Raw genomic sequence first — 71,701 nt, 5'->3', positions numbered from 1 at the left:
CCCAGCTGTGCTTTGAGTCCTGATGGGAACTGCTGGGGGTGTGCACAATCCCTCCATCAGCACCACCTCTCTGATGCTCCCCAAACTAGAATGATTTATCTCATCTCCACCCTATGATCTCATTTTCTCTCTGGTGAGATGCTTTGTTGAAGTTGTTCAGAATAATGGACTTCACTCTCACTATGGTTCCTCCATTTTTACTTCTGGTGGGGATTATTGCTCTGTCTTGAAGATTCTTCCTTTCAGTTTTCATGTCATTTTTTAATCATCATATAATCTAGTTGGAAGATTGCCTGAGGAATTTGTTCAGATACCAGCTAATCACATTGCAACTCAAAATGAGTGATAAATGCACTAAATGCAAAAAAGCTACCAAGTATAAAAGGCTTTGCCAACTTAGGGTGCCCTGACAGTGAGTAATGGAAGCTGTTTGGAAATCCAGTGAGTGCATTTATTAGTGGTTTTGAGATGCTTGCCTTTTCACAATGATTAAAAAAGTTCATCATAATGATTGTTCTGTTGCTACTTGAAAGCTAATGGCTAAAATTCTTAGCCAAGGGTCTGAGGATTTTTTCTTGGATGTCTTTCTGTATCCAGGTCTGCAGGTACAGGGATTATTTGCTACAAAAAACCTCCCTTGCACTATTCAGAGTTTGGAAAAGAAATCCTGAAATCATGCAAACTTTTTCTGAGATCCACAGCCTGTCTGCCTGTAGGGTTAGGAGGAGCAGAATATCTTGAAATGGAAGAACACAGGGCTTACATTTAGTGTAGTTTGTGTGTTTCCATTCAAAAATTTGAGGTTTTAAGATGGGTCAGAAGCTGAATTAAGAGAGAACTTTGGGAGCAGAAGCACAGACATTGTGTTTTGATAGAGTGCCCTAGCAAGAGAATGCAATTCTAGGTTATCTCTTCTTCAGTGGCCTTTGGGGCAGACTTGCTCCTGGGATATCACTTATCAGAGACATGGCAGGAGATCTCTGTAGAGAGATGGCAGGGATAGCTTTTTTAACTTCAAAAAGGGGTTTGCTGTGAAAGGTGCATCACAGCCAGCTGCATCATATATTTATACTATCGTGTTTGGCTAATATGAGCATGAATAAATTATAATTAAATTATATGCAACATAAATTTATATAATATTTTATAAATATAGATTTCCATTTGAAATAAATTATAAATTTAAAAAAGAGAAGCCTACACAGTTTCAAGTTGCACCAGGAATAAATAAATAATGAGAGAGGCAAATGTCCAAACGTAGCTACAAACAGCAGTGGCATCACATGCCCTGAAAGCTGAATCCAGTATCCAGCTCTAAATGAGTCTCCATTTAGAGAGAATCTCCAAAAGGGGGATTCTTCTGCTAGACCCAAGGCACAGATAATCATTGCAGAAATGGTGAGAAATGTTAAGCACTGACAGAACACTTCCATCTCCACAGCACAGAGCAATCAATGAGTTGCTGGCTCTTCAAACAGCCCTGCAAGATAAACCCTTGCTGTGCACTGCCCGAGGGAAATTCTGCAAATGCCATGTGATGCCCTTTCAGGAAAACCAGTCTGTGCTTTAGAATGATTTCTGAGGCATGATAAAAGTCAGGTCTGGCAGTGTCTATACAAAAAGATGACTTCCTCTGAGGGCAGGACCATCAATCCATGCTCTCAGCACCACAAACATTGACTTTTATGATATTGTGTGCATATCCTCTTGTATCTTCTTTTTTTTATAAGTCTGTGCTTTCTGAGAACCTTGATCATTGCTGCACAATCAATAGCTACACTGAAAATATTCTAGGCTCTGTATAAAGAAATAATTTAGAAGTACTCTCATATTCGTGCCATGTTAGTAAAATTTATCCTAAATTAGATGAATATTGTGAAACTGCAACCATAAATATGAATTGGATGGTTAATCCACTTTTTCCAATACTGCTTACATTTCTTATGCTCCATTTTCATAAATATTCGAAGAAATTATTTCCCCAGTAGAAGTAGAAATTCTAAAGCAAATATTGAAAGATACTCTGGAGAATGTAAGTTTTAAATTGATGAAATTGAAAAAATCTAGTTTAGAATTTTATTAATTAGAATACAAACATCTATTTTGTGTGACTGGAGCTTCCAATCAGTACACATCAGACTGTGAATATTAAACATCTCACAAAAAAGTGCAGTTGCAAATGAATAATTGTAGTTCTGTTTTAGTTGTAGGCTCTCTCCATGAGATTTCCAGAAAAGTCATTATAATACACAGAAATGGTGGATGCACAGTTACAAAAGTTAGTTGAAAATAGTCACTTGTGTGCTTATCCACATGGGGCTGAACTGAGTTACAGGAGGGTCATGGCTGCAGTAATTTTTGACACTTAAAGGCACTGTGGGATGCAGCTGCAGTGACATAAAACCAGAGACATGAAAGCAATGGTGATTTTCCCCATGCCCATTTTTTTTTTTTCTAGTTCTTTTGACCAGCTGCAAAAATTTTCTTGGCTGTACATGCAGTGCAGATCACCCAAACCCGGGGAGACAAAAATTGTCTGTGTGAAGGAGGATGCCTGGTTTCATCCCTTTTGTCTCAGTTTCAAGTCTACAGCTCCCTGGCACTGACTAACCAATATTTGATGGCCTGACAGTGGCATATGACAATATCTCTAAAACTTGCATTTTGCCCCTTGAATCAAGCAAGCCAAGCAACAGAATGGTCAGAGAAAAAACCATTTTGCTGTGAATTATCTGTTGCTTCATAAAATTTCTGGTCAGAGCCAGTGGAATTATTAAAAATCATATTGAGCAGAGCTGAAAAGAGTTTCTTAGCCTGATATAAAAATCACAGAAATGTATTTTTACTCATTTTAAAAATAGTGGGAATATTGCAGCATGACATGGCTGACTCCCCTTTTAGCACAAAAAGGCAGTAATGGAAGATTGCAGGGTTACTCTGACATGCCAGCTATCTCATTTCCTGCACAGTCCAAAGCTGGTTTTGAAAGTAATTAGAGAGAATATAGAGCCAAGATTTTAAGTGCTAAGTAGTACAGCATTTTAAATTCAAGTATCTTGCAGTACAAGGAAAGACACCAGCCTGTAGGGATTGAAAAAATTCCTTTTCCTGGAGGCTCAGGTTTTCGTGTTTAATCAGAAATTTTTGGAATCAATATTATCAAAGAGATTATTAATTTTAACTGCCCATTTTTTATACTTTGCATGTGTCTAAATGATCAATTCTCTTGCTTAACATTTCTCTTTGCCACAAGTCAAGCATAGCTGCTCCTTCTTCCATTGTCACACTTTTCCTCATTTTTCCTTCCACTGGCTTACTTTGCCTTCTGAATAGTAAGTCTGGGTAATTTGCTGTCATTTCCAAAGTCAATTAAAATAAAAAGTTTAGCTTTGGCCAGACTGCAAACACTGTTTTCCATGAGGAAGTCATGGGAGACCATCTCTAGATGGTGCCCTACTGGGTGTGCTCTGAAATCATCTCCCCTTGAATGGAGAAGGACCCAGCTCGTGTGAGCTCAGCTGCTGCAGTGTGCAGTGCTGCCAACATCAGATGTTGCAAATGTCTGCCAGCCAGTTGGAAACCCCCAGAATGGTGTAAGGATTACAAGATGTAAAAATAACAGCTTTGAGGGTTTGGGCTTCTCTTTTTGGAGCTTTGGGTTGTTCAGTCAAATCATAAAAGCTGGCAGCAGTGGGCATGGTGCTGGGAGAGGAGGGAGGAGTTTTTCCATGTACATTTTCAAACTTTCTTTGTGGATGGAACTTCAGCCAAAGTTGAATAAAAGCAGAAGCTGATCTACAATTAAAGACATGGCACGTAATTTTTCAGTTGGTAAGGTTTTACCTTTAAACACATCTGCTTTGAACAAATAGCACGGCTTGGCATGTACTCTGCTCCTTGAGGCAGTGTGGGCACCATCTGAGAACTGAAGTGGTTGGTAAAATGGTAAAATTCCCAGTTTCTTATTCAGCTGTTGAAGTATGTGGTGAGGTAAGATGTTTGCCAGCTCAATTTTGGCACATGCTCTTGGGATTGCAGCAGGCCAGGGCTGGCCCAGGCCAGTGGCCACAGGCACGCTGGGCAGCGCCCTTTGCCTCTCTGCAGGCTCTGACATTGCTGCAGGTCCTGCAGCACAGGCTCCTTTCAGCTCTGGCCAGGCAGCTCTGAGCAGCCCTGCGGGAGGGCTCTGTGTGCACACAGACTGGGGGACTCAGAGACAGGAGATAAATGCTGAGGGAGAAGGAGGAAGCCCAAAGGACCGAGGCAGATGTGCCATTCAGAGTCTCTGCTTCTTGAGTTATCTTCAGTATTTCAGACTTGGGATGCTGTGTGTGGGTGTCAGCCAGCTCTCAGCTTTATTATCCACCAAAGCAAAAACTGAAAAGTGGTGCAAGAAAGGGTCTCTAAAAAACACCTCATTCACTATTGTTTTCCTTTTCCAGTTTCTGTTTATAAGCCATTTTCAAACAAAGGCACAATGTTTTTTGTGCCCCATAAGGGAATAAGGGATATTAATGAGCTGAAATAGAGTAGGGTGGTTTTCAGGTGTTGTAAATAAAAAACACTGTGTGCTTTTTGGTGAGAGTCAGTAGGTTGAATTCTTTTGTTGTTCATTCATACTTGGCCAACCATAAGGCATTCCCTGAACATGCCTTCAGGTATAGCATGTGTATCTAGGTACCTATTTATCTTCACTGCATGCCAGACTGCCTGCTGTCTGTTTTGTCTGTGAACAATAAGTTCTAAGTGAGCCAGTAAGCTAATAAATAAGTTATCAACATGTAGATGGTAGTTTCTGATTTTTTTTTTTTTTTTTTTTTGTAACTTGTTCTGCACCACGGATTTTTTTATAGTGGCTACTTTTACAAATTCTTAAAAATTGATCCAGTTTCCTTCTAGGGTGACACAGAGTTGGAGGGTCTGAGGTTTTAGCTTGTGTCTGCCAATGGTGCTGGGAAGGTCAGGAGTTCTGCTCTAGACTTTGGAATTCCTGCTGCAGTCTTGAATGGGACATGTGAAAAGCACTTTTGCCAGTTCAGCTCAGTGCTGGGATTGCAGCTCAGTGTCTTCCTTCCTGTCTGTGCATCCTGACTGTATTTCCAGGCCACCACCCTTCCTTCTCTCCCATTCCCTCCCCTAAGTTCACAGACAGTGGGATCTTTTAGAGTCGGGGGACCATCAATTCAAACTTCCAGATTAAGGGACAAATTTTAATAATGGCCTGGAGGCACTAAGAAGCACTAATGCATTAAATGTTGGAAGATAGCAGGAGCAGGAAAATGTTTGATTCAGAGATAAAGTGACCTAATGCTAATTACATCTGTTAAGCAATCCAAAATCATGTCACAAATTGGAAAGGACCTTTCCCAATTAGTAAAGAGTTCATTAAAAAAAGACTAAAAGCTAGCAGGAAATAGAAAGAGCTTGAACCACACATATATTTTAACTGGACCTGAAAAGAGAAATGCTCTTATATCTTAAGGTGTTTGCTGATTCTATGTCTCTAATTCTGAACAACTGAGATAAATATTAGAATCACAGAATATTCTGAGTTGGAAGGGACTCACAAGGATCAGACTCCAGCTCTTGGCTCTGCACAAGGCACCACAACAATGCCACACGTGCCTGAGAGTCCAAATTCAGACAGGCTTGAGTCTGTGACCACTTCCCTGGGAGCCTTTCCCAGTGCCCAACCACCCTCTGTATGAAGAACATATTCCTGATCTATTGACAGCTGCAAGAATTATGACCCTGTCTGCTGTTCTTTATCCATTTTCTATTCCTGCTTAGGGGTACCTTTCTTTCTTGAGGAAGGGCTACTTCCTTTGCATGATAATGAAAAAAAGTTGTTTAAGGCTTACAAGCATACCATGTCTTAAGAAAAAGTGAATGGACAATTATTGTTTCTAATAGAAAAACTTCTATTTCAAAGTTCTGTCCAAACCATGAATAAAAAGACAGAATGAGTTTGGGGAGTTTAGATGTTTATTGGAGAGGAAATATTTATCAGCACAGAGTGTAGACTACAAATATTTTGTGAATCCCCTTGCGAGGAACTCTCCCTTTGGAAATGTCATCCTGCCTATCTGCTGAGAAAGCTTACACAAGGAGGGCTCAAGGGTTTGCAGGAATGTTTAGCTCATGCATCTTATATAACTCTCCCCATTTGTCTCTGACAAGTGTCTTTTTTTGCACTGTCCACTGAGTAACTTTAGTTGCCTTTAGCACCAAGTAACTGCACAGTGAGCCAGACCGTGCTGCCAGTGAGCAGAGACAGCTGGGTTGTAATAATGCCAATACCTCCATGCTTTCATGGCTTCCCAAAGAGCTTGTGATCTCTGCTGTTCTCTGCAGTATTTGCACATCCAAGGTGGGTTCACAATGCTAACAAACACGGCAGACACAAAATTGCATATACTCATTGTGCACATAACAACCACAAAATGTGCAGGCATGCCAGGAGTCAATGTGTGTTGTCTACAGCAGGCTTCAGAGCTGGGATCCTGAGTGCTACCATAGCACAAAGCAGTGGAAGTGCTTGTGCTTAACTAAGAGGTGATAAAATAGAAGAAATTCAGCTATTGGTGTTTTACTCTTTGATTAAAAAAGACATGCTGCAGCTGCATGGTAATATATGGGGTAATTCTGCAGTCCTTCTCTGGCCAGACTCAGACATAGAACTCTAAGTTTTCAAGCATCCCTGGTTTTCTAGGGCAAGCAGTGGAAACAGCAAACTGGGGTCTATGAGCTTGGCTATAAATGTAGCCTAAACTGTGGCTTTAAAATCACACCTTTTCACTGTTATCTTGCGGAGTTCAGCAACCTCACCTGATATAAAAACATTAACTGGCACATCTGTGGGCCTGTAGATAAATTCATATCAGCTTCTGGAATGCACTTGCTCTGTTTAACTCTTACTGCTGGTTTCTATATTGGGACACCTTAAAAAAAATACCCAGATAATCTTGTGATGTTTTCTGATGTGCAAGGTCAGCTTACAGACAGTCTCTATATTATTAATGTGTTTTATATTTTGGAACCTTTCAAATTGCCACTTTTGCTCTCAGTAATAAATATTTGTCTTTACACATTTCTAAATGTATAATGTATCTGAAAATGTGGATGTCAGCTGGGCTGGTAAGTATATTTCTTGCTATTATGTCAAAATCAAATATAGAAAGGTTATGTACCTCACCCAGTATCCAAGGAGAAAATGGAGCTTTGGGACTTCTATGCCTTGCTTTCATATTGGAGATTCTGTCTAAAGGTCTTTGCACAAACATTCTGCTCCCAGTGCTGGTGATATAAAAAAGGAGCATCTTCATGTCTAGACATAATCATCCTCCAAATACAGGTATTTCATTTGTTGATTGCACTTGCACAGTGAAATCAGAGATCAAAATAATACATTTTGATCAAGCAACATTTTGCCTTCAACATGACTGTTCCCAAATTAAATTAATTCAATTTTGGGCAAATCAATTCACGCTTAGCCTGTGGAGTTCTGTTGAGTTGAGATTCTCAAAAATCAGCTGGAAAGGATAAAGGCTGAGTAATTATTTTTACGACTGGCTGCCCATTCAATTTCTGTTTCTCTAATGGGATTGTTCGGTGAATATTCTACTAAAAGCGCAGAAATTGGTTCAGATAATTCCCCTCTGCAAAAAAAAAAAAAAAAAAAAAAGGAAAAAAATATGAAAACCATAACATTGCATTTAGCTGCTTGCTTCTTATACAGGTTCTGCCTCAACTCTTTTACTGCATTTTAATCTGTGTCACTTAGTTGAGATAGTTCTGACAGAGGGAGCTCAGCTCTGGCTCTCCACTGAGCCACGTTTGGTGCAGCACAACTCCCACACACCTTCCTCAGTCCCACTGCCTTCGGTGAATGAGCTGGGAGCTAAAGATAAACTGTTCCTCAAAGCTCTCCTTGCTTTTGACATTAAGGGGGGCAGTTATTAACTTGTTGCATGCTGTTATTACTTCATTGATCTGCAGTAAGTAGCAAGGATTTATAGCAAGCAGGGATCTGGATAAATAGTTACCATGGGGAAAGGCAGGATGTATTTAGCTGGAATCAAAAACCTGCCAAGGAGCTCTGGCAATCTATAATATAAATGTAGATCTATAATATAAAACTAAAAACAGAAAAAAAATCCCCCCAAAAAAAACCCCAAAAACACAACAACAACAACAAAAAACCTAAAAACCTAAAACCACCAAAAAACCCCAAAAACACAAGAACAACAAAAAACCTAAAAAAACAAACCCTCCAAAAAACCCAAAACCAGGTTTAAAAAACCCCAAAACAGTAACAAAAACACCTAAGCAGGCAAGTTCAGAGCAGACTTACTATAAGGTATATAGGGCAATAAAAAAGAGTTGCCTGAATAAAAACCTTTTCTCAAATATTAGAGGGAAAAATTGCTGCAATTAACTGCTTGAAGTAGAGGGGAAGCTAATGAAATGGCTCTGGGATGAGGAGGGCTGTACAGGGATGAAGCTGGACACAAGCAATTTGCCTCATAGAAATAAATTATCTTCATTGCTGTCTGTCTCCCCACCTGGGACCTGCTGATCATGGAAACATTGCACTGCTCCCCATTTCCAACACAGATTAATGTTATTTTAGTTCCTTTATTAGTTGGAAGAACATTGTGGAGCAGATTTATAAAGATACAGAAGTGCTTAAATCCCCTTGTTAACAAAATGCCTTTGAAAGTCAGCTATTGTGTTCTAACCATTTAATTTCTCTGGTTATAACTTGAAATAAGTTACTCCCTACTTATAATAACCAGTCAAGTCATGAATAGGAGAAGTATTTCCTTACTGAATTTTAAGTCCTCTGTAATTATAGACTCTCACTGGCTTTTGAATGTAGGATCTGTGGAGAGTTCAGCACATTTTAAGATAAATGTCTTGAACAAAAGGAGGAACAAAGCATGTCCTGTCAGAACAACAACAAATAAGTCTTAATCTTAAAACACAAGTCCTGACTCAATCTTTACATCACTCCTACTTCAGTGGCCAAATTCTGCTGTGATTGGAGTAGATGCATCTCTTGCCCATCAGGGAAGAGGTAAAATAGAGAAAATCTGTCTAGAAGAACAAATCACAACCTGCAAACTCCAGGGTGTGTCACATTCTACATAAGTTATGAGAATCCTCAGGAAATGAAGAGTTATCTCCATGAAATGTTAGGCCTGTGAGGACTCTGATATTCCCTGTGGTTTATCATTCCTTTGTGACTGTGGAGATAGGGTTTTTCCAGCCACAAATTTTTTTCACATTGGGAAGCTTTGCAGTGCCTGGGCTGTAGGAGGTTGTGTGTTCTTTGTCTGCAGTAAAATACAAGAAGGAGCAAGTGCTAGAACTGCTATTTCCTTAATTACCAGCTACATCCAGTTAGACTAAATCTTCTAAAAATAGAATTAATTTTATTTAAGTTATCACAATAGCTTTATTTAATCTACAGCCCATATGAGCAAAGCTTATTTAAAAGCTGACCAATCTTTTTAATTAGTCATTGTTCTTCAGTTACTTTGTCATGTGGGTGGTAAAACACATAAAGTTTTTTTCTTAAAGTGGATAAATCCATATTCATCTTTATCTTGGTTATCCTATTGCTTTTGAGGGCAGTAATGAGTTTAAACTGTGTCAGCATTTGGCCATGAGTGAATTGTACAAAATTATTTTAATTGATTTTTATGTTTTGGATAACATACTAACAGGCAGTCATTGAATTTTGCTGATGCACATAAACGTACAAAACTCCTGGGAACATGTAATGTTAAATCAGATGTTTTACATTTAGGCTCAAATCTATCTAATAACTTCTAAATCCACTTTTATGCAGATGCATATGCAAATTTCCACTCAAAGGCAGTGCCAGGGACTGCAGGGATGGCCTACAAGAATATTTTAGGACATTTCTCTAACAAGTCTGATTCCTTAGACCCAAATTTCCTTTTAAAGCAGAAATGAGTCCCTAGAAGACAGTGGAATTACACAGTTGCAAAATCCCTGTCACCCCTGAAACCTTTCACAGGAGAGGGGCAGAAGGAAAGCCTGGGCTCAGGTTCCCTTCACCTGCTGGGTCTCTGCCGTGGATCAGCCTGGTTTGGACAATTCAATTCTTTGTCCCAAGGTCCTTGTGGCTCCCAGGAGATGCAGCAAACTCACAGCAGGGTGGAGTTTGGCCACAAACCACATCCCTTCACTCTGCACACAGAGCAGGAGTCCCTGTGCTGATAATTCATCAAATTAACCCCCCCTTTCATGGCCCAAGTCCTGTTAAGAGTCATTAGTGTAAGCAGGGTTCAGCACTCTGAGCTACAGGCTCCACTTGTGATCTCTGCTAGAATCACACACGATGTAAACACTACAGGAAAATTCAAGGAAAGATAAATTCTCTGCTGGAAAGGAACATTTAAAAGTAGGGAGGAAAGGATCAGCTTCACTGGAAAAGGAAGATATAAAAGATAAATTCTTTCTGTCACTGTAATTCAGCAGCATGCAGGACTTGAAGGCAGATGCTGTGATTTATTATTTTTCAGTGTAGATAGTTCATATATGGTCTTTGTAATATGCTGTAACTTTGGAAAACACATTTTTGCCTTTCCTGTTTTTTTTTTTTTTTCCAATTTTACATCCTATATAAATTAATTTTCTCTGCATTTAATGATTAAAAATTTTGCCAATTAAAGACAAGTATTATTAAATACCCCTTGACTCTATTGTGAATCTCTGTTGTGAAAACAGCTGTTAGAGGTCTGCTAAATAGGGAATATCAATCATGTAATAAGAAAATAATAAATTTATTATTGAAGCATAATGTAGCTGATCAGAAGGACTGGCTGTTTCCTATGTTGCCACTCTTGCTTTAAAACTCTTGTTAAAATGTTCTAAGTTTCTGGCTCTGTATTTAATTTCCTATCCCATTTGGGGTTTGTCTACTTAAACTATTCATTAGGGTAAAGACCTTTTCTCTGGATTTCTATGTTTTTAGTGGTTTTTTTGCGCTTTAAAACCCTGATCGAAATTTGGGATCCGGGCACTGCTGTAGTTCAGTAACAGTGACAGATAACAGTAGCAATGTCAAGATTGAAAAAGGCAGTTCCTCTGGCATTTGGCATTTGATGTAATGTCAATATGCTGAAAGATTTTAAGAAAGCAGTCTGAATCATGCTGCTGTCATTCCTGAAATTTCTGGGCCAACACAAATTGAGAGTGGCATGCATGGCTAGTATTTGGATAGAGAACTTCAAGCAAAATTTAATAAGTTTTATTAGATACTGCATTAGACTTACAACCTTCATAGACATAATATCAGCTCTTGGTAGAAAATGTTCAATCAGTGGTAAGTACAGAGTCTGAGGGATTTACAAGGACAACATTTGACATGACTAAAATACTTTATCAGTGGCCTCTGCAAGAATGGCTTTAAGCACCACTGTCATAAAGCTGATTGCAATGTGAAAAGAGTGAGGCTGCAGGATGCAAAAATGCTCAATTCCTCACACCACTACAGCTTTTACAGACCAGCAGTCCTGGGCTCAGGCTGAATTGTAGCTTTGGAGTTGACTAAGAAAGATATATCCTGAGTCAATGCAGGAAGAATTCTTCTCTCCCAGACAAGACCTGGAGAGTTTATCATCAGCAGAGACACCAAGAAACTTTCTGCAAGGTTACAGGTGAAGGATTCTGATATCTCAGGAAGCTTAGCATGCCTACCATACACCAAAGCACTGTCTAACTTAAACACAGTGCAAAGGCAGTGCTGGCATCACCAGCACCTCCTGGGATGATGGGACTTTGCAAGAAACCACCCAGAAAAAATTTGGGAAGCACAGCAGCTTCCTAGGTCTCAATTGATATGATCTCTTCTTTGATGTACTGGTATTTTTCAACAAAAATTTAGAACATTTTCATAATCTCTAATACTGAGCTGGTGCTGATTTTTCACTGCAGAGGACTGCAGTTAGGGCTGTTCACACTTTGACAAAAAGCACTAAAATCTGTAATTTACATCCTATGTTATTCAGTCATTTGATCTTGAGGAAAATCTCCAAAATCAATCCCATAAAGTTTAATTTTCAACTTTTAAAAATCATGGGTTTCCTCCCTTTTGCACTGCAAGTTTGAAATCTTTCTACAGGGCTGCATTTTCTCTGGGGTTGTAAGGCAGCTGCTAAATGGAATTGCAGAGATGGTAACATCCTACTGAGCCCCCAGTTCAAATCCTTTGATGGGGTATAATTGAAAAGTAAAAAATGCAGAACTTTCAGTTAAGGATTCGCCTGATTCAAATGCTGACAAATTTGCAGGACTGGTGGCAGAGGATTTTCGATTCCCTTAAACAGTTTCACCCTAGAGGGAGCAGTATCACTTCTGCTAATGATAGAAAATGGAGTTGGCCATGTAGCCTGGCATGATTTATGGTGGAGTGCAGCACACTATGAAGTCCTTTAGCCTTTAATTCCACCAAGACATACAGTCTCTACAACCAGAATTGTCTAAAATTAATGAATGTAGCAGATGAATAAGGGTGAAAAGGATGCACAAATTATTTCCTAATAACTTAGTTAAAATATTTATTTTAACCTCCTCAAGGGACCTTGCTTTTCAAAATTAAGGTTCCTCATGGAGAAACCAGCTATGGAATAGGATTGGTTAAAAGTTTAGAAATTATTTCTTAGATTTCTAACAGTGTGGTGAAGCCTTAGAGGAACAGGTTTAACCTTCTCTTACTTTGCAGAAGGAATATAATTTAAACTTCATCTAAATGTGCTTTTTCCCAGCCAAATGTGGTACACTGCAGCATTTAGGTGCTGCCAGTGAACCTGGCTCAGATTTCTTCATCATTTTGTAGGTAACAGCAATGCTGCAGGCTAGACAGTGCCACTTCTGATACCTTTGCACTTATTTATTGCCAATGAAAAACAAATGGCTTAAATCCAGGAAGAAAATCTGGTGGAAAAGCAAAAATTGGAACAGCATTCAACTCCTCATCCTTCAGCTGTGGCTCTTTAGTAAAACTTTGATTGTTTGAGTAGCAGAAACAAGGTGAGGTATGGAAATCCAGCAGTAAGAAATCTTTGGTGCACAAAGTTAATATTCTTAAATACCTGATTGTAAAATAGAAAGGCATTAATTTATTTTAGTGACTTCTGGATATGAGGGTACTTGATGATACATCAAACAAGCTTGTGAAAGGCTGGGGCTGTATTGGTGTGTCTGGAAACAAGGGTGTGCTGAGCAGGCAGAGCCACACTCTTCTGAAAATATTGCCAAATCCGCAGCTTTTAGAGGAGTTTCTCCCCTAAATTACCGCCTTCAAATATCCTTAAATCCTTATCCTCCATATAAATGAAGTGCAGGAAGCAGGATATGTGCAGCCCTGTTGGCTGGACACTGCAATCTGCTGTCACAAGAAGCCAAGGCTGAGAGAGGAAGTTATGAACTGATGAGGTGATATGGATCCTCTTTGCTTTTTCTGTCAGGGATTGAAAGAGACACAGAGGAGTATAGTCCATTTTTATGGCCTGAATATTCCTCATTATGAGGGAGTCCTACCTTTTTCTCATTAAAATGGTGCTGAGTCAGGCAAGTCTATGCACTGTGACAAAAATATATGAATGTTGTTTAAGACAAATATCCCATTTCCAGTCAAATTCACACTTCAGCACAGAAGAATCCCAAAGAGGCCAGTCCCTACAGGAGGGAGCAGTAGGTTACCACAGTTCTGCTGCTGCAGAAGTCCATCCTTAACAAAGAGCAGTCAGGGCAAAACCCAGAATCTCTTTTTTACCTTCTCCAGCCCAGGTTTACTGCCCTGGATGCCTTCCCTCTTCTCAGGAGAGGAATAAACATTTCCTCTGCACTGTCCCAATGGGGCAGTCAGGCTTTGTGCTAATCCTGTCCATTATCCACTTATCATTACCACTGCAGGTTCCTACACTCAAGGCAGAGCTGTGTTTTTCCTACACCAGTGCCCAGCTCCATGCCAGTTATCTCAGTCCTGCTTCCAAGCTGTGTGGGAATTCTAATGGAAGCACTAAATGATTTTTCTGTGGAAAGTGAGTCTGCTTTGTCCATAGCTGTGCTTTAGCTGTGATTAGCATTCGCCCTTCTTGTTTTAAATGAGCATTGTGCTCTGGGATCCCCCTCTAAACACAATATTTTGCTCATTTTAGGTCTTGCTTCCCATTCTAGTAAATAGGTACCTTGAGAACTCCTCAGCTATCATAACTCATCATTCCTCAAGACTGGGAGTTTATGATTAATTTGAACAATATTTAGATAAACAATGGCTAACACAGTTGTACAAATTATTCCCTTTTGTACTAAAGAATGCATCATTAGTATGAACTGAAAATGTGTTAGTTTATGCTTTACACATTGAATTTTCATTTATGTATATGAGATATGACTATAAAAGTCTTCCAATGATATTCCCTTTGCCTTGTGCAGTTCTGGGGATCAGCTTATGAAACATGTGAAAATAAAACACACTGAGATAGATAATAACCCATTCCAGGGTCATTCATTAGTCCCAATCTAAGGACTAAATTTACCAAAATCCTGGTATATCTGGGATTGTCTTGTTAGCAAAGGTGGGAGAGTGACAAAGTAGCAGCACATTATTGGCTGCTTTCTGCCTGCTGTCCTTGGACTATGATCTGGGAAATGCCCTCAGCCCCAGCACATCCTTTCCTGCACGAATATCCCTCTGGGGCTGTGCCAGCCCATGATGCACCAGAGCAGCCTCTATTAGATGGCTCCGTGCCATGAAACCAAGCCAATCTCCAGCTGAGGACAAAAGAGAGAGCAGAAGATTTAAGGTCACTCTACCTCACCCAAAGCTGTGCCTGCTCAGGGCAGTTTGGAGCACGGAGCTGCTACAGAAACCTGGTCACAGCAGCCATTAAGTGTTTTTGTTATGGGAGTGAAAATGTCATTTGGACAAAGTCATGTACATGGGAAAGGGGATCTGTGCTGATGGGCTGTTGCAATTAATCCCTTTTGGGAGAATCCACTGAAATGGGTTCAGAAAAGGAAGGGTCAAAAGGAAGAATAAGAGTTTGAGGTAGAAAGGGACACTTTTGTATTTTGTATATGCATGTTTTTTCTTCAGTGATTGAAGGCAAAATAATTGAAGAATTGTAAAGTGAAGAAGAGGTTTGGACAGGAAAAGAAAGGCAGTGTAGAACATCCAGGCCATGAGCAGTATGAAGCTGTGCAGAGGTACCCTGTGAGAGCTCAGGGAACATGAGATGTCAGAGCAGCAAGGTTTGGGCTGGGATTTTTAAAGTAACTCATCTGTTTTGCACTGGAGCAGATAAGCAGTGCTCATCTGACCCATTTTGTTATTTCACTGCAGTGAAGTCCATCTGAAGGTGACTTTACTAGAGCAGCAGTGAGGCACAAAGGGTGCTTCTCTTGGTGGGTGAAGCTCAGAGCTGGGAGTGATCACTGCTTCAGAGACACTGTCCAAAACTCATCTCTGCCACCAAGGCACCTGCCCTTCATGGTACCTGTGCCCATCTCCACTAAATTGTGCCCTCTGCAGTAACAGCTGCATCTGAGAACCAGGGAATGCATCAATTTGGTCAGCACCAAACAGGCCTGCTTTGGATTAAATATTGACCCAGGTGTTTGCAGACAAAGGGACTGGAAGAGCTGTCTGCTCCATCTCCTGCTGTTTGCACAGGAAATAACCCAGGCATGCAGCTGGCCCCTACACACACAGGTGCTTTCAGTGCAGGAAAGTTTAAAGCCTGGTTTTCTGCCTGCTTGGGTGGCAAGCAAGACACAGACAAGTGAACTGATTGAGGAAATATTTAGATGCCTAAGGAAACTTCCATCCTTCATTGCTCACGCCACATTCAGAGAGACATTTCTTCCGCTGAATACTTGGTTTTGGAGGAAGAAAATAATTTCTGAATGCCCAAATGCTTTGGTAGGCTAAACATCAAAGTAGGCTTACATTAGAACAGTTATCATGTAGCAAAAATTATGTAATTGCCAGGTTGTATAGAAAGAAATACAGGTGAGTCTCACTGCTTTTCCTTTTAAACTGAAAGCACACCAGGATGAACAGGCAAAACTCAGTTTTTGCACATGGACCCAATCCCACAAGCTCAAACAGTGCAGCCTTTTCCCACAGTGGATCCCTGCCAAAGGATGGGCTACTGCCATGGCAAGCAGTGAAGCAGGAACAGCAGAACCCCTCAGATAACTCACTCAGCACTTGAACTGCTGTTTAAAAACATGTCCTCACTCCTTAAGTGTATAGCAAGCTCAGACAAATCTATCCACAGCCAAAATTTTGTCCTGAAACCACTATTTGGATTAAGCTGAGGGTGGCATGAGAAGAAACCAAATATTTATTTGGGGATTCTGATGATGCTGAGCAGTTTTTTTTTTCTCGTGGAAGCTCCTATCCCAGTGACCGTAAATGAAGAACAGGACTTGGATGGCACAGATGGTTCAGCAGATGGTGACTTGCTCCTTTTTTAACCAGGCTTTTGTGTAAATGGATTGTGGCATGGATCTCTGTATGCTTTTTGACTTTGAGAGTGTGTATATGTGCTTTTGGTCTTTAATAAGTATTTAGCTATGAAACCATGTATCATGATGATGATATGCATTTTACTGGCTTTTTAAATACTCAGGAAGCTCTTTAAAATGTAGATTGTTTCACTGATTTATGAAACCAATACTGTCTTTGCCAAAGTGGTGTTTTGGTTCTGATTTTTAATTAAATGAGAGTAGCTACAATCCTTGACTAGGATTGTGGCACTTGGGAAAGAAAGATTTTATAAAAGTCTTCAATTATTTTTTTTTCTTATTTTGGTTCTATACCATTTGGCTTAACTTTCCTTATTGCCCAGAGCATTAAGGTTGCAATGAACCTGAAAGAGGTAACTGAAGAAGGATGAGGTGTGAGGTTCACTCTGCAAAAAGCTCTCTCAAGCTGTCAAAAGTTCTACAGTCCCCAGCACCTACTTACCATTCCTGTGCTGGAGGTAGCAGCCCCCTCAAACATGCCAGCAGCATTGCTTGTGTGTGTGCTCATTTTATTCAAAAATTAGATGGGTTAGTGAAAAATGTGCTGTTGAACCGTTTCAACTAATGTGCCTTTTTTTAGACTGATAAAGGTTAAGAAAAAGTCACCTAAGCAGCTTGAGCACCAGCAGATCTGAGGCAACATAATTTCTACCACAGGGAATCTGAGGATTTATCATGAGGATTAGACTAAGAGTGGCAGGATATTGCACTGGCACAGCTGGAACAGAAGAGCATGTCCTTTTACTGCCTAGGAGTGGTCAAAACAATACAGTGGTACTGTCTTCTTAAAATTCATATTCTGTTACTCATCTGTACATTGACTCCTAATTTCATATTATTTCTTAAGGCACAGAGTGGTCTTCTAGGATCCAGCTTTGTAAGTTAATGTAATTGAATGTGGTCATGCTGTCTCTCATTTAATGTAATTTTTTCTATCTTCTTTTAACAGGTGCTTGTTCTTGTGCTCATTACTGTCCCAGGTAGGGGATTGTGGAGCCAGATTGGTGTTTTTGCTGCCAGAGCTCACAGGTTTTGCAGTCTGTTTGAAACTACACTGAAATACCTTTTGGGTTCCAAGACAAAAGACAAGCTACTTGCAGGATTGTCCAGCTTTACTTTGTCTCCTGCTTGAAGTGCTTCTAAGCTGAATATAATGAAGATCTATTCTAAGAATTCCTAAGGGATCTCTTTACACAGGATCTGGAACTGATCCATGGGTTTCAACACTTTAACCAATGCACCATCCAATATTGATTTCCTTCAGAAGTCAGAGCAATTTGTTTTTCTTCCCTGGAGACTTTGGGTTTCTACCTTTGGCTGCAGTCCTTGAATTAATATGGAAATTGAGAACATCACTTAGTTCTTGTCTCACACGCAGGCACAACGTGCAGTCTCATGGAGCCAGGTGTTTGTCTGGGCACTCAGAGGATTCCTCAGTCTCCTCACACAGCTCTTTTCTCACCCCACTTTGGGCTCTTCTCAGAGCAACAGAACACTAAGTGACTTATTTCTAATCTCTTTTTTTCTTCCCCCTATCTGTTGATCACTCTTTCTCACTTCACTGGGGAAAAGGCCAGCACAGTTCTGTGGAAATTTTGTTGGGCTGGTGAAGTAATGAGGAGCTGATTCCAAGCCAGAAGGCAGCTCCATGGAAAGCAGCCATCTCTCCCATCATTAATCCATAGTCACCCCCAGGTAACTGTCTAGCAAGCCAAAAGTTCAGATTTACAGCTAAAGCCCAATATCTTTCTGCTAATCAGCATTTCCAAGCTGCCAGTGAGTGATCATTGCCTGTGTGAGGCTTCCTTCCACCCCTTGGCACTCTCAAGGCAGAGTTGAGGCTCTCACTTGCTTTGTACCACAGAGACCTGGAGCTGAAATGCTGGGGAATGAGATGTTCCATGAGGCTGCTCCATGCTGGAATTCCTGGGGTAAGCCTCAGTGGGCCTGAGGAGCTTGTGCTGTGCACGTGTGGATTCAGCAGAGCACGAGGAGACACACGGCACCAGAGCAGCAAAGTCATCCTTTCAAATGACAGGTGATCTTGGGAATTTGTCACAGTGCCAGAGGAGCTGAAACAATTCCTCTGGGACACAAAGACATGAGTGCAGGCAGGATGTAACCTGTTAGGATCATATCCAGCCTCATTTGAAGGGTTAGGCTCTTGGTGGTGTTAAATGACAATCTGTTCTGAATTTATCCTGCCCATATGTCATCAGTAACAACCTACAAAACACACCTCTCATTTTAGATCCAAGTTTGCATCTGTTCCAAGCAAAACATGTGCTATCTCCCTATATATTCCTAGCAAGTCTATATTGGACAACATGGGAGTAAGCTGAAACAGGAAAAATTCCTTTTGGTATTATGGGAAAATTAATCACAAGTCACTGTCATTTTGACCTGGCTTGGCATGAATATAAAATCTCAGAGGAGAAAACATCTCAAAATACTTCCCCATGGTTCCTTGACATGTGCAGGGCTATTGTAGCTCAGGTGTTGTCCCTTAGCAGAAACATTCTGATGCTTCAGCTGTGGTTTGTCCATCTGTGTTTGGTTGCTCCATCATGCAGGTAAAGAGCATCTTTAAAATAAGCATCTGAGCTGTGAGCAATCTATCCCTGGATACTGAGGTGCCAATAGCTGATAAGGTTTATGAGAGGTTATAGCTTCAAAAGAATTGATTTATAATTGTTTTCTATTTTTAAATACATAGCTGGACGTCCAGTATGATCTACAGAAGCATCTGACAGGCTTGCAGGCTCAATTTACATTAAAACCAGCATTTAGGTGCTTCTATAAATCTCCCTGGCTGTTTGTCTTGATCTCTAGGCCAGTAAGTGCTTTGGAAACATGAAATGAAAAATGTAAGACCTGATTTTCAAAATCTCACATCTCTTGTGACATCAATGGCCAGAATTTTAAAATGCTCTTTCCTCATCATCCTGAACTCTTGAAAATTCTACCCATTTGCTGTCATAATTTAAGATATACTTCTTCATGAATTTGAAATTGTAATCTGAAAGTCAAGCCATATTGTGTAGAAATCTGCAATCCCAGAATATAAACATTCTAAACATTGTAACAGTATTTACAATCAAATTAGGATTTTTTTTTTACTGTTACAGTGATGGATTAAAAAAACCCTGAAGTGAAATTCTGCTCTAAATAAATCTTGTAGGTATTGTGTTTACTTAGTTTACTTATTTTCTATATCAAATACACTCTCTTTACATCTTAATATATCTTTTATGAAGACAGAATTGTCAGGGAAAAAAATCAAACACTTTTTCATATGTTATTGTCAAGAACAAACCTTCTGAAGGTTGGACTCTTCAGACTTCTAGACCAATGCCACCCCTGTGCCTTCAGGGAGACCCTCAAAGGGAGGCAATGAAAATGCAGCGATTCTTCTGTTGTACAAAGTAGTAATATAAACAGATTTTCATCCTCTTAGATGCATCAGTTCCAGGAGGAATGGGAGAGCAAAGGTTTACTTGCAGCATCTAAGTGAGCAGCAATGTCAGACAGCAGCCTTGGTGAACAAGAAGGTGCCATGAGAGTTCATCAGAACAAGCCTATCTTAAAGAGTTGGAATAACTGTGTTTTATTCAATATTCAGAAGATGTTTGAATTACCAAATATTTTTCTAAGGGGTCTTTCTGCTGAGCTGGCACTGAAATTCCAAGTTGCAGAACTGAGGAAGTGTTTTAGGACCCAATTACAATGAAAAAAGAAAGCTAATTATGTCCTACAGAAATGCTGACACCAGCACAAACCCAGCCACGTTCCCAAGTGCTGCCTTTGTTAATAATGTTCTTTTTTACACTTTTTGAGGTCATGCATGATGAATTTTTTGCTGGCATGAATATTAATGTCTTTTAGAGTTCCCTCTCCCTATCATCCCTTCTTCCGGTTAGCATGTCAATGTGAATCAAAATTAGGCCAAAATTATTTTGATGATAAAACCTGAGCTGTGTCATAAAGTGATATTGCTGGAGGGTGCTGTGCTTTGGTATATTCTGCCAGCTTACTGAGAGTGGCTGAAATGTGCTGCACCATTTCATCCATCTGCTTCCCAAACCACAAGTCTCCCTAGCAGGAGAGATGGAGAGATGCTACGAGTTCCACGTTGTTTCACAAGGCTATAGTTAGGGCTGCAAGCTCCTATTTTTGGACACTTCAGCGACTACAGCGAGAGTTTGTGTGATAAGGAAGGGAAAATTCACATCTTCCCAAATTAGCAGCCTCCATGCACCCGTTTTCCTGCTCTTCATCCCATTTTGCACCAGACCAGCTGCCCCTACAAAGGTACTAAAAAGGTGACAGCTGAATGTGGCCAGTGTGATGAGTTGTAGGATCTAAATGGCTCCTCACAAGAGCTTAGGGGTGTCTAAGAGCATCAGGGTTATAGCTTGGCCTGCAATTTATTTTGCCTGTCTTGCCAGAATTTCATTGGTTCTCTTGTGTTTCTCTAAAACTAGAATTAATACTTTAAAATAAGACAATATAGTTACACATATTTTTGGGACAACTTGATAATTCAATAGAAAGTAAGGAAATACTCAGGAAGTTTAAAAATCCCTCTTTTCATATATTCAAACTCCAAGTTTAGATTTTAATTTCACAGCAATTTGATTTCATTTTAATGAGATTCCAGGATATTTTAAAAATCAGTAAGGACCTAGAAATGGCTTCTTTTTAAATGATAATCACTTATTAATGTGACTTGATCCAATTCAAGATTTCCTAATTCAAAATAACCCAAATGCAATTTAAGCTCAATTATACATGAAAATTACTCAAGTAATGTAGAGTTTAAATTTTTTCAATAAATTATGTATAAAATTGAGCCATTCCACCATGTAATTGTCACATATGCAACATGTCAAGGACACCACGTTCAGAAAAATTTTGGATGAATATAGAAAACACAAAGTATAATTAATTCTGACTGCTTTCAGACTCACATTTTTTCTGCCTGATTAAAATTTAACTGAAATAAATTAAAAATAATAGGGAAAAAAAATCTGCCCAGCAACCTGACACCTCTTCCTAAGCTTTGTGCACTTGCTGAAGTTTTCTTCCTGTAGTTGTGTTGACTTCAAATAAGCCAGAGCTGTAAATTTTCCAGCAGATAAATGTGACATTTTTGTAAAGGTATGAGTAGGAAAAGGTGGAGAATAGAGAGAGAGATTTTGTGCTCCTGGTAGAACACCAAACCCTCGGGGGGATGCCCAGGCAGGAATAAGGATGGGCTGGAAGGAGCAGTGTCAGGCCAGCTCCTCTTGCAGCAGCCCAGGTGTGTCCCCAGCCCTGCTGACACTCTCCAGGTCTCCTTCCCAGCCTCTTGCAGGGAGATTTAGCTCTTGGTAATTCAAAATCAACACCTGTGACACCTCTTTCAATAGATGGGCCCAGCCAGCTCTCCCTTCCTTCCTTATCAAGCAGGAGCAGTTCCAGGGGTTTGTTGGTGCTCATTCCACCTGAGAGAGGAAAGAGTTTTGTGGCAGAAACAAAACCACCTGTGGTGAGGACGAGCTGCAGCCTAATTAAACTTAACTGTCCCCAGGTGCTTTCTTGAGAATAGTTGCTCAAAATTACCTGAACTAATCCACATTCTTAAAACCCCCTGAGGTTGTGTTTTTCCTCTCGTTTATTAGGATTCTTCTACCTTTCTCATTCCCATGATTGTGATAATGTTGCCTTTGATTTATGCTGAAGAACCAGCAAGCAAAATTTGGCCACTCAGCATTAAGGCTGAAATGCTCATCTTCAGACAGCTCTCAGCCTGAGGAATGTTTTCATCTCATGCCCAGTAACATAATCACAGAGCTCTCCATCTGATAGCAAAAGGAAATTGCAAGCTAAACTCTCTATTAGAAGTTTCTGAGAATAACCAGAGCTAGGCAATGAAAACAGAAGTTCCCACTGACTGTTTTAGTAGATTCAAAGACCCAGAAATAAAATGAAAAAACTTTCTTGTTAATGAGAAAATATAATTGTCTATTTATATAACTCTTTTTTTATTCTAGAGAACCTCATTAGTTTGGGCTTGACCTTCTCTTTTGCCCTATTTGTTCACCAGTTACATATTTTTTTGCACCATGTCTCAAAATTAAGAAGACTGCAAAAGCAGAATTAGACCCTTTCTAAGCGAGTAGCAATCTAACTATAAATGAGTAATAATCTAGCCCTTAGAAGAAGCCCCTAAGAGGGCAAAAGATCATTGCAGTGTTGCATAATGACTGTCACAGCTGAGCTCAGGACAAGAGGAGGCGATCCCAAATGGAAAAGGGAGAATTTAGGGGACATAGATAAAATGAAATAAGAAAAGTGGTTTGGCTGTGCTGACATTTCAATATTTGCACATAATAAGAGCTCATTGGAAATTTTCAGGAAGAATTTGTTTCCTTTGGAAAATGCTGATAATGTCAACATCAAAGCCTTTGGCTGGACTGTGTTCTATGGCACTGCCCTCCCCAGAAATGAGACAAGGCAGCGAGTTCTGCCACCTCCTGCATTGCCCAGGCCAGAGCTCACCCTTTGCCTAGCTGTGGTTTTTCCCCTGAATTTCAGGCATGGAACAAAGATTCATTCTCCATGCCAGAGTACAGAATTATTTACACCTCCGTTTTTCAAGCTACTGTTAAAAAACCAGCTTGGGTACTCACATCCCCCATCTCACATCATCACCACATTATCCTGTGCCATGTGGGAATATCCACATGATTCCCCACCCTATCCCATGTACTCCAAGGAGTTCTGTGCTCTTGGGAACAAACAGAATTGGCCTAACAGTGAAGAGCTGCTGGCCTGGAGAGTTTCATAGAGCTGGGCCAAAAAGCTGCTTCTCAGTCATTGAGAAGTTGAAGAGAATTTTCTCCCAGTTTAGTAAAAATAATATTAATGCTTACCTTCACAGAAAATGTTTCCATTAAGAATTCATTGTTTGCATGTTTGTTTGTTTGTTTAAAAATAATAAATAATTGTTTTCTGCAAGAATTATTTCTTTTGTCTAATACTACAGAATTGAGCCTCTGTTTTTCTAACACTTAAGTCTTCAGAATTTTAGTCTTTCTAGAAATTCAGAGACCTTGACCACGTGTGTGTTTTATTTAGCTTCAGGAGTAGATTATGGATTTTATAAAGCCTGATTGATGCACATAGTTGGCCCTTGCCCTTGTGTTTAATTTCATTAGTATTCCATTCATTTTCCAATGGCTTTAATGAAGATATCATTTATGGCCCTATTTTTATCACAGAATTGTACTCGTCTAATTTAATAATGAGTTCCATCTAAGATGGCTAAACCATTGCAGAAAAACTCAGGTTTTCTTTTAGTTCAATTAGAGTGGTTTATTTTGTTTCATTTTATTTGAAATAGTTAAAAGTATTCTAATCTAGTTGTCAACAAGGTACTCTTCTCAGTAAATAATAGGGTATTAAGTATTTTGTTTTGTTGTAAACTGGTTGGGAATCTGCTTGTCTTATATGAATACTGCTTTCTCATATAATCATCATTTGTACTTCAAAACTGTAAAGAAACTTATAGATTCTCTTGCTTCTGATGATCCATTTGAGAACACTTGGCAATAGAAAATAAAACAGCTGTAAAAAATCCATTTTATCTGCTTGGCTGCCAATTTTCTGTTTAGGTGAACCTGAGCAGTCACGTAAAGGATGGTTTTTCTATTTCAAACATTTACAACAGTGGCCTTCTGGACCTTTTCCTAAATAATACGAGATGTGTTCCTAAGCATTGCATTCTGCCCTTGAAATGTGTGTTTATACAAAGAGGGAACACTTCTGCTCACAAAAGCAAAGCCTGGTGCAATCTGCATTAACAGCCACCCTCCAGCTTTTGCTGGAGACTTCTGATGTAGCTCCTCCTTGTGCTCTTACAGCCTCAGAGTCTGGTGATTGAGAACATAAAGCAGAAGGTAAAATGTAGCTGTGGTTTATGGACACCCCTGAACCCATTCAGTTTCCTCATACAGAATGAACATTTTGTAGGAAAAATTAAAGATGAGAGACAGAAGGAGGATAAATACAGGTTTATGTATCCAACAAAACAAAAAGATTGTTTTCCTATTTCTCAGCTGAATAGAGCCGAATCCCACTAAATTCAGTTTCTGCTTAGTGGGAATCTCTGTGTACTTTGATGAAAACCACATTAAGCCACCAAAAAGAATACAACTCTTTCCCAGCACCCCTGATATTTTGACTGTCTTTGATCTCTGAGGCAGCTGTTACATGAAAACTTTAAGAAATTGATGTGTAGCTAATAGCAAGGGAGCCAAATCTGTGAAACTCTGAAGATGTAATAAAGAATTTTTGATAACAAAAAGGACTATAAATGCATCTCTTCAAGACAAATGCTAATATTTACCTGTTTTGTATAGCACACCTGGCACATTAAATTCTACCTAGTTCAGGAGGATAAAATTCTGTGGCAATGCCAGATGCTCATTTTGGGAACCTGAACTTCATTTTCAGGTTATGAATTGATCTGAACATTAGTAATTTTTTTTTAATTCTTCAACACATCAAGGTGATGCAAAGATTTTGAAATCTGCTCTCTTCACTGATATTTCTGACTCACTGGAGGGTTTAGGCAAGTGATTTCGCCTCTGTGTACCTTAATTTCCTTATCTAGATATTAAGGATCATCATAATTCTGCATATTACTTTGAGACCTAATGATTGCAAGAGCTGTACAATGCCAGTACTATTTTTATAAGTAATATTGTTATATTTCTACAATACCTCCACCTTGTTAATTAAAACAGTTTTGTTTTATTTCAAAGTGTAAGAGACTTAAATGGAACAGGGCATTTTGTGGACATATGGACAACACATTTTTGTTATGTAATTTTTTTTTTTGTATGAATTTATACCTTGTGGATTTCCTGTATAGAAAATCACCCTGAAAATTCAGGGCTCTAACCTCCTTTAGGCTGCAGTATTTTTTTATTTCTCTGTGCAACAGGTTAGACCTTGGGCATCTAGTGGTATTCTTAGAAGCCTGTTTTAATAATTTCAGAGCATTGATGACATTTTTAGTATTTTTAAAGATGCAAACTATTGAAAAGCCACATATTCGAGTGTCGCTGTGGGACACGTGAAAGCACAACGCGGACCACCTGCTGCTTGCAAGGTAAAAAAGGAACGTTTATAATCTGACTCTGTCTTTTATACCTTCCCAAGGGTGACATTGGATTGGAGAGTGAATGGGCCACCTCTCCAAAGACATTGGACAAACCACCAGTACATCAAGTGTTCTCCACCCCCATAAAAGAATGTAAACAATATGTTGTTTACAGAAATTGTGTGGGAAAGTTCTCCAAAGGAATGTAAACTCAGAAGGCTTTAGGAAGTCTTAAGAATCAGGGTGACATTGGAGTACCTAAATAAAAAAAATATGTTCGATGTCTCCAGCAGACAATAATCTCAGTCAAATTCTAACTCTGAGTCAGGTGAGATTTCCTCTGTTTCTCTTCACAGTCGCTAGAGAGGAAGATTTTGCCTGTAATTAGATCCGAGGAGCTGGACTCCTGTTAAGAGTTTGCTCATCAGGAGAGAGGTGAGTCCTTGTTGTTGGCATCTTTGCTCTCCCCAGCTGGGGCCCGGCACTAACGAGGTGTTCTGGAGGTGAGCAGTGCCCTGGTGACACGGGAGGGGCAGGAACAGCAGCAGGGCTGCCCCAGGTAACCCTCCTGAGCTGCGCCGATCAATCAGCAACGCTGGGAGCCAGCAGCCAGGAGAGTTTGGCTCTTCCTCCCTCTCTGATGATTTCCCCTCTGCCTCAGGCTTGGCAAGTTTTAGTTTCGACCTCATTAGATACGTGACTCAAAGCATTTAAGCGTTGGAGCCCAGGCATAGAAGCAATTAATAGTAGATTTACAAATGTCACCGGCTGGTGGCCTCATTGTTGTGGCACACAAAAGGCTATTCTGAGCTCTGGATTCCTTAAGGCATAAAATCAGTGAGTAAAATGGTTTAAAAAATATGACCCCATAGAGCTTTATGTCCCCGTGGTTCTTGCCAGAGTAAAATGCATTAGTTCCCTGGGGAACTGTGGAAATCACACTAATTTTCTCAAGAAAAGAAAATTTGAAAGCCCCCAGCAAGAACTCAGGAAACGGCACTTTGCATTTGATGCTTGGACACAATACAAATATTTATTCAGTGGAATAACTGTAAGAGAACATTTTAAGAGCTTTTCTTTTCCATTTTTCCACCCAAACTTATGTCAAACAGAGGCCTGTCAACCACCTCAAACACACATTACAAAAGCATGTCCAGAAAGTACAAGAAAACAATTCTTTCAGACACAGAAGACTTCTGAGTTGGATTTGTTTTTCTGTTTCCACTGTGACATTTGGAGGTTCAGGTATGCCATTAATGGTTTGTGAGGGTGAACTGGCCAGTGACTGACAGATGGCTCCTGAATTTGCAGTTCCAGGAAACAGCAGGCAAAGGGAAGCAGCAGAGTCTGTCAAGAGTTCAGCTGTTTGATCTGCTGCCTGGTAAAATCTCTCTATGGTCTCTCTAACCTCTTTCTTATTACTTGTAGTTGAAGCTATTTTTGAGTCAGTCAGCACTCATATATTGGGCTATTTGCCGCAGATCAAATTAAAATAATACTGGTACAGGATCAAGGTATGTTTTTTACTTGGAGAAGTGTTTTCCTGAGCTGAAACAGGGATAATGTGGAGGCCATGGTGTGGTACATTTCAGCCCTCGTTTGCCACTTAATACCTGAGATCAGCTTTTCTCAAGTGATTCTTTTGCTCTAAGCCACAGGCCTCAAATCCAGCAATGAGCTGAAATGGCTGCTGGCTGGAAAAGTTATAACTGATACAGATATCCACTGAAACTGGATTTTAGAGAGAACATTCCGTTTATACAGAAAAGAACATCAAATTACACCTCATTTGTTATGGGTATAATTTCATGTCAATGTTTTGAAATAAATATGATTGTGAGCTAATGCATTTGGGCTGAAACCACTGCTGTCCCAAGTGCTGTGAGTTCAGTAGTGTTTGTTCTCATCAGATTCTGACCTTCCTATGTCAGTATTATCAGAAAAGTTGTGGAGAGTGATGTAGCTTTTGGAATCCATGGGGATTTCAGCATGTTTTGAGGAGGTCCCAGAACACTGCAAAGCACATTCAGAACAAGATCACAGGAGAATGCAGAGGCCATTCCCTGTTCAACATATCTTTGATCCAGAGGCTTACATATTGCATTATCATATGTCCTGATCTCTCCTAATTTCTTTTGTCTTGCGTGTGATGAATTCTGCAGGTTCTGTTGTTACATCTGACACAGAAGAGAGTCCCAGACAGAAAAGAACTTCCCATGCTCAGGTGTCACGACATGTGGTGCATCTACACCCCATGAAGAAATGGAGAGCAGTGAAACTTCTCTAACACAATGTTCCTGAACTAATGAGTCTGCCTAGGAAGCTGATGTTCTTTATTAACTCAGATCTGGCACCTCACCAAAGCGGTTTGGTGCTCTCAAGCCCTCAGTGCTGTGTGCACAGAGTGTCCAGTGCTGGTCACACTGATGGCTGCTCCTCACAGAGCACCAGTTGCCATGGAGAGCTGCCTGCAGGATTTCTGTGTAAAAGGCATATCAAAATTGAAATAAATATCCTAGATAAGACTGTGTATTGAAGGGAGTATCCTGAATTATGTCACAGTCCATACAGAGCCATGGGGCAGGTGTTCAGGGTCTGAGTGACAGGAACCAAGCACAAGTGTCACCCAGTGTGGTGACAGTTCACAGCATCACCCCAGCTCTGTAACAGCTGTGGGCTGTGATCACCATTCATTTTTCTCCCCTGGTGTTTGGCAAAAAACAAATAATAGCTGAAAGTAAAATGGTTAGCACAGGTTTATTACCTTTGAGGGAAACAAATCACAAAAGGGTAAATTGAAATTAACTGGATTGAACAGACTGTAAATCAATAGGCTTATACCAGCTTCACAAAAAAGGGAGGACTTTCTTCTATTCTGTGACCTTTTGTGAGGACAAGTTGGAAGAAAAACACAAGAATGAAGAGAGAAGATTCTGAACTCTAGACAAATAGCAGTAACCAGATGTTTTTAGCAGGTGCTGTAAGCCCTAAACAGTGGGAATTTTCTACATGGGGCCTTATTTGTCTAAATCCAAGAAAGGACTTAGACTAAGGCGAGATGAGTGCAGGTGGCCATGGGCACTGCTTCCAAAGCTCAGTGGCATCTCATTTGCTCTGCTGGGAATACGGAAGGAAAATTTCTTCTCAACAGACAACTAATCTAAAAATAACTCCCTTAAACAGATTTTCAGGCTTCTTTTTGTATGTTGATATTAAGCGGAAGTGGTTTATGACTACTGAGACAGATTTTGTTACTAGGAATTTGCATTATAAGTTGAATTAAACTGGTAAAAAATTTCCTCTAAATTATTTTCATCTATTTCTAATTCCCATTTTGAATTTTAACTTCTTGATTTCAGGTCAACATCCAGGGCATTTTATATTATGGCTTCAAGTGCATTGTAGCATTGACTACAGCTGCAAGCTTGCCAGACCTATTGCTGCAAGCAGCAGTTGCTGCAGTATCTACTCTATTACTAAAAACTGATTGAAACATGAACTATGAAATGATGACTATGAAATATAAAGTTGTCATCTGTGCAGTGAATCATACTAATTTTCATAAATACATCTGTTCATATATACACCAAAATTGCAGATGTTTCCATTCCTGAAATAATATTCAACTACTATGATACCTTTAATGCTGCCAAACAGTTGATTGTTTCCTGAAGCTAATGGTGAGTCAAGACTAACATTAAGATGCAGTTTGGTAAATGATGAATGCTGGGTTAGAATAAAGTGATTAATTGTACAGCAGAGATCTCTTGTAGCTCCTGGGAAAATAGACACTAAGAGCAAGGACAAAGTAAATCCCATGTTAACAAAACCTCACACATGTGCTTTTGATGCACTCTGGATGAGTTAGGGAAAAAGTATAGAAAGAAACTGGGAAGCAAATAGTCTGTTTCTTGGAGGTTTTATAATACTGATGAAATGCAAAACAAATTGAATTCAACCTGGAAAAATGCCAATTCATCTCAAGGAAAGGTGTTTCTGTTGTACATACTGTGATGGGCACACCTGGGAAGGAGTGACATGAAGGACTGAGAAATTGTTGGAATGCCTATACCCATGCAGCATGAATAAGGAGGCATTGTTCATCTCCATTTAACACTGGCAAAAGACTACATGTGTTTTTAGGTAGCTCATTATAACAAACAAATTGAAGGTTATTCAGTATAGGGCAGAAATAACTATAGAGGGACTTTTGTATAGACAAAAAGGGAAGATTGGAATGGATCAATATTTATAGGCTGGTGAAAAGAAGGTTAAGTGTCTGAGAACAAAGAACTTGCCAAGTCTACAAATGGGATAAGCAGCAAGAAATAAGAGGAATTCTTTAGACTGTTCTAAGGCAGAAAGGATGAAGAAATTAAAATTTAAGCTGAACACCAAGATAAAAAACTCTGATACAGAAATGAACTTGTAAAAATCTCATAGGGAAGTATTTGAACCTTACTGCTTGAAGACTTGGACACAGTCTTGACTAAATATATTTCTGGGAATAATTCATTTCCATTAGTATCAGGACATGACCTTCTCACCAACTCCTATTAATCTACATTGTGTAAGTGCCTTATGAGGCAGCAGCAGGGACTGGGCTGGCTGTTAATGCTTGGCTGGAGGAAAATAAACTCCAAATGAGTGCAGCTCAGACCCATGGCAGAGCCTGGGACCAGTCCCATCTCCCACATGAATCCATAGATCTACATTGAATATCCCCAAATACTTTGAAACTCTTAAGTCATTTCTATTAGAACAGGATCTACAGTAATTAACTTATTTATCTATAATAACTCCAAAGTGAAGTGAGATGTAAAAAACAATGTCTGTCTTTCTGTTTGGTAGTTTGGAGATTTCTGGATTGACTTTTTGATAACTCAATGACTTTCTGTTCTGGTCTTTAGGGATTTTCCTCATGGATCACTAAGTGTCTCTGCCTGGGCTTCAGACAAAGCTTCTGACTGTCATTTTCTCATTCCCCTTTTGCCATGTGTGCCAGTGGGACCATCTTCACCAAACTGGCTCAGTGGTTTCCTCAGGAAGGAGCAGTTTTCCTGTGGCCTAGATGGGTCTGTCGAACTTGGACACTTTTAAGGAATATTCTCAGACTGAAAATAGCCAAATCAAACATTTACTGTCTGTTGCAACCTCCCACACTATTCATATCCCACCTGTAGTTCAGGCAGGTTCTGATAACATTAAAAGCCTCCAGACTGGTATCATATGTGAAACTAGTTATGACTTCAAATCACAGATAATGCAGATAAAAAGTACTAAAAGCCATTGCTGCACCTGCCACTGACAACTCTGTTGAAAGTCACAGTTAGGTGTGCAACCTAAAGATGAATCAAACACAGATTTTCCACAGGAACCTTTGCAACCTAGTAAGAAACATAAGGCATATGGGGAGATGTTTTGGTGTTTGTGTTCATATGCCTAGACTACATTGCATGTTCACATTCACATTATTATTAAATTTAGTAAATAAAAGCCTATGCAATTATATTCAAAATCATTTGGGATGAGTAACACAGAGCTGCACAAAAAGAGCACCACCTTGTTGGTGGTTTTGTGTTGTAGGACAGTGGAAGAGACCATTTTCATAGACATATTTTTAGTTTTCCAGTATGTTTTGCCCTGTAGAAATACCCTCTGGTGTGTTTTGTTGGGGATTTTTTTAATGTCACTGTGGGAGTACAGTGTGTGCCTGGGAGAAAATAATGACTCTTAAGATGATTAACATGTTATTAAACTCTGGGATAATCACTGTCCTGTCAAGTGTCAGCTCGTGCATTTCATCAGCCCCATGTGACAGTGTGGACTGCTCATTGCTTTCTTTGATCTGAGAGTATTTTTCATGACCAGCTGCTGAATGTGACCCCTTTGGAATTGCAAACAGCATAAAGAAAACAAAAGTCAGTAAACATTACTAAGTCACTCAAAAAAATAATACTGTTTTTGTTGAAGTTAGTTATCGATGTTTTATTAGTTGAAGTAAGCCTAAGCTGACTCCTCATGTGGCAATGCATGTTTGGGACTGGTAACAGTGAACAGCTGGGGCATAACAAAGTGTGAATTTTGCAAAAAATACAAAAGTTTCTGCTTTTCAGACTGGCTGATGACTCACATACAAGCACCTGCATGATCAAATGAACCTGTGCCATCTGCTACAAGTGCTTTTGCATTGGCCAAAGACCTAAGCCCGAGTTTATGCCTGGGCCTTGAGTACATGTCCTGATGGAGTTAGGCTGGAGGAGTTATGGGATTTATGGGCTAAGCTCAAGATCAGCTTCTTTACTGCCAAGAACTACTATGAAGAAAAGTAGAAGTGAGGGCCTGCCCCTGCTTTCCCTAGGTAGATGCTGTTGAGGGTTTAATATAATTTCCCCAGTGTTATTCTGCAGTCCTGTTGCAGTTGTGTCTGCACTGATCTCTGGCCTCCAGACTTGAACCTAGACCCAAACCCACTGGCTGCTTGTCCAGCTGGAGCTGCCTCATCACTGAGGCAACCTGGGCAACCTCTGGGCTGTGTCTGACCCTGATCCCTGTTCCCAGCCCTGATCCTGACACTCACGGGTGCCTTTTGCTGCTGTTGCCTTATCACTGTTCTGATTTCATGCATCTGAGTAACTGGGTTAACTCTGCTTGGTTTGGGGCTTCCAAACAAAACAAGTGAAGGGATGCAATAATTGCTTTCCAAGGTCCATCACATTGCATGGTCAACATCTCAAATCAAACTGGTAAGTAATGGTGTATTTTACCCCAGCAGAGGAGTGATACCAAAGGCAGATAAAGATACCCTGTGAAGTGGTACATTCAAACTACAGTTCACCTGCTGAGTGACTTTGATTTCTACCACCCTGCTGCTGCCTCTTTTTGGCTGTGAGAGCCACTGTACAAAAAAACAGTGCATTTCTCCACTGAAAATTCATTTGTTTTGTTTTTTGGGTTTTGCCAGGGAGGTAGCATTTAATCACTAAGATGTGTCATGCTGCTAAGCTGCGTGACAGCTTGATGCACCAAAGGATGCTCCCCATTGAAAATGGAAGCAATTTATGCTGTGTATTTTTCCACTTAAAGAATCTACAGATTTTTGCTAATAATGGCTTTCCTTTTTTCCTGTTACAAAGCAGTGCCTGCATTATTTGCAAGTACAGAAAAAGTTTCTGTATTTTCATTCTGGTATTGGTGAAGCTAAACAGCTCTTGTACTCTTACTTCAAAATATTTTTCTTTTCCCTTGAACCTTATTTTAAAATGCAAAGCAATAATATGTTTACTTTGGGGAAAAAAAAAAAAAAGGTATATCAGACTAGCCAGACTGCTGCTTTCTCCTGCTCTTTCTGGCTTCTAACACAGTTATTAGAGACCAAAATGACTGTTTCATATATCAGCTGTGTGAGTGCAATTTCTGAAGTTGAATACAGAGGGTTATGGTCCATTTTCAGTACCAGCAGGAACTATTATTCAGAGCCTACCATTACATCTCAGAGTTCCACAGTAGCTCTTGTTATTTTTTGATATATTCATTTGGTCTTACAAAAATGTTGTGTATCCTACTCTACTTTCCCCTGCCATGTATCCTCCCTTTACATGACTGTTGGTAGAGTGGGGTTTTTTTGACAGCACTTTGCACAACTGATTTGTCAAAGACTCTCCATAGTTTCTGACCACTTGACCCTGTAAGTCATCCTTACAAGAAGGCACTTCTAGCTCTGGGTAGGGAAGGTTTTTTCTTTTACCTTGGCATTCAATACCAAAATAACCCTCACAGTCTGAGGAAAATCCCTTCCCTCTTTTGAAATTTCCAAACCTCTTCTGGATTGCAGGAGCCAGAATTCTCTTTGGATGCTGAAATTTATTTAAATTTACCAATTTTGAAGAAAAACTGTTCTTCATATTTTTTAGATGTACTTTGTGATCAGTCCTAACACAAGGTATGTTTTTCCATCTTTAAAGAAATGAAGTGCTAAATTTGCATGATGAGATTACAAACCAGGTTAGAGAGGTGGAAAAAAAAATATCAGGCTGCTTTGAGGACCAGACAATTATCAGTTTTCTGGGCTGCCACTAGAATTTCTCAGAGGCACATTCTGGTGGGGGGGCCCAACCAGGCATTTCAACCAGCCTGAAGTGTTACTTTTGAGGACCAACCTTTTCCTGGCTATTAACCTTCTGTTGAAACTTTCAATTGCAAGTGCGCTATCTGGCACTACCCAAGCTTTACAGAATTTTTCAGTGCTTCATCATTTCCTTGCAGCTTCTCAACTAAAGAAACATTGTATTGGAGTTTTGATTAACCTCTCTGTCAGTGAAGATACAGATTAGAACTCGAGTAGCCTGAATTGTGCTTACAAGGATTTTGTTGACGCCTTTTTAGAGAGAGAATGTTGACATTTTGTACAGATGGAAAAATCTGGATTTCTTTCTCCCACTTACTGTTCTCCTACGCATGTACACACAGTCTCCCATGTATATATTTACCAGCTGGAGGAGGATCAGATCATCACAATTACAAGAGAAGAGTTTTAGACACCCGTGCTTTAGATTTGTATGTTTATTTCTCACTCCCAGTAAAATCAGCACACAGCTACATCTGTAATTAGTTACAACAGCAAACAATTCGATTTGCATGTGTAAAAACTTAATTTGTGCTATACTAATTATCATCCATTCATAGGCCAGAATCACAAAGGTATTTAGAGGCCTAACTTTTGGGTTTTTGATTCCTTCTTAGGTAAATTCTATTATTTTAGCTGCCAATATCTTTAAAAACATAATTTGGTATCAGTGGCATAAAATGTACTACAAAAGGGAGACGCATGGAATGTATAACTTGCATTTCAGATTGTCTGCATTTGATTTGGGACAAGTGTTGGAGGTTGGGTTTTTTTGGTTTGGTTTGGGGTTTTTTGTAAGACAGCAGTTCTGGCCTTTGATGTACTTCTGGCAGAGGTCCCTTTCTTCTGCTCTAAGTCCTGGCCATTGCCTCCACGCATACACATCTTTATTTCACAGTAGTATTTATTTTTTTCACATTTCAAGTTACCTCCTCCTGTTTCTGCTTTAGATTTTCATCTGTTTCAGAGCTTCTATTCCCTGTGATTATGTATTTTGTTTGACTGCCTTAATAAGACAAGAATCAAGAGGAAATCAACAGCTGTATATTTCTTATATTCCAGAAGCTCCAATCAAACCATGTCTGGACTTTGACACTTGATTGCTCTGATTAAATCATAATTATAGACAGCAGGGAAAGCAAAGAAGGTTTAGTTACCAATTTCTATCTTTCATGCTTGACCTGAAACCTTCTGAAATCAGTGGGAGTTCACAAAGTCTCCTTCCAAAATCCCTCAGAGGCACAAAACTGCCCATTAAACCAGCGGCAGTTGTTTTTGTCTCAGCCTTTGTAATTTCTTTCCTGAGCCAAAAAGCAGACTGGAACACCAGGCAACAGGTTTTACTTACAGTTCTAAAAAGTTTTATGATAGAAACAGGAAATTTCTAACAATAAATTACAAACCTGAAGATAACTATTAAATTCAGAACAGATATATATTTTTCCATGGCTTGTTAATTTACTGGCAAATCATTCCAGCTTTCTGGATTTAACACAGTGAAGAATTCACCCGATATTTAAACAAACAAATATCATATCCATACATTAGTTTGGCATTCCACTGTTCCATCTGGCCTCTGCTTTTGGTTGATAGGAAAAACAAACCGGAGACTAATTAATATCTACTTATGGCTGTTACTTACTGGAATTATATCGAACAGATAATTCTGTAATTAACTTCTCTTTCTGTTTCTAAAAGTATTCCTTAATCACTGTATTTCCAAAAAAATATTATTGAGATAAAAATTAATTGGAAATCATATCACACCAATTCAGCTTATCATTTTTAATGAGAGATACACCTGCTAAAGACAAAAATAATTTTGGTACATTTTATTTGTTTTCAAGGTATGCTCATGCATTAAATTGGAGCAAACACAAAGATAATTAATCTGTATTGTGTATTTGTATTGCCAACTGTTTAGCTCTTCATAAGTTAATTAAAGCAGTTTCAGCTTTCTAGTTTTAGTGTTGTTTAAATAGTGACAAATTTAAAAGAAATTAGGAGGCTGCTAATTAGTTTGTGACAGTGGTTACATGCCTGGTTCATTGCAAGCCTTTGAGAAAACAACTTCTGGTTTTTGTACATTGCTATTTAGGCAGTATTTATTGCACATGTTGTACGAATAGAATGTTAAAGCAACTGACCATGAGATACATAAATAAGTAGGTTGTTTTACCAGAAATAGAAGAACTCCAACTGGTTTAGATCTTCAAAATATTTTTAGAGACTTCTTGGAACAACTTTTGAAAGTTCATACATATTCTATGGTAGTTATAAAGATGCAAATGTCTGGAAAAAGAATTTTATAATGAAAATGTGAATTTTCTCTACTACAAATGAAAGACTCAATAAGCAAGAGAAGTTGCATGCTTAAAGATCTTCTTGTAGTGCTTGCAGCCTTGAGGTCAAACGTTCACACTGAATTTTACTACACCCTGGAAATGCAATTTTGAGCTGTAAGTAGTGATCTACCCTGCTGACAGGAAAGTTCTGATGCTGCTTTAAGGTGCAATCACTCCAAAACTGGAAAACCAGGATGATTCTCCGTTGCTATAAAGCAGGAGATACAGCCAGTCTGTGGAGTGTTAGAAGCTGGAAAATCCATGAAAACCTCACAAAAACATGTCTGCTCAGCATACCTGCTGCTGGGCCCCCATGTATCATAGGAATTTGCTTTGCAGGCAGGATTTGTAGATGTATTGCAAGCTGCACAGGTGGGTGTGTACATATTGTCTGTGTCATGATTACTGCTAAGTTGCCTGTCTGGGGTTCCTGCCAAATACGCAAACTGTCATTCAACACAGTCTGGCTTTCATATTTAGGGTAAAAAAATGTCAAGGGCAATGTTTCCTCCAGTAGCCTCTTCAGTTTCACCTGAAACCTCTAAGCACTTGTTGCTACTCTGCAGGCACAGAAAGCAGCACTGGGTGCACGGGCTGAACTCCCAGCGTACAGAGGCTCAGCAGTGCCACTGCCTGCACCAGACAGAAATCCACAGCACTCGAGGGGGGTCTCTGTGGCAAGCACAATTCTCATAGAGGTGCACAAAGAAAGATGAAAGAGAAAACAATTTCTATTTCTGCTCCTTGTTTTTCCCATGTGGAATGTGTTTGGAGAATTGCTTACCTGGAGTGAGTGCTTCATTGGATTCCGGTGAGGATTTTTTGAGCCTGATGGCCAATCCAATCCACCTGTAGCTGGACTCTCGAGAGAAGCTCATGAGTTGTGTTAGAGTTAGAGAAAGTAGCATGTAGTTTTAGTATCCTCCTTTTATATAGTATATTAATGTATTTTAGCATAGTTATAACAAAGAAATAATTCAGCCTTCTGAATAGAGTCAGACATTGTCATTTCTTCCCATTGGGCTCGCCTGCATTTACAATAGGTCTCCACTGACATTTCTGAGCCATTATTTCTGTTGTACTCCAGCAGGCTCTAACTGCGGATTCAGACCCTGGGCAGCTTCCACAGTCTGTCTTTGCATATTTGTAACATGCAATTAACTATCCTTTGTCTACATGTGTCTAGAAATTTGAGAATTGCAAAGGTCCTTGACACCAAAAACAGGTGCTGATCACCCTCCAGGTAAGTCTACATCACTGAAACTGTACTCTCTTACAGACCATGCCAAAGCTGGACTGAACAATGAACTCGTGACAATGGGCAATGTTGGAATGGCCATGGCTTGGGTTGCTCCATCACTCAGAGTTTGGAGTTCTCTTCACATTTCCTCCAAACTGCAGATAGCTTTTTTTCTTCACGGTAGTGCTATTAACTGGCTAGCAGTTATTTTGTGCTGAAGGTCCTTTCATCAGTCTTGAGATAAAATAATATCTTCGATATGGGACAGTCTCCTTGCTGCTTAATAAATTAGCAAGTCTAGGCAGCAGGACTGCTTTTTGGCAGAATTTTCCATAAGTATAACACAGCTGGAAGTACAACTCTTCATGTTCCTTCTCATTACTACTATTAGCTTCCTCTTTCTTAGCCCAAAGGACATATTTAGTTTAATATTTCACTCCCATTTGCAACAGGCTGAAATTTATCTTCAAATGTGCCCAAAATTTACAGAGAATAATAATTGGACATGTATGATCTTGGAGAATCTAATCTTTTTGTCAGTGATAAAATGTGGCTCTGGGCACAAAATCCTTTTCTGCAATGAGATTTTCTTGTAAGCTTCACCAGTGATATTGGATGCTTGGAAACATTTGAGAAGCAGCTTGACCTTGTTGCATTCAAGCTGTGCTCACTGGATTTGGATGAAAATCTGCTTAGTATTTCACATACCCACTTTGAAGTTCTATCATGCCTATCACTATTTGGGTTGTTCAGGGGCAATATCACTGCAAGTTTGACCCTGGGTCCAAAACTGGCATGGCATAAATTCATCATCTTTTTACTAGGGGAGTTAAAGGCTGCAGGATGGATTTTGTGAGCTGCCTTTGAGCATGCACTGACCTGAGCTGTCAGAGTGTGCTCAGACATGTCTGGTTGCAAAGTATCTGGAGTGTTCCTCCTCCAGCAGGTTGAGATGTTGATTTGTATCTCTTTCTCCTGCAGGATCAGGACGCTCCTGCCCACCCTGTGTTTACTCAGCAGATGGGATCAGCACTTCTCATCCAGGCAGTTCCTAAATCAATGGAACAGAGGATTAACAGCATATGGAGCATGCCCCATCCTCAGGCCTGGCATCTCCTGAGCAGTGTGTATAACCCTGGCTTTTTTCCAAACTCCTCCATTTATCATTGCTCCTGACTGAACTGTGGTGGCTGCTATTCTCTTTTATCAAAAGAATTTTCTATTGGGCAACGGAAGTAAAGCAAGCAAAGAATGAAAAGAAAAGCAGAAAACTTCCACCACTGAAAAGATGGAGAAATGGTTTTAAAATCACAGTGAATATCCAGGAAGTGTCCTGAGAGAGAAAAGGATGCAAAAGGTTGTGTCTGCCCTGGATGAGGTGGAACAACATACAATATATCAGTCTTATATTACTTCTCAATTCATTACTATAACCTCAAAAATAGGAATAAAAATTAGAAGTTCAAGCACATACGCTGCTATAGAAAAGCTGTTTCTGAAGCTGGAATTATTTGGGGTAATTTAGTTTGCTTGATTATGATAATTTTGGGATGTGTTTGACCCAGATAAAGAATGGATCACTTTAAATACGAGGTTAGCCCTCATGTTCAGGGGCAACTAATACTTCTGTAGAGGTAGATTAGTGTGTATAAATTATGTGTTCAAATTACTGAATTTCCTGAAATGCCATTGATTTTATACAAAGAAAATGTCTGTAAGAAGAATCTGCTGCTGTAGGTGGTTGTGCTTTCACTGTGATTTTTTAAGTCCAAAAGTTGTAATACACTGGAAGTCTACTCACAATGTCTAATTTCTTGTACACTATGTGTATCTGCATATGAGACTGAGGAAATGCTTACACAAGCAGAGTTCATGCTTCAAACAATTTTTTTTTTAGCTCTTGTATTTGCTAAGCAACACCAATTAACTCTTACTCAAAATACCATTCCCTCAAATAAAACTGCCGCTATTTGCAGTTGTGCCACACGGCTCAGGACACTGCTCTTGCCACAAAACTCATCCAGGAAAGGCTCCTGTTTGCACTGGACCCATGCAGGTGCCTTAACCTTCCCTGTCAACCTGTGTCTAACCAGTCTTAATGTCTAGAAATTTCCATCTGGTGTTATTGGTGTTTCTCCACCATGGTAACCAGCAATCTAAGAGCACACCTGGTCTCATACAGATCAGGAAGATTTTAAATCAAAATCTTGTCAGCCGTTTGGTACATAGTTAAGTGTTGCACCTCTTTTATCTTGTTTTTTATTAAAACAGGGGGACATGAAATGAAACTAAAATATAAATTTGCCCTTCCAGTGTCTTCCCCAAGTCTGCTACACCAGTGATATCCCTGCTGGCTTTGAACTGAGCTTCTAAGCCCAGAGTCTTTGATATGATCCTTGCCCTCTCAGTCATGCTGCTTCCTGGAGGAGCCCGTGTCCCTGATCTGCTGACAGCCAGATTGCTATTTTTTCTTCAGCATTGCACTGAGGGGAGAAGTGACATTATGCTGTTTGCAGTGGGTTTTTCTCCCCCACCCACCTCCCCTTTATAAAATTAATTATTAAATGTGATGCCAGGGACAAATTATTCTTGGGAGCTGAAAAACTGTGATCCCTCTAATAGGCTTGGATTATTTCCAGCTGGTTTTAAGCACCTTTCTCCATTAGCTGGAGAGGTGATTATCATGAAGAGCCTCCTGAGTGAAGTGTCTTTTAGCATCTAAAGTCAGCTCTGGGGAGCAGGGCGGCCGAGCCTGGCGCCCGGCCCGCGGCAGCAGCTTGGCAGTGCCTGAGCCGAGGGCCCGCCCGTGTTCCCCGTTTCCCTAAAGCCAGGACGTGCCACCCGCGGGCTGTGCCAGGGACCCTGGCCAGGGACAGCGCAAGGAGCCGGGGTTAGGAACCCTGCAGAGCTGTGCTCTGCGCTGGCTCACGCCCTCTCCTTTAGTCACAGAATCACGGAACCACCTGGGTCGGAAAAGATTTCTGAGACTATCGAGTCCAACCTGCGGCCCATCACCATCTTGTCAATTAGACCATGGAACCAAGTGCCGCGTCCAGTCTTTCTGTAAACACTTCCAGGAACGGCGACTCCCTGGACAGCCCCTTCGAATGTCTAATCACCCTTTCTATGAAGAGATTCTTCCGAATGTCGAAGCTAAGCTCCCCTGGAGCAGGCTGAGGCCGTTTTCCCCTGTCCTGCGGCTGGTTCCCGGGGAGCGGATCCTGGCCGCGCCCTCCTGTCAGGGAGTTGCGGAGTGCCCACGTCGCCCTGAGCCTCCTTCGCTCCAGCCGAGCTCTCCCGGCTCCCTCAGCAGCTCCTCCCCGCGCTGTGCTCCAGCCCCTTCCCCAGCTCCGTTCGCTTTCTCCGCGCTCGACTGCCCGAACTCGGCAGCGCTGCCCGAGCCCCGACCGAGAGCCGCCCGTGCTGCTCCAGGGCCGCTCCCGAGGGAGCGAAAACGCTCCAGGCAGCGCTCCAGGCGGTGCCGCGGCTGCGCCTCCTCGAGCGCCACCGCGACTCCCCCGGTTCGGGGCCGTATCACCGCCGGTTCGGGCCCGCGACACCCCCGGTTCGGGGCCGTATCACCCCCGGTTCGGGCCCGTATCACCCCCGGTTCGGGCCCGTGACACTCTCGGTTCGGGTCCGCATCACCGCCGGTGTCACCCGCACTGGGCGCTCCGGGACGGGGCCAGCGGGTGCGCAGCGCCCCCTCCCGGCAGCGCCGCCGCGGGCACTGCCTGCACGGGCCGCCGCTGCCGAGCCGGGCAGGATTCCCGTGGGGGAAATCCGTGTAATTTGCGCCGCGTGTTTTAATTGTTCTCTCTTTAATTACCGACTGCTCATAAACTAAAGACGGGCCGGCGAATAGGGCGGGCAGCGCCGCCGCCGCTCAGCGCGGTCCTCCCGCCCGCCGGGGGCGCTGCGGCCGCCCGGTCCCGCCCTGTCGCCGCTGCCCGAGCGGCGGTTCCCGTTCCGGGCGAGGCGGCGGCGCTGGCGCCGGGATGGATCGGGAGCTGCTGCGGCAGGCGCTGAACCACCACGGCCCCGCGCTGCTGTCGCTGCTCCGCGCCGAGCAGCACGACAACCCCGACTTCCGCGGGCTGCTGCCGCCGCCCGGGGCCGGCCCGGAGCCGCCCCGCGGGGCCCCGCCGGCCGCCTGGTGAGGGGCGCCGGGGCAGCGGCCGGGCGGGCCGGGAGGGGCCGCGGGGCGCGACTCACCGCGTTCTCCTTCCCCAGGAAAGAGAGGGCGAGCATCGACACCGAGATAAAGCGCTTCATCGCCAAGAAGGCGGATCTGCTGTTCGCGCACTCGTGGAAGCCCAACGGGCCGATCGAGGACAGCATCGAGGAGAATGAGGGTGTGTGAGGTGGTGGGTGGGGGTCACTCTGTGAGGACTTGAATTTGCAGTGTCTTTAAAAAGAGGCTTAAAATTTTTCCTGTTGATTTTTATAGGCTATGCGTAAGATTCCTGTTAGCACAGAAAATCATATTTTCACGTGTTCTGCTGTTGTGAAATGTTGTGATCTCGGGGTGCAGCTTGGCCGTTGGTAACTGGCTGTGCCCTTGTTGCAGAGTGTTACGCTGTCATGCCGCCCCTGGAGAGGTTCTTGGAGGTGCCCAGGGAGGAGAGGAGAGAGCTGTTCTTCCGAGACATCCAGCGGGGCGATATCGTGATTGGGAGGATTACATCTATCCGTGAATTTGGCTTTTTCATGGTGTTGATTTGTCTGGGAAGTGGTGTCATACGGGAAATTGCAGATTTGGAAATCACTGTAAGACACAGCTTAGATCAATAGTTCATTTTTGACATTTGTTGCCTCTTGTGTTTCTTAATGGAGTGGACCGTGTAAAGGTGAAACAGCTTTGGGATGACGGGTAGTGTCTGACTTTGTGGGCAGGTTGTGATACTTTGCTCAGCCACTGAACACATCTTGCGATGACCCGCATTATTGAGTTGAGAAGCTCATCATTTGTGGATGAGTGAATTTTCACTTGAACCAAGCCATATTTTAAGATTTGCAGTTCTGATGTGCATTAAGCTTAAAGCAGTCTTTTTTGGCTTGCTCTTGGGGAGGGAAGAAAACCCAACCCTGTGACATCATTTATGACATTCCTGCTCTGTTCTGTTGCAGGCCCTGTGTCCTCTGAGGGATGTGCCTCCTCAAAGCAACCATGGAGATCCTCTGTCTTACTATCAAACTGGAGACCTTATCCGAGGTGAGTAGCTGCAGAAGTTGTCAGGAATGGGTTTGCCTCAGGTTTGAGCCATTTCTGTAATTTTATCCCTCCCTGTATTATTTCTCCAGCTGTGCTCAAGGACGTTGACCGTTACCACGAGAAGCTGGCGGTGTCGCTTTACAGCTCAGCTCTTCCACCCAAGCTTTCCAGTACAAAGCTGGGTGTGATCACCTCTGATGACTTCCCACTGCATTATAAGTAAGGATGTGCTGTTTGGCTACACTTGCTGGCTGCAGTCAGGGTATCTGAAGAGCATCTCTGACAGGCTGACTGTCCCTTAAACTCCTCAGAGGGCTTTCTGATTAAATTGGCTGATCACATCCTCCTTGTTGTTCCTCCTTTTAGCATCCTTGTGTCTGGATATGTAGACGTGGTTGACTTTTTAGCTTTCCAAAAATACAAGGAAAGCAAAAGGCAGGGTGAGATATCTGTTGCTTTTGGACTGTGTTAACAAACAAATTTAAAAAAACCCAAAATCTTGGGAGACTGGAATATTAATTGTTAGCAATTTAAAAATCCCCTTAGAAAATGGGGACGCAGCTGTCTGTAGTATTTGTTGTGTTTTTGTATGTCCTGGCGATAGGGGGTGGTTGCCCAGATAGATTTCAGAAGCTCATTTGGGGTAAAGGACATAAGGGTTGGTACATGCCTACAGAAGAGAGAAGTTTGTGAGCACTAATACCGATAGCATATGGGCATTTTTATTCTAAACATAAGTGTGATTAAATAGGGTACAGAGCCTCAGGTCTCATTTGTGTGGATTGGTGCTGTTTTGAAGGCGAAGCCTGGAAGTTGCCAACACAGGAGAGACATTTGAAGAGGTTTTGCATCGTTCCCCAGGATTTGCTAATCCATCATTAGTTGAATATTTAGCAGAAAAACTGGGACTAAGTGAGTCAAATCCACCGTCTTTGCTGAGAAGTCTTCAAATGTAAGTGATTTTTACATTGTTCCTCTTCTGTAGCTCTGTGGAGATTATTCTAATCCATTGAAATAGACTTGTGAGTAGTAGTCCTAGACCATTTATACTTAAACCTTTTACATTTTGACTTGCATGACTGCAGTGTACATGTCCTTAAATATTTAAAAGCAAACTCCTCTAGAGTAAGAAATTTGCATTTGAAATCCTATTGCTCTGAATAAGCAAGACACCTTACCACACACAATGTTTGGTATCAGATACTTATGGAATTTATTGTGTAGCTGCTGTCAGCATCTGTATATTGAAATGTGGGATGCTTAGGTTTTACTGTATTCTGATATATGTTTATTCACAATGTTTATTTTACTAATAGGTTTGACCTCTTTTGTAAAATAAGAGTCACATATATGCAATGTTTGATGTTTTGACCCCTATTAGACTCAAAGCAGGTGTGGACTTTGTATGTTTTCATTAAATGTACTGCACTTCTAGAAAGTTTAGCACTTCTAGAATGGTTTGGGAAAAACTGGTTTCAGAAATATGAAAGAACACGCCTGACTGAGGGAGAGCAGTAAGGCATGGACAAATAATATTTCAGCTTATTTCAACTGCACTGCATACTGTAAGCTTAACTTTGTAGACTCAGACAGCCAACTTGATGTTTTTATTTATTTGTTCCTTACAGTAAAAATTTCAGTGAAGAAGATTTTGCCCCTGCATTGAGGAAACAGCAGTCTGCATCATGGGCCTTGAAATGGTATGTGATACTACTTCCTGTCAAAGCTTGTTGTTAGACTGGGTTGCAGATTATATTTCTGCAAAGAAAACACACATTGAAACAGTTTTTCTACTGCACATGTAGCAATGTAACCAGGATCTTATTGAAAATAAACCTGTCTGTCATGTGGGAATGTGAAAGATAAAATCCTGAGATTCGGTTCCAAATTGTGTGTCAGGTTTAAGGGAGTTGTTATTAGAATACTTTTAATATCCTGACCCATTCTAGAGTAGAGAGCAAAAGTTATGATAATTCCAAGTACACAACATTCTGTTTTATAATAATTGAGTGTTGAGTGACCTCATATTTATCAAGTCATTTAAGCCTCAGACTGGAGATGTAACAAGTGTACTTGCTGACTTTGGAAAGTTAAATGGAGCAGTAGCCCTGGGTATTTACTTTTGCTTTTACACTACACAGTGTATTTGCAATGTTAATTGCAGAAAAGGTTGCATGTAATGTTAAATTAAATTTTAATTTTTAAGAAAAGTCTGTAAATGAATTGATTTGAAAATCAACTTATATCAATTCTCTTCTAGTAAGTTAATCTCTTGGAAAATGTGCAAGAAATGTTCAGGGAATATGAAATGTAAAATCTCAGGATATCTGTGTGAGGTGAGCTAGTTTGAGTGTGCACCATCTGCCCATATTGCCTTGTGCCATCGCTAATGGGGATTTTTAGATTTGGATATAATTAAGCCTGTTCAAGGTTAGTGATTGTAGGTCACACATAGTTTTATGTAGAAAATTGCTTAAACAATAATTCTATAAATGAAAAATAATACAGTAGCACTGTCATCAGAAATATTCTTGAGTGTCTTAAGATATTGGATTAAAGACAGTACATTTTTGTGGAATTAGGTCAGTATCACCTAACTGAAATGCCAGTGTAAAGTACACAATAACAAGGTCAGGTCTTAACCTGTCCTTTGTTTGCAATCATAATTTGCAAGTAACAGAACAATCTGCATAGACTAATTGTACATACTTTTTTCTAAATATTTTTTCTCCAGTGTAAAGGCTGGGGTGGATTATTTTAAGGTTGGGCGCCACGTGGAAGCCATGAATGAGTACAACAAGGCTTTGGAAATCGACCCACAAAATGTTGAAGCTTTGGTAGCACGTGGAGCTCTGTAAGTCTCCTTGTTTCACTTTTTTCCCCTTTTGTGAAAGAGAAGCATCACTGTTTCATATACAACTTTTTGTTGTTCTAGGTATGCAACCAAAGGAAGTCTGAACAAAGCCATAGGGGATTTTGAAGTTGCTTTAGAAAACTGTCCTACCCATAGAAATGCAAGGAAATATCTGTGTCAGACCCTTGTGGAAAGAGGCGGGCAGTAAGTGTTGGGGTTATGAGTTTGGTTGGTTGTTAACAAGTTTTCTCATAATATTTTTTTCATGCCATTCTAGTGAGGACACAAAATGGCATCTTTCCTTCATGGCTATGTGTTTAAAGAAAAAAAGAAGTCCTTGGAAACATCCGTCCTTGTGTAATTGGTTAACACTTTGTCCTCTGTCCCAGCTAAAATTCTGGCAAAATATTTGAGGTTTAATCCTCTATATCCTTTTAAATCCTTGATACCCTTTCACTGGTAGGATACCAGGCTTGCATAAAGTCCTGTGAATTGTTTGACTATATTCCAAAAGTTGAGGATTGGGGGTTTTTTTTAAGTTTTGTAACAAAATTGCATTCTGTTACTCTGCTGAAATATTGGTGACCCGCTCTAATGCAAAATTTTAGTTTTGAATATTTAGGGATAGGTTTCTTTTAAGCACTGTTTTAAGAAGAGAGAGAGACAGTATTTTTGAGACTGGAATTTATACTTCAAAGAATAATGTTACAGATCTGAATTAGGAGATGGTAAGGTTAGAAATACTGTTTTGTGTTGTTAGTGAGGTGAGCTGAGATGATAGAGGGGGTCTCAGAGGGATGCAATGGTAGTGTCATAGTGGTGATAAGAAATCCTTGCAAATAAGAAAGTTCTAAAAGAAGAGATAGCTGTCAAAATCTGTGTCCTAACTGTATATGAATTATCACTTGAATTTCAGGTTGGAAGAGGAAGAGAAACTGCTAAATGCTGAAAGTTACTATAAAAAAGCCTTGAGCTTGGATGAGACTTTTCAGGAAGCAGAAGAGGCCTTAACAAAACTCCATAAGCACATGCAGGTGATTCTTTACTTTCTTTTCATAAGGTGCTCTCAATGACAATAAATGAACATCAAAAATCATATTAAATCCTTTGAACTGGGAGGGGTTAAATTGATAGTTTGTCTTATTCTCTGCTTCCCTACTCCACAGTAAATGTTTTCTAGTGAGCATTATGGCTGTACCTACCAGAAGAAAGGTTCCTCTTGGTGCCCCACTGTTTTAGGATAGTAAAGAAATGCCAGACAGTGGAGACAGGGAAAGAGCAAAGCAGGGATAAGAATACCCCATCACACAGCATGATTGATGAGGTTAATTTAAAAGATTTTGTGAATACAAATGTTCAAAGTGTAAAACACTTCCAACAAGCCAAATAAACATTGTTACCATAGTCTGGCCAGACCATTGGTCTCTGAGGTAATTAGAGAGAGTAACAACAGGCAAAGCTAAAGCACAGGGACCTTGCATGAGAGGAAATTAAAAGGTAATTTAAAGGAAAACAGCAGGAGGTGGAGGGTGGGCGGGCAGACAGTTTGAATATCTCAGCTTTCTCCTCTGTTGTCTGGTGGGTTTTTTCTCTCTTCCCTTGCACGCAGCATGTTTCCCAGGTGAGCCTGCTGGGTCTCTGCTAATCTGAGTTGTCATCTTTTCCCTTTTATTTACTTCTTTTGCATGTGTTGTCTTCCAGAGTGGGTCAAAGAATAAAATAGAGCACTGAGGAACAGGCTTGTGTTGTTCTGTGCTGCTGCATGTGGGGATGTACAAAGGCTGGGGTAGATGGCCTTAGTCAGCAGTTCTTCAGTTGGTGGAGCCATAATGCTGACAGGATGTGGAAACAAGGGGGAAGAGGAGATGGGACAATCTGATAAAACTGAGCTACAGCACACATAAAGAGTGTAATTTGAGCAGTACTTAAATTTGGCTGCTTTAGAAAAAGGTATCAGTTAAAATGATGAAGAATATTCACAGCAAGTAGGAGATAAATGTCACTCCTTAGACATTCTGCTGCAGTCATTGATGCAGCAGATAAAGAATATGACTGTTGTTAATTGTTGCTATGCATGGCCTTGGCTGCAGTGAAGGGTTTCCTTTATTACAGATGTTAAGACAGTTGCTGAGCTTTGAAAACTATGAATCAGACTTCCTGCTCAGTCTGAACAGAGCAACTCTGTAGGGCTTTAAGTGGTAGAAGGATGATCTCTTATGGACTTAAATAGTTTAGTTATCTACTTAGGTGCCCTCCTGCATTTACCTGTAACTTAGTACATAATCTGACACTGTCCCTGCTGTGTAGAATGGCTGAAACAACTGCGGTGTTTTTTCCTGTAATACTGATTATGTGTTTTTCTCCAATGCATTTCCCTCTGAACGGAACTGTTGTTGCTGTGCCTGCGTCTGGTGCTGCTCATCACCACCAAACCCCTGGAACTTGATTTCTTACGTAAACTATGCATCAAACTGCTCTGTGAAATTGTTACCAAACGGTTTGTATTCAAACATGGCCAATTTGAATTCATCTTCAACTGGCCTCTGCCGTGTTTCTCTTGTAAACTACAACAATGATGACACTTTCCCTCAAACTCTTCTGTCTTTCTGTTGTTTGGGGGGTTTTGCCCTTATTTTTCTACACGTTGGTAATATTGGGGATTTTTTTGCATATTCTGCCTGTAACTTTTGGGCTCTATGCTTCTTGGTGTGCTGGATCACGGGTACCATTGCAATGACTGGTCAAATATATTTTTTAATGGAATAAAAACTGCAATATGGTCCTTAAATATAAACCTGTCACAATGGCCAATACCAAATTCCTGAATAATACTCATTTTTGATCTGGGAATCCTGGTAAAACATTTCTGGTGTATACATTTGGATGGGGTTGAATGGGGGTTAATACCCATGTTAACACTACTAATGTAATCTTTTTTATGATGCTTGGGTTCAAAAAAGAAATCTTTGGAAATGAGGGAGAAACAAGCTGCCAAAGAAGAGAGAGAGAAAGCAAAGAAAATAGAAACAAGTGCAGAAAAATTGCGTAAGCTCTTAAAAGAAGAAAAGAGGTAACTGTTACATTCAGTGTACTGGTTGTGTGGCATTAAGTGGAGATGAGACTGTGTGCAATCCATCTCAACAAACAGCAGGCTGGGGAGAACTTCTCCCTGGGTAAACTGCTTTTCCCTCAGAATGTTTCTGTGAAGTGTCCTTTAGTGCCTAGAGCCTTTAATAGAGATATGTGTGGAAGAGAAGTTGTTTAAGGAATACTTTGCAATGTGACATATTTGCAAAGTGTAATGCCACGCAAAATTGGGGAAGAGGTCTTTTATAACAAAATGTTCAGTGGATTTAATCTTAATTTGTTGATGAAGAATTGACATTTGAAATTGTCATGTCAGTCAGGCTCAGTTTCTGTTCCCACCTTACAGTCAAGATGGGGTATGCAGATTTACTTTCTATCTGTAGTTTTTGCCTGATACTGAAGGTTATCTCACAGGTTAATTATTTTTTTAGGTTGAAGAAGAAACGGAAAGTATCGACTTCCTCCTCCTCTTCTTCTTCATCCTCTTCCTCCTCCTCATCATCATCAAGCGATTCATCATCAGATGTATCAGCTTCTTCTTCCTCCTCTTCCTCTGATCACAAGAAACGTAGGAAAAAGCGTCGGCATAGATCCGAGTCTGCTCACAGCTCCAGAAAAAGCTCATCTAGAGCTTCTTCCCATTATAAAGATCAGAATAGGAAAGAGGAGTGGTATTCCCCTCCAGCTGATACCTCTGCTTCCTTTCTTAACCAAAGTTTTGAAGTGGAAAAGCTGCTGGAAAGGCAGGACAGCATAGCGTGCCCAAAAATGGAGGTAAAAGAGAAAGACAGACACTGTTCTTTTTCGAGGACTTCAGGTGATGATGAAGACACTTGTGGAGGTAGGTCTGAAGATTCAAGAGATTCTTACAGTAGCTCCAGAAGTCAGCCAAGTCATAGCAAAACTGAAAAATACAGTAAGCCAGAGAGATACTTCTCCAGTTGGAGGGGTCCTTCAGGTTCGTATCATAAATCAGATTACAAACCCAGGATGCATTATTACAGGAGATTTGAAAGGGATGGGGAGTGGAGAAGGGAGCAGTTCAAGAGACATGGCTCAGGTCAAGACAGGTATTACATGTCCCCAGGGTCTGACTATTCTGGCAGGTCATGGGGGAAGTACAGGTCATATTCTAGCAGCTGCTCATATGAAGGTGAGAAAGATTATGATAGTGACAGGCGGCATAAAAATGAAAGCGAGTCTAAGAATAGAAAAATAAGTTATGAAGACACTGATAAAACAAAGGAAGAAGATGAAGAAGTGTCATTAAATGGTACAGAACAAGCAGAAAGTGGTGTTAAAAGAAACCTGCCTCAGAACTTGGTTAACATATTCAATCAGATAGCTGAGTTTGAGAGGGAAAAAGGAAGTAAGCAGAAGAAACAGTGAAGTATCTGAGAATACACTACTTGGATGAGTGTAGTTATGTGGATTTTAACTTAGTATCTTGAGGAAACACAGAGGCAGAATTTTTTCTGCATTTCAGATGTCAAAGAATTCTAAAAGATCATATGGTGGAAAGAGATGGAAGAATATCATACATAAAATATCAGTTATTTTAAAGACAAGTTTCCTGTGGTCTTAATTTGAGGTGTTCCTGTACAATATTTTGTCTGATGGGCTGAAATCCTTTGATACCCCTGGGTGTAGTTAGCTGTGCTCACATCGAGTATGCACTTTAACAACAGCTGGGTTTGGTTTTCCTTGTCCCTGAGGTACTATTGACTGTTGATATTCTTCTATCAAACTTAACTTCCAGCTATAGAAAAGGGATAACAGAATGAAGTAATGTGCCATCAATGTATATAGCCCATTTGATCATTAAATTTTCTTAATTTTTAATTTTTTTGTGTCTGTGTTTTTGTGAATGTTGCTGGGATGTTTCATCCTGGTGCTATTCCATGGAACCCTGCTGTGTCTGTCAAGGCAAGTATATTGCATATCCTCTTGAGAGTAATGTGAAAAAAAAAACCCAAAACCTCAACTTGAAGCAGAAGAGCAAGTTTTGCAACACCATTTATTGTCTAGGTAAGCTCAAGTGTGAACCCCTGGTTTGAGCTGTAGTGGGGATTTGCTTTACAATTGCTTGGAGGCAGCAGTTGTGTTGAAGAAAAGGTTACATGGGAGGTTTACAGGGAGATCTGCAAAGGTGAGTGGCAGAACCACACAGTGACAATTGTACTTCAGCTGCAAGTTTTCCAGGTAATTCCATGGGTATAAGTTAGTTGCAAAAATTAATAAATCTCAACTAGTGTGGCCTTCAAAAAATGACTTAAGACTTCTTGCGTTCAGAAATACCAGAGGTGCTGGCTCTGCTGCCTGGCTGTGAGCCAAGAGCTGCTGCTTCCTCAGGGGTGGGGATAGGCAAGGTCAGCTCCACCACTGTGGCTGGTGAAACCTGACTTGAGGCTGAAGTTTTTCTGCTGGGAACTCTGAAAGACAAAAATTTACTAATGAGGATACAGAAATTCCTGCATCAAACAGAGCTGCCAAGGTGGGCTCACCATGAAGCCACCCAGTAGCCATGTTCATTCCAGAAACCCCCTAAAAGATCTCTGTAGCCACAACCACTAAATGGCTTCAGTAACCACTGGGAATGTTGGATCAGCACAGCACAGGCTCTATTTGAGCATACATTGAACAGGGGAAGAAGGTACCAGTAAAAGCATCAGTACCTTTTCTGTTTAATTAGGAAGGGATGTTCACGCTACAAAGTGTAAACTGTGGCTCAAAATTGTCCTTTTATAACATCAAACCATTTTTTTTTTTAGCTAGACCACAGTAAACAAAAGTAATTGTAATTATTCTGTAATTATTGGGCTTTCTAAACTGTGATGGATGCTGAAGTAAAGTTCCTCATGTTCTAGAAGAATGTACTAAACTTAAAGGACAGAGAAAGGAGAAAATTTTTACAGTCTTCAGCAAAAAGAAAATTGAGGTGACCTTAAGAGTAAAGAATTCTTTCAGTTAGGGACTAATTTTGCTGATTTAAACTTGATCTTTAAAAAATCTGAAAGCAACCCAAGTGTTGGAACTTACCTGGTAGGAGGTAGTGAGCTCTGTGGGGACTGAGAAGTTTGACTACCAGTGGGAGAAGCAGCCACAGGAAGCTCTAAATTGTACTAGAAAAATTGGAAAGAAAAAGGTTGACCTGATGGTTGTATAATAGGATTGAGATATCAGGAGCACTTAAAAGTGCTTGGCATTGGAAGATGTTGAAAGCAAGTGAACACTTCTGTGTTTTCCCATATTGTGAGTTGTCCTTGAAAGACACTCAGTTATAGGCTGGAGCTCTCACTCAAGATTTTGGTGGCAGTTAAGTGGAAAGCTCACCTTGTCAAAGTACATTTTAAAGGCTGGAGCTAAATCAGGATTTGCTTCTAGAACATCAGCTATCACTTGGTTGACGGTTCTGTTGAAAGCTTTCAGTTCCCGAAGATGAATGTCTCTCTCTTCCAGTGTTTCTGCTCCACCTTCTCTCTGAGACTCAATTTCTCTGCATAGTTTGGAACACTTAACACAAATATTTTTAAACATTATTATAAATATTTTTAAACATTATTCTTAAGAAAATTTTCAGAAACCTGCTAAGTTTAACCCACAGAGATTAACCCACACTACTGTCTATAAAGTTAGAAGTTGTCATCAATAAACACACAAACCTGTTTCATAACCCTGTTTAGTTTTGGCTTCTGTTCTTCAATGTCTTTTTTCAGCTGCAAAATAAAAGCTTGTTTTTCCTTCTTTTGCTCTTTGAGGAGGGCCTGCTCCTTCTGTATTACATCAAAGTGTTGTTGCATGCTCTGCAAATTCATTTGAAAGTAGAATTAGTTTATAAAGCAGGTTTGGTATCCATTCACTTTTTGTATTTGTGGAAGGGTCTGTTGTCATTACTACTTGTTTCTAAATGTAGCTCAAGCAATTAGTTCTAATGTTAACTCAAAGCTTTCTGCCAGTCCAACTGTTTGGTGGATACAGACCTGGACAAAGAAACTCCCAGGTAATTTACATCTCTTTTAAAGGTACTGGTAATGAGGTTACAGGTTTGACTTTTCAGATATATCTCATACTGGCTACAAACTATTTACTTGGCACCCTACCAACTTACCAGTGCAAGCTATCCTGAAAAAAAACCCAATACTGTTTCCTGTAGAAGAGGCATACCTTTGACTGGAATGAATAAAATCAGCTCCATAAGGGCAGCTGGACTTTTAAATACATAAATTAATAAACAAAACTTTAAAAAATTAAAAGGCAGGAATGGGTTTGCTGTAACACCTGTTACATGCTAGGACTTACTCCCTGATGAAGATCTGTGTCCCTTTACCTTAAGAAATAACATCTCTGAAATAAGATCTACGTCCTGTGGTGGTAGAATAAGCAATAGGAATGATTATTGACTGTAGGCAGTGACTCAGGGCTTAGAACAATTATGTGGAATATGACCATGGGCCTTTGCTTTTTCTGCCTAATAAAATTCTAACTGAAGTGTCATACATCAGAATTAAAATGATAATTGAAATGTCAATCAACAGAATTAATTGTTGCACTTTCTTAAGGTCCAAGTGGCTTTTTGATAACCAGAGGAACCATGAGTGAATCCTTGCTATGGAGCCTGAGAACACAAGTTCTTTTTTGCCTGCATTTAGTGCTCAGCCTGCTAAATTTCAAGTCAGCTAATTTAATCCTGTTAAACTGAGGCACCCTCAGTGCTAATCAAACTGAATCTGTTCCAGAAAAATCCTGGGGTATAGATGCCAGAGGTCCCAAACTGTGTGGATTTTAATCTGTGGTGCTGGGCAGGATGGTACAATGGTGGTGTGTGCTGCACATGTGGCTGCTTTAGTGGCTGCCAGAACAGCAGCTGTCAGTGCATGTGGGATTCTGAAACTTCTAGCTGAATGTGACTAAACTCCTGAAGTTTTGGTGTGATTCGAGAAAATTCAAATAATCACTCACTTTTTGAAAGGGGATGTAGAACCTTCTAAAAATAATATCCTAATAAAAGAGCAGAAAAAAAATTGTAGCACAATTTCCTATTATTTCTCTAGGATGTCCTTCATAGATTTAGCTACATGTTGCAGTCTTGTCTGACTGAACTTTACTTGTATTTTACCTGGAGATTTTTCTGAAGTTCCTTGATCTGTCTTTGTTTGTATTTGTATTTTTGATCAGCATCCTTTTTGTCCTTTTCTAGTTTCAATTTTTCCTCAAGTTCTTCACCTGTGATCCCAAACAATGAAGCAGCATTATTGCTGTGCATACAACTCAATTTTCATTTGAAAATAACTGCATCTCAGAAGATTACTATATTGGTGTTGGCAGTATTTCAGTGTGTCAAGGTTTGAGGGGTTTTTAAATACTCTCCTACTAATTCCAAATCACTGTCAAAAAGTAACTGACTTCATGAGGGAGAACAATTTAAGAGCTACCGGTTCCAGAACCAGCAGAGGGCACAAAAGTTAAATAATAATTATTATTTAGAATTAAGTTCTATTTTCTATCTAATTTCTATTTCACATACTTGTTTCAGGGACTGCCTTGAAAGAGTTTTTGTAGTTTCTGTTCCAGTTTTTAAGTACACACAAACTGTTTTCCATAGCCATGATTTCTTTCTGAGCTTTGCAGATCTTTGCATCCAAATCATCACCTTCTTGCTTAAGGGCTTCCTTTTCCTGTGCAGCCTGAAAGCAAATCCACTATTTTAGGTGACTGCAGATATACTGAAAAGATTAATTTTACAGAAAATATTTACTGTACAGCAATATTTAGGGGCTAAAACCACTTTAACTGAGATTTGGGTGCCTAGAGAACTGGAAGGAGGAGTTATTGACAGTATTGAAGTTCTTTGAGGCGTTTCATTATGTGTATCTGTCTCTCTGCCTGAGCTCACTTAGTCCTGCCCAGCAGCATCCACATTTTGTGGAGATCAAAATAAACAGATTCTTGTTCAAGAACCAGGGTATTGCATTTTGGATAAGGACTGATTTTCTCTTTTTTTCAGTGAAAAGCTGAAGTATACATAGGTGATTGGTAAGTGAAAGGGGAAAGCAGACATTCTTCAAGGTATAAACCCCATATGGCAAAATGAATACCTGGAAATAACTCTGACAGGTAGAAGAATTTAAGGTCCTGTGAGATTCCAATAAAGTTCTTTCCAGTTCATAGTGGATTATAACTTGACCACTAATTACTTTGTATTTTTAAATTAATGAGCACTGAAGTTTTCAAACTGCTCAGAATTAAGGCTCCATATAAATTCTTGTGAAATTACTGTATAATTTAAATAACCACTGGTGTCAGATAACATAAAGCAATTAGACTCAAAGTAGACAGTAGGCAAGGAGGTTGTCTAAGAGCCCAGGGAAATCTATAGTTTAAATAATTGAATTATAATGAATGATGTTAATAAAATACCTTAATTACATAGTAGGCCTGACTTTTCATCTCCTCTCCTTCAGGTGGCATCATGGAAAGAGTAAAAATTTCATATTTGCATTTCAGTTTATCAATTTTCCATAGGCGATCTTGAAATTCAGCACTGTTTGTTTAGGGAGAAAATACATGGGTTGAGAAAATGCTTGTCTGGTAGTGTTTTGTGGGCAGTTCTTGCTGCAGCAGTTTAAATTCCTGGTGTTATTCCAGCAGCCTGTACCAGGAATTGTACTGGACCTGCTACAGGTCTTGGTGGTTTTCTGTGCTCCCCCAGCCACAAACATCCCTTGTTCTGGTTACCTATGTGCCTTTTGAAGTTCTAAGTGGAGTCAAATCTGTTTTCACATCCCAGATCACTACATTCTGAGAGGCTGTGCCACAGTCCTTCCTCAAATTTGCGTTGCCAAATTTATGGGTTTGGCAATGCACTCCCAGAGCTGCCCCTGCTGATGGTACTTCACGTTCCAGCTGCAGGATGAGTGTGAGGAACAGCCAGAAACAGGCCCAGATCAGATTCGCTGGGAGTATCCAACAGCTGGGTGACACCAAAGGAAGAAGGCCCAGTCTGTGCTCTCAATCATACTAAATCACTCTAATTCCCATTGTGAGGGGTGTGGTCAGCAGGGCAGTTCAGCTGCTGAAGTGTTCAATTTTGGCTGAATCTAGGTACTGGGATTTCAGGGCTAAAACCATCCCAGATACTTTAGACTGATTATTACAGGAGGGAAAAGTTATTTCTAGGTCATTGCTTTATGAGAGGGTGCATATGTAATTAGCAAGATTAATTTTTTATATGGGACACATAATGGAAAGCTTATTAGTTAAAAAGAAGAAAAAGCCCAACCAAACAAAATATACCACAAAGCAAACCACTCTTACTGGTTGAATCAAAGAAATTACAGTTTTAGCAAGCAGCTGACAGTTAGCCCTCTTTAAAAGCAACTTTTCATATACTGTTTCATATACTTTGGCATACTTCCAGACACATGGTTTCACATGTCCAGATTATTTTGAAAATGGCAGAGTCACACACAGAGTGTTTACTGTAAGATGTCTGTGACTGAGGTTTCCTCTCACTTCTGCTGAGGCTCCTCACTCACAGCAAGGCCACTGATCTGTTCACCAAGGAGTTAAAACTGCTGTCTGAGGTGTCACAGCTGGGGTCTCTTGCTGGCCTCAGCTGTCTTGGTAGAAAACTTTGAGCAAGATTTATTTAATCCTCAATTTCTCTAATGGTGAAGCTGAGCAAACTGCTTCTTTCTTTAGTAAGTCCCCAGTAAAAATGTACTTGGTCAAAGCTACAAGTTGAATTTCTACAAGAACAGTTACCTCATGCGATGCCGTTCCTGATCCAGCAGCCTTATCTCAGAATCCAGCATTGCCTTATGGATCCTGATCTCCTCAGTTCTTTCTGCTATGGCTTTTTTTAACTCCAATTGTTGTTTTTCCAGTGTTAGAACTTTCTCTGCTTTATTACACAGAGTATTTTGAAGGCGCTTCAGTTCTAGCTTTAAGAGATTATCTTCAACCATCATCTCCTAATAAGTGCCAAGTGGTATCAAAACAAGAAACCATTGTTTTAATTAAAATCATTTATCATTTAGTAAATTAATATTTATTCATTATTTTACCTTTCATATACACACAACTGTAAAACTAATTTTGCTCTGCATTTAAAAGTCTTGGCATTTTCTCATTTGCCAACAGTCTAACATAGTGACTGTGACAGGGGTAGATTGTTTCCTGAATGGTTTTATACAAATTCATCATACTTTCTAATTCAGGCTGAGTTTTGGGTTATTAGACTTCTACAACTTTTTTGGTTTAGGTGGTTTAAAAAAAAAATAAGAGAGCTTACAAGGAGCTTTCTGGAGCAGTTAGTATCTCACTTGAACCATTAAAACTGTCTGGAAGTATATTCTAGATTCTGTAGGCCTGAAAATCATCTTGTTGCATGAAAAAATATTGTATATACCAAATCTTATGAGAAGCAGCAAGCAGTGAACTTCATTAGCATGCAAATACATTAAATAATTCTTTTAAAACATCAAATGATTCCAACTTGACCAGTTTTTATCTGAGTGCTTTTAGATCATCAGCTTCTTTTGTTCCACTGAATTTCCCCAAAAAAGTTCCACATCTAAGGAAAGAGCTTTCATTGAGGAGGAAGTGTACCAGTCAAGTTGAAGGCAAAACTCTTTTCCCTTCTACTTAGACTCTGCTTTTTGCTACTGTGTTAGTGCTTCCTTTAGGAAGGCTAAAGATTACTGCATGAAAAAAAATCGTACAATAATTCAAGGAGTGGGAACTGTATTTTTCTGTTTATCAAAATATGAGGAAATGATTTACAAATTGTTTCTAATTCCTTAAACTTGAATGTAAACTGATTCAAATCATCTGTTAGAAAAAAAATGCTTAGAGTTTGATAACAATACTTAGCCAAACTTATTAGCAGGCCTCACAGCTTGAGAGTAAAATCTCAGTGTTACGTAAAGACATCCTTGAGCAGTAAATATATTTTCTATTTTAAAGCTAATTGTTTCTCGGGGGAAAAAACACCAACACTCACTGACCTAGTGGATATTGTAGTATAATTAATGTGGGATTAAACTGATATTTCATCAGACTTCCTGCTGTGGAGGGAGAAGAAGCAACCGTTTGCCTAGTAAGATGATAGTGATAAAGATGACTGCAAAGTCTGGGAAAGAAGTGTCAATTAGAAAACTACAGGAGGTGTACTGATGTATGTAATGATGTAGCACTGTGGAAGGCAGATGACACCCCAAACAGTGTCCTGTATTAGTAAAGTTGCAAAATAATACTCTACCTGCTTAATGTGTTTTGCTTTTTTTAACTCCTGAAGTGATCTCTCATTGAAAAGAGTTAGTTCTTCTATCTTCACTATCAAACCACTTGTTTCTTGTCTTGTCTTATCAATTGTTCTCTTGGTGATTTGGACATCATTCTGTTTCAAAATAAGTTATATCGAGCTTATTTCAGTGAATGTAAACGGCAACAAAAGCTACTAGTTAATTTTAAATGAGATATATTTAAGTCCTGTAACCAGGAACCATCATCATGATGTATCTAATATGCTGCTCTGCAAAGTGCATGGCGTGACCTCATGCAGAGTGCTGCACGGGGACTTTGGACAACTTTAAATGCAATTGCACTTATGAATTCATGAAAACTATAAAAGTGACAGCTTTACAAAACAGCATTCTCCTATTTCTGCATGGGCCTAATGATAAACTCAGACAATTGCAAGCAGTCAGTCACATGCTTGAGAAAGCTCAGCTTGTCCTTCCAACATTCAACGCTTGTCTTCATGCTAAGGTGTCTCCCTTTTTCTGGAAGTTACAGGGAATTTATGAAGTTTTCCACATGGGTTACACAAAGTTCAGATACCCTTTAGACTAATGCCAACTTTTTAATTACTAAGACCCAATCTACTTAATTCGCTGAGGTTTCTAAATGACACACAGTCAAAATTATGTTCCAAGGAAGTTACCTGAAGTTTCCTGTACAGTGACTGTAGAACATCATATGCCTTTTTCTTTTCTTCTAAAGTTTTCTTAAGTTCAGCAACTTTTCCTTCCAAAACTTCTTTTTCATCTGAATTAACCTCCCCTTCTAACCGTGACAGCCGTCTCTGTATTTGCTGAATATAAAAATCCTGTTAAAATAAATTTGAAGAGAATTAATAGTCTGAGATAAGCAATAAACTTGGATCTAAATATTGGCTTTAAGACAGTCACCCAATTAAGCTATTGTTTTTATAATAGTTTCTGGCTTTTAGACCTCATTAGCAAAATATCTCAGGTGACTGATGAGCAGTGATGGTTTGGGGTAATCTTCTAGAAGAGTAACAAAGCACACTCAGCACAGGCTGCTGTAGGGAGGCTTACAATGGAGTTGCCATCTTATTGCTACCAGTGGATGCTGATATAAAAGCAAATTTTCAAAGTGGTGCATAGGAAATAGGCACATAATCCAATTAGTAAATAACAGGATTTTGGCATGTACCTCTTGTATTGCTTTAAAAATACACCCTGAGGTGTCTGTGGTTCAGAGGGATCAAAGTAAAGAATGGATTTTAGGAATTAGCGGGAAAAGCAGCAGATCCAAAAAATAATGAAAACAAAAGTGCAAAAATGTAGGTGATATATTTTGGCAAGCTTGGGTAATTTCAATTTTATCTGTACATCTAGAAATAGAAATAAATGCAGACTTTAAATGATTCTACATAGCATTTCCAAAATGGAAAACTGTTCAAGATTACAGAATTCAAGCAATGTGCTATCAGTACACTCAAGAAACAATCACAGTATGAAAATACATTAGTATTTTACCTGGTTATATATTAATTCTTGTTGTTTTAACAGATCTGTGTCAAGTTTGCCCAGTCGACTCTTGAGATTTTTAAGTGATTTTTGACCTCCCTCAATTTCTGCCAGAACAATCTTCTCCTTATCACTCTGCATTTTTAATTCCTGAGTCTTCTTGAAAAGTAGGTCCTTTAACTGTCTCATTTCATTTTCTTTTTCCTGGTGACAAATCGATCATTAAGTAGAACAAAGAAATAATTAATCACATCAGAGTTAATTTCTGAGGAATTGTTTTTATTAATCATAGATAGAAAAAAAGTATTACAATATCCATTAATATGAACGTGGAGTTTTGTAAGCCTTCAAAATGGTTGGCAAAACAACTATTTGACTTAAAGAGGAAGTAATAATTTTTATTAATTTTTAAAAAATCTAATCCTACCCTACAATTACATGACTTTTTTTCCCTAGTTATAGGAATGCTATCTTTTCAGCCTTTCAGAAAACTAAATTCCTGTCATTCTTTTCAAAAAACCTCCTTACTGCCTCCAGCATCTGTAAATATTTGAGAAATATAATACAAAGCTTTTCAATGGTTTATTAAATCTTGTAATGTTATGTGTGCACATATATGTATGTGTGTGTTTATCTAAGAGGGAATAATTCTGAAAAATTACACCTTCTAAAATCACTTCCTTTTTCTCAGAGGTAAAGTGCCATTAACACCTAAATCAGTGCAGGAAATGAAGTTTTAGTAGGATAAAAAACAATGCTGAACATTTCAGGTAACCTGAAATGGACTGAAAACAATGAAAAATGAGATTATTTTCTTTTTATCACCCTAATAAGGAAAACAATATTATTTTCCTCCTTCCTTCCACCTCTCCCACTCAAGCAGCCAAAGACCTTGCAAAGCTCAGGCCATTGAGCATGACAGTTTCCTGTGAGGTACATCCTACAACAAGTGATGTGATTTCCCCTTCCTGTTCCAAAGGACTCATTTACACTCAGCTCAAGTCTGGTACAGAATTTGAAGATGTACATTTAAATTAATATGCAAAACACCTGAGAACTCACTTTTCTACATTGATTAACAATGTATTTATTCTGGATTTAGTATGTATGTGACCACCTTACTGGCTTAAATAATGGTTAAAGATACGTTAATGTCTTCTCTATGGGTTTGTAATCACATTGCCCATTCTACCCAACAGAATTTGTTTGCAGTTGAACTTGCTCTAAGTGCAATTCCAAATTCAAAACTCAGGATGTTAAAGGCAAGTGTAAGTTTAATATGAAATTATTATGGACTGTAGCATATGTCAGTAGGCTTTGCATCATCCTTGAACAAAGGAACTTTCTTCTGGAAGTAAACTGATTTTTAAGCATGTGCCAAATGCTGAGTTGTATTTCTAAAGCTAATGACAATTATAAATTCATCCACTGACACTGGATCATGATTTGACCTTCGATTCTTTATTGCATATCTAAATTAATTTATTGAGCAGAAATTGTTGCTCTCCCTTTAAGTGAGGTTGTTAAGAGAGATAAGACATTCAATAAGCTTCACTGTGCAAAAGTGTTTTGCCACAAATTGATGAAGGAGAAGTACCACAGAACTAGAAAGCAAAAACAAGGACATTTCATCCACATTGTTCCTGTAAATATCTCTTCACAGTAAATTAACAGATGCAGCTAAGAGCCATGTGTGTCTAATGCTGATGGAGGGGAGGCTTCTGACTAATACATTACAGACATTGTTCAAGAACAGTTCATCCTAGCTAAAATATTCCCCTGCAGCTGTGGAGCTGCCAAGCTCAATGTCATCTTAGGTTATCTGCCACAGACACGGGTAAAGAAACCCTGCTAAGGCTTTTGCCACCCTGGAAACTGTCTAAAGGGGAAGAAAAGAAGGTTTTCATTTTAATGAAATGCTACACCATTACTTGTTTTCAAATTATCTGAAAAGCCAAAACAGTAAGGCCTGTAATTTAAGAAGCTCTCCATAAAGGAAAGACATCCCATCTCTAGTTTCTGAAAGTGTATTTAAAATGTGCGATTAATGCCTGTGGAGTTAAAAAGTTTGAAAAATGACATTCACTCTACTGCAAGGCGTTATTTCACATGCATGCTCTAGGAAACACAAAATGGAGAAGAAAAAAAGAGCATACAGTGGTATGAAAGAGCATACAGAGGTACAGCTTTGTTGTCAGCTGTGTGGGACACCTGCTGTCACTTTAATTTAACCTGGTCATTCTGGAGCAATGAAAGCTTCAGCATATCCAATGCTCAGTCGTCCAGCAAAATGTAAAAGAATATTTCTGTCATGTTCAGTCAGATACTAAGTAGTGAAAATACTTTAAGAGAATTTGTAGCAAAATGACAAAACAGTATAAACATTTCCTGAAAGATTGCATTACATCACTGCATTATTCAGAAGCTCTTTACAGTTAAGCAGATGATAATGAATTTTTTTCCTATACTTAATTTGCAACCTAAGAAGTGGGTTTTTAATTTTATAGAAGTATTATTAGGCATGTTAAAAAAAGTCACCTTATTATAGCCTGTATATGCCACTTCCCAGATCAAAATCTTTATTCACAAAAATGAATCTAAAGTGAGCCGGTAATTACTTAACAGTCTCCAAGTTGGTTGTGTCAGAGTATCATGTAGTAGAATTAAAATAATGAAAAGCAGACCAGGCCAGACAAATCTGATTAGAAGATTTCTAAATATTTTTACACTGTTTGCCAAAATCACAGCTCTTTGCAGGTTTATAAATTTTGGTGTTGTTTTACTAGAGCCAAGAAATTTTTGGTGGCAGTGATACTGACAAGTCATCCTGACAAAATTCTCTTTAAAAACCTTATTGATGGGTATCAGTATCCTGAACTAATACAGTCAGAATTACTAGGATCATTTATTTTCCTCTAGAGTTTTCTCAGCACAGACATAGCTACATGCACACTTCAGTATTTGATGAAATAGCTACATGTCATATCAGTAATTTCATTTTAATAGAAAATTTTAAAATTAAAGAGATAATTTTAAAATATAGAGCCTGCAAATACAAACAACTCCTCATTTCTAGAAACCATGAAAATCATTTTACCTCAACACTTTTTTCTTCTTCTTTCAGTATTTCTTCCAACCTCAAAGCTTTCTCTTCTGCACTGAGTGTCTCCTCAATTGCAAGCTTCAGTTTATCAGAAAGACTTGCATTTTTTTCATTAAGAAGTTTTAATCTAAAAAAATGATAAAAGTTCAATGTAGGTTGCCTAGACAATGCTGCCAAAAGGGAGCAGCAAATCTGACTGAGCAGTTGCCTCAGCCTAAATTTCAACCTATGATAAGGAAGGCCCTGATTTTTTTTCCCCCCACTCTTTAAAAACAAGGTTTACCAAGAGCATTTTGCCTAAATTAGCCAATACCAAATCTAAGCATGAAGTAACCAGAAAGTTGGAGATTTCAGTCATCAACATTATTTAAAGTTCTTTTGTATCTCAAGGATTTGGTTGTATTATTAATCCTTACAAATGTTACCTTTAAAGGTCTGTTTCTTACCTGGCTTGTTTTTCCTGAATTTCTTTCTTCATATTGGTGATTTGTGTTCTCAAAGACTCTAGATCAGAAGCACTTCTGTTCACAATAGATTTCAAAGTCTGCAGCTAATAAACAACAAAATCAAGCAAAAAAGCTCTTACTTACTTTGGTACATGTTAAGATATTTAAAATCATATTTTCCTATTTATTGGAAAGTATTCCATTACTTTTAAACAGTGCTCTCCAAATGAGGAGTGCTGCAAATTCTGAGGCATTGTAAATTGGCCCAGCTAGTAAATTCAATAGACTAATTACATAGTATGAGTACTGGGAAAAATAGTAATAATTAAGAACATGAATTATGGAGGTGCTATGGACTGCAATTCTGGTCCAACAGCATCTGTATAAGTAGAACCATGGTTTTATAGGGCACAGATGACTTTCCTGAGGTTCTTTGTGAACATGGATAACCTTATATATCTAATAAACATTTCCATGTCAAACTTTGCTTGATACATAAAATTATTTTGATTAAGCTATCACTGTGACAAAAATACACAGATATTTAATTTGGTAAAAAATACATAACAGCATACACTCATTAAATAGGATAAGAATACTTTCCAATCAGTAGCTCTTTTATCTTTTTATCTTCACAATAAGTTTAATTGTTTTCACTGTCACAGATGAAGAAAACTGATCAAAAGCATGTATAGACGTTTTCTTAGAGGTCACAAGTTGTTGACTGAACTGTCTTCTTTCCTTGTTTCTCACAGGCATTCCACAGATATTCTAATAAGATGAGACTGTTCTATTATCCCATCATGGAATATTAATTGTGAAAAACTTCAAGCAAGAATTTCACAGCTTGAGATGCAAACCAATCAGTTCTACAAACCCTCAAGCTTGCATGAATTATAGGGTAATATAATAGCCTACACCTTGTTTGAGCTACCTACAGTTTAATTAGATCAGCCTATGAACCACCTGCTAGAGAAAAGCTATCCCAAAGTTAAGGCAACAGCAGAGCAGATTTTTTAAAAAGTCACTAAGCTTGCTGAGTACCCCAGTGTTACCATTTTCTTGTTAAGAAGAAACTTACTCAGGTAATACAAGTGTATCCCTTCTCAGCAGAGCCATGAAACTTGAATTACTGCTTAGAAATACTTCCACAGGCATTTAAGTAATTAATCAGTGTAGCTCATTCCCAGGTTTAAGTGCAAATTCAGTATGGACAGTATCAAGCATGACTTGTTCACAGGGCAGCCCTGTGCCACTGCCTCTTGATTAGAAAGCCACATGAAAGCACTGGGTGTTTTCCCCAGGAACTGTAACCAGACTACAAGGCCAACAACACACACTTCTGAGAGCATGGGACAGGAGTTGTTTGGAATCTGGAAGAGACTTTCATCTTCATACAATTCTGCAGTCTATGTCTGCTAAAGGAAAGAAGTCTCCTGAGGCATCTAACAGTGTTAGACCATTTAAAAGAAAACTCATCCATTTTACACCATTTTACACAACAAAGAATACATTCCAGTCTTTTCACCACTCTCAATGACAGGATTAAGTTGAGGGTTCAGATCCCAAATAAACAGGACTTGGCTGAGAAAAGCAACATTTTGCTGAATTATTAAGAGCCTAGTATAAAACCAAAGAAAAGGAAATGCTATTCCTGTATTTCCTCCATCTGGTGCTCAGTTCTAGTTTCAGTCTGTTTTCCTGAACTGTTTGGTCACCCTTACCTCATCCTGCAGCTGAGTTCTTCGAGCATCCTGAGTCTGGAACTCCTTTCGGAGGTTGTTTGCTTCCCGCTCAGCAGTGAAGATTTTCTTTTCATATTCCATGTTATTAACAGTTTCATTTACCAAAAAGGCAGTCTTCTCTCTCAGCAAAATTTCTTTGTTTCGGATTTCCTGTTTTGTCTCTGCAATTAGCTATCAGGATAAAAACATTTTAGATTTGCTTGCATTAGTTGTATTAGACTAATAAAGGGTACAACCAGAAGATCAATCCCTATTATTATTACTATTTGCTTGAGACTCTTATGAAAATAATTCTTCATTGATTGAATTGGGAAAAAAGAAGCTAAGCAAAACTTCAGGTAGAATTGAAACAGATGAAATTAAACAGGAAAATTACCAGCATTAGGGATGCTTACTCTACCTGACAGATTTATAACTACTCCATGAAAATTGTGCATTTTGAAAGGTTAAGTAAAAGATTACCTACCCAGAAAATTATACTGTAGTTTTGATGTTAAAAAAAAGCCAAAAAAAACCACCCCACATCAAACCCAAACCCCCGAAATGGATCAGTGACAGCAGTTTTACCAAAGCACATTGATCTATCTCCTGATCTCTTTTCTGCATCTGATGAATTGCATTCTCCCACTGCCTGATGACTTCTTGCCTTTCTTGATGAACCCTGCGAAAATCTTCAGCTGCTCTGTCAAGCTCCATCTGTTTAAAAGAAAGCACCTTCATGATTTCTGAAGTTAAAAATGCCACATATAAACAAGGGATCTTTGAGAACCTTAAGCACAAACCTGAGCTGTCATGGTTTCTGTAAGCTCATTATCTAGAGCTCTGCGCTTCTGGTTTGCTTCCCTGGTCAACTTTTCTATTTGAAGGGTTAATGTCTAAAATGAAAGGATATGAAAATATTTGAAAATGAAGTATTTCAAAGTAAAGAGATCACATTTTATAAATTTTTAAAGCCCTGCTACAATCAGGGGTTAAATGCTTGAGGTATCAATTTTACTGTGTTCTAGAAAATAAAAAATTGACAGTGAAGCCTCACAAATTTTCAGTCAATACAAGTGGCAATAAGAACCAAATTGCAGCAAGGCCAAAGTAACCCAAAGTAACATTTACTGTGTGTAAATGTGTGTGTGGTGTCCTTGGCATACAGCAGCTAGAGTATTTGTGTAAACAAACACTTGGGTTAAGTATTTAGTGAGTAAAAATAAAATTTCTGCTCACTCTGTTTGAAGAATATTTTAAAATAATAATATTAATAAATAAATAATAAAAGTATTTAAAAATAATATTAACCATAATAATAAATAATAGGGTTATCTATCTCTACATTAATAATATACTTGGGAACTCACTCTTATAAACTCTGATTTTGACCGGAATGCCTCTTTTTACAGATATATATGTTTATGTCTTCCATTATTCCAGGTAGCTTTACTGAAGTAGCTGTAATTTTTTCTCAGCAATATTAATAAATCCACACTATTCATCCATACTTGGTGTGAATTTTTGAACTCCTCTTAATTCAGTGGCACTGTTTTCTAGACTTTATTTGTGCACCCTCTCAAAAAATTTAAACTTAAATTTTACCCATATGAATAAGCTAATTAATGTCTTAAATTATGCCTCTCATTATTGCAAAACCTATTCTCTCAACTTCAAAATGAGCCTCGTATTGAATTGCACTGTTGTGCCAAATGGAAACTGGGTTCAAAGCAGTGTTGTACAAAATCTTGTCTTCATTTTATCTGATTTGATAACATAACAAGGCCTTCAAGTGATAAAATGGTTCTTCCTTTGGTTTCTGAAAAGTGCTGTCATTTCTACTTACTCCTAGTTTCCCTTCATCTTGCAGTGCATACTTCTGGATTGCAGTGGCATCATTATCTGTACGGTTCAACTCCTTCAGCCAGCTCTCCAGGAGCTCCTCATCCCAGCTCATCTGTTGCTTTAAGTTTTCCAGCTTCTTAGTGGTTTTATTTATAGTATTCTAATAAAAGAAGAGAAAATTAAAGGTTCAATATCAAATGTGAATAGTAATTGAAGCAACCAGTTCAAGCTACTGTGACAAGTTTACCCACATCTTGTCCACAGAATTGATAGTTTTCTTTTTTATTAATTGTGTTTTATACTTGAGGAATGTTATTGGACATCCTGGTCTTGAAGAAACAAGCCAGGAAGTTGCCACTAATTTAAAATGCATATAATTTTAAAAAGAAAAGTCAATCTCTGGCAAGATAAACCCATCTGCAGGGTATTTGTTCCATATGAATAAACTGATCTGAGGCATCCAAAGGTAAAGTTTCTCACTCACTCATTGAGGCCCAGTTGTTAGATCCTTATCCTACATATCAATTTTCAAACGTGACCTCTTCGTGTGACTGTGAAGAGACTTCCTGACATAAAAATGAGACAATCTAGACCCAGATGAACAGTGTGAATATCTTCATCCTGCTACCCATTCTGAGAGACTGGAGATTACAGACTTCAGAAGAAAAAGGGCAAAATTTTTAAAATATAATTAAATAATTAATAGGAAGAAAAAGAGACAGTTCCAAACCCAGAAGACCATCTGTAACTGAGTAGCATTAGAATACTTTGTAAATTAAACCAAATCTTTGATCTTTAAATCATGACCCAAGTTAATTTTATGTAGAGAAGATTTACCACCAACCTTTTTAATTTTTAAACCATTAAGAAATTACCTGTGAGGATTACAAATACTGTAAGATGAATGTGTGGCTGTGTATCTGGCATTAAGAACAGAATTCCTTTAATATTTACTAAGTCCTGACCAGTCTATGCAGTACATTCTCAGTGTCACTTTACTTGCCTACACAGGGAAAAGCCCATCCAGACCATCTACTAGATTACAAGCTTCATTATAATTAACTATTAATGACTTATACTACCATGTGCAAGTGAGGACAAGCCATACAATTCTGCAGTAGAGGTGTTCCCTTCCAAAATTTCAAACCTTACTTCTTGAATGCTTTTCTTTTGTCTCAAGGAAGCTATCTCATCTTGCAGTCGTTTAATGTCATTTTTGAGACGTCCATATTCTCTCTCAGCAAGGGCTTTAAAATGATGTTCAGTTTCAATTTCATTCTCTTTGGCTTTGTAAAGAGACTGCAGAATAATAAAGTTCAGTATTTTACAATAAACAAAAGTTCCATATTTTACAATAAAGTTCAGTATTTTACAATAATTAAACATCAACAATCTTTTCTTTTACATACAATCAAATCCCAAGTCAGAGATGGTTTCACCACGTAAATGAAGGAATTTTCAAAGAAAATTTATTGGCTTGATTTTAGTATCTCAAATACACATAATCTTATATATAGAGATATGTACACATCGTATCAAGTATCCACAGAGCAACCTTTTGCATCCCTAAAACCTCAATTCTAAGATTTTTTTTTCACCCCAAATTCAGAATCTTAACGTTTCAACATCAAAATCTTAGTTTCTTGATCACCAGTGACTTTACATCAGATCCAGGAAGAACAGCAAAAAAATATTTTATTGTTCTGTGCTGAGAGACCTCCCCTGCTGGCCTATAGCAATACGTAGATACTGCCTAACCTTTCTTTCCTTTAATTCAAATTAATTATTGAATATGGCCAAAAAATATAAAGAAGTTGTTCAGCTGCAGGGAAGTTTCCTAAGACTTTTTCACCCAGGATCTTTTATCTGAAAGGTGTAAATCTTTGTCTCAAGACTGTTTAGAAATCTAAACTAGCCCTTTTGGTCAGTTAATTCAGAGTGTAGGTAAAGACTTAGATCTTGACCATCTCACTTCATTTTCCATGTCTGTGAATTAAGTCTTTACCAGCATTTCACAACTAATTTTTCACCATTATAAAGATTATATTTTTCTTCCTTACACTGGTGTTTTCGTTGACCAATTTCTTTTTATTAGTATTTAGAAAAGTCCCCATTCAGGAAGAATTCTAAAATGTACCCTTCCTGACTTTTTCCTAGGTACAGTAATTTGAATTGGGATGGTCTTAATGACCATCAAATAATATCACTGAGATACATAGTTTAATTTTTGTTTCCTGTGGAAATCCTGGAATAAAGGCTTAACAAATCTCTAACAAAAGTGGCAAAACAGATAGGGACACCAGCCAGAGAGAGATACTCAGGCTTGTTTGACAAAACGGACCTGCCAAAGGTGGTGATTTACCTGAGCGAAGCTTATCTCTTGTCTCACGTTTTTCAAATGAGACGTCATTGCTTCTATGCGCTCCTCACAGTTTGTCAGCTCATTCTGCAGCTCCTCTTTCTCCTTTCGCAGCTTGTGGAGCTGTTTAAGAGTTAGAATCGTCAAGTTACTGTCTGTAGTTAAGTGTTTATTACCTACAATTACCTAAAAACAGCCACTGCAATTATTAATGAAAAAAACAACGTAAGAAGTAGCTGCTACATTCCTCCAAATGAGGGATTTCGGGAGAAAACGCGGAGCTTTGCTAAGGGAACGGACAACTCGCACGGCTCCTCCCGCGGGGCTCGGGGGATGCGGGGATCGCCGCCCCGGTTCCCGTGAGCTTTCCTGCTATCCATCCATCCATCCGTCCGTCCGTCCCTGCCTCCCCGGGGGCAGGGCGGGCTCCTCTCCCCGCGCTCACTTCGTCCTCCAGAGCCTTGTTCTCGGCGTTGGCCACGGGCACGGCATAGCCGGGCTCCCACTGCAGCTCGGCCAGCACCGGGGCGGCGGCGGGGCCGGAGCGGCTGTCCATGGCGGCGGCAGGGCCGGGGCTGAGGCGGCTCCGGGCGCTCGGCAACGGCGGCTCCGGCGGGAGGGGCCGCGGGCGGCACCGCCCCCGCTGCCCGCGCGGGCCGGGCCCGAGGGGAGCCGGGCCCGAGGGGAGCCGGGCCCGAGGGGGGCCGGGCCCCGAGGGGAGCCGGGCCCGAGGGGGGCCGGGCCCCGAGGGGGGCCGGGCCCCGAGGGGAGGCGGGCCCGAGGGGAGGCGGGCCCGAGGGGAGGCGGGCCCGAGGGGAGGCGGGCCCGAGGGGAGCCGGGCCCTGATGGGGGCCGGGCCCCGAGGGAAGCCGGGCCCGAGAGGGGCCGGGCCCGAGAGGGGCCGGGCCCGAGGGGAGCCGGCCGGAGGGGAGCCGGCCCGAGGGGGGCCGGGCCCGAGGCGGGCCGGGCCCGAGGGGGGCCGGGCCCGAGGGGGGCCGGGCCCCGAGGGGCGCCGGGCCCCGAGGGGGGCCGGGCCCGAGGGGCGCCGGGCCCGAGGGGGGCCGGGCCCGAGGGGGGCCGGGCCCGAGGGGCGCCGGGCCCGAGGGGAGCCGGCCGGAGGGGAGCCGGCCCGAGGGGAGCCGGGCCCCGAGGGGAGCCGGGCCCCGATGGGGGCCGGGCCCGAGGGGAGCGGGGCCCGAGGGGAGGTGGGCCCGAGGGGGGCCGGGCCCCGAGGGGGGCCGGGCCCGAGGGGAGCCGGGCCCCGAGGGGGGCCGGGCCCCGAGGGGAGCCGGGCCCGCCGCGGAAAGGGGCTGTGCCGATCGTGGCCGTGCTGCAGAGGAGGCTGTCAGCCCCAGAGCCGCCAGCAACCCCTCACAGCCCCCTGGCTCCTCTGCCAGAGCCGGGGTACCGGGTCTGGGGCCGGCTCATCCGGCGCTGGGGACACCAAATAGGTGTGGGCTGACACCACCTGCCGCTGGTGGCACCACTGTCAGGGAGGGTGCACTGTACGTGTCCTGTTCTGAACAGGCCTGTGGTGTTATCTCCACAACCAACAGGTGGGTTTCCCGAGCCACGCTGCATGCAGGTGACCATAAACACTAATGCAATGTCCCTGTGAACTCGCTTGTCACGTTGTGAAGCCATCTGTGCTTCTGAGTTCCTGTCTCACTGAGTTCCACCATTCAAAGACGAAGAGAGACACGACACTCTTGGCAGGAATCACCAAGTAATAGAATGGATTGGGTTGGAAGGGGCATTAAAGCTCATCTGGTTCCAGCCCTGCCTTGGATGAGGACACCTTCCACTAGCCCAGGTTGCTCAGAGCCGCATCCAACCTGGCCTGGAACACTTCCAGGGATGGGGCATCCCCAGCAGCTCTGGACAGCATGTGTCAGTGTCTCACCACCCTGACAGAAAATAACTTCCTCCTAATATCCAGTCTAAACCTACACTCTTTTAGTTTGGATCCATTCCTCCTTGTCCTGTCACTATATGTTCTTGTAAAAAGTCCCTAAAAAAGGAAGGGTAGCTTTGATGCAGAAGCCCTCCGTTGGTGACAATTGTCTGGCTAAAGCATCTGAAAAGTTGTTAAAGGAAGTAATCAAAGTGTATTTCAAAGGTGCCTGAGCCAAACAGCAATAAACACTGACAAATGTATGGGAGGTGGTTTGGAGGGGCAAGGGGTTTGCAGTGAGATTTCTTACAAACATAGGCCTATGGCAGACCACTAACACAGACTACAGAAGACATGGGTCTTGCCACATATCTATAAATGTATTATGGGATATTTTTAGAGAAGAAAAGTTTGCTGAAGGACAGTGAAAGGCTTGATGAGGATGCACCAAAAGCATGGCTTGAAGTGTTGTGCAGATTATTACTGGTCATTTCACTGATCATCCCCTGAGAACAGTCCTGCATTATTCTTAAAGTATTGAAAGAAAAAGGAACAACAATGTATGGGGGCAACAGTTTCTTGAAAATAAAGGAATGGTATAGAGTTCAGTGCCTCAAGCTACCTGTGAAAAAAATATAGATGTCATGAGGAAGATCTTTTTTGCCTCGTCTTACCTGGCCCAGTTGGCTGTGGATGCTTTTAAGAAGCACTTAATAATATTCTTGAAGCATCAAGGACAACGCAGTGTCTTGAGACAGTAATTGGCAGCCACTAGCCTCCTGCCACCTTCCTGTTTGCCCTCTGGGATGTATGAAGTTGTGATGACCAGTGACCTGTGTTTTGATCTTGCTGTGTGTACATTTTCCCAGTCTGCAGCTCAGTGATGATGTGTCTGATTGTGAGAATGATGTGCTGAGTACAGTCAGTGTCTTCCAGAAGAACATGGGATGATGGCCAATGTGG

At 40.2% G+C, this 71,701-nt stretch overlaps 2 protein-coding genes across 2 annotated transcripts; one reads left to right on the top strand and one right to left on the bottom strand.

The window, feature by feature from the left end:
- Window positions 1–41,395: 41,395 nt before the first annotated feature.
- Window positions 41,396–50,431, top strand: TTC14 (tetratricopeptide repeat domain 14). Its single transcript, XM_021543437.3, has 12 exons — window positions 41,396–41,589; window positions 41,667–41,788; window positions 42,004–42,203; window positions 42,564–42,648; window positions 42,738–42,867; window positions 43,448–43,600; window positions 44,277–44,348; window positions 45,383–45,502; window positions 45,584–45,706; window positions 46,419–46,536; window positions 48,463–48,572; window positions 49,021–50,431. Exons 1-12 carry the CDS (start codon window positions 41,432–41,434, stop codon window positions 49,976–49,978), a joined length of 2,349 nt encoding a protein of 782 aa, XP_021399112.3. The 5' UTR covers window positions 41,396–41,431; the 3' UTR covers window positions 49,979–50,431.
- A 143-nt stretch (window positions 50,432–50,574) lies between these two features.
- Window positions 50,575–69,490, bottom strand: CCDC39 (coiled-coil domain 39 molecular ruler complex subunit). The gene is made up of 20 exons (XM_021543427.4): window positions 69,290–69,490; window positions 68,848–68,967; window positions 67,638–67,784; window positions 66,487–66,645; window positions 65,444–65,536; window positions 65,229–65,357; window positions 64,641–64,832; window positions 62,917–63,020; window positions 62,465–62,597; window positions 59,377–59,571; window positions 58,536–58,700; window positions 57,852–57,989; window positions 56,354–56,562; window positions 55,007–55,130; window positions 54,114–54,273; window positions 53,706–53,812; window positions 52,252–52,392; window positions 51,923–52,102; window positions 51,629–51,711; window positions 50,575–51,021 (listed from the first exon to the last, which is right to left on the bottom strand). Exons 1-20 carry the CDS (start codon window positions 69,398–69,400, stop codon window positions 50,862–50,864), a joined length of 2,850 nt encoding a protein of 949 aa, XP_021399102.3. The 5' UTR covers window positions 69,401–69,490; the 3' UTR covers window positions 50,575–50,861.
- Between the last annotated feature and the right edge of the window lie 2,211 nt (window positions 69,491–71,701).

Source organism: Lonchura striata, chromosome 9, assembly GCF_050655825.1.
Source record: "Lonchura striata isolate lonStrDom1 chromosome 9, ASM5065582v1, whole genome shotgun sequence".
Classification (NCBI taxonomy): Eukaryota; Metazoa; Chordata; class Aves; order Passeriformes; family Estrildidae; genus Lonchura; species Lonchura striata.
Note: the sequence above shows the minus strand (reverse complement) of the source record. Positions and strands in the feature narration are given on the sequence as shown.

Bases quoted from the DNA above. Each gene is read 5' to 3' on its own strand.
- TTC14 (XM_021543437.3), top strand. From the start codon at position 41,432: ATGGATCGGGAGCTGCTGCGGCAGGCGCTGAACCACCACGGCCCCGCG. The intron at 41,590-41,666 runs GTGAGGGGCGCC...CTCCTTCCCCAG, and splicing joins GGGGCCCCGCCGGCCGCCTG to GAAAGAGAGGGCGAGCATCG. The intron at 42,204-42,563 runs GTAAGACACAGC...GTTCTGTTGCAG, and splicing joins TTGCAGATTTGGAAATCACT to GCCCTGTGTCCTCTGAGGGA.
- CCDC39 (XM_021543427.4), bottom strand. From the start codon at position 69,400: ATGGACAGCCGCTCCGGCCCCGCCGCCGCCCCGGTGCTGGCCGAGCTG. The intron at 64,833-65,228 runs GTAAAACTGCTG...TTATCCTGATAG, and splicing joins AGATAGATCAATGTGCTTTG to CTAATTGCAGAGACAAAACA. The intron at 55,131-56,353 runs GTAACTGTTCTT...CTAAACAAACAG, and splicing joins CAGGAACGGCATCGCATGAG to TGCTGAATTTCAAGATCGCC.